Genomic DNA, 72089 nt, shown 5'->3' on the forward strand with positions numbered 1-72089 from the left:
CTTCATCCTACATATCAATCTTCATCTCCGGACCACTCCGGAGTTCCTCGTGACGTCCGGGATCTCATCCGTGCCCCGAACAACCTTCGGTTACCACCATAACAACTCAACTATACTTATATCATCACCAAACGTTAAGTGTGTAGACCCTGCGGGTTTGAGAACTATGCAAACATGACCGAGACACCTCTACGGCCAATAACCAATAGCGTGATCTGGATGTCCATATTGGTTCCTACATATTCTATGACGAAGATCTTTATCGGTCAAACCTCGATGTCAAGGATTCAGATAATCCCGTGTGTAGTTCCCTTTGTCTATCGGTATGTTACTTGCCCGAGATTCGGTCGTCGGTATCACCATACCTAGTTCAATATCGTTACCGACAAGTCTCTTTACTCGTTCCGTAATACAAGATCCCATGGCTAACCCATTGGTCACATTGCTTGCAAGCTCATTGTGATGCTTTATTACCGAGTGGGCCCTAAGATACCTCTCCGTCATACGGAGTGACAAATCCCAGTCTTGATCCATGCCAACTCAACAGACACCCTCAGAGATACCTGTAGAGCACCTTTATAGTCACCCAGTTACATTGCGATGTTTGGTACACACAAGGTACTCTTCCGGTGTCAGTGAGTTGCATGATCTCATGGTCATAGGAACATATACTTGACATGTAGAAAACGATAGCAATAAATGTGATACGATCATATGCTACATTTATAGTTTGGGTCTTGTCCATCACATCATTCTCCTAATGATGTGATCCCGTTATAAAATGACAATTCATGTCTATGGCTAGGAAACCACAACCATATTTGATCAACGAGCTAGTCCGATAGAGGCTTACTAGGGACATGTTGTTGTCTATGTATCCACACATGCATTTGAGTTTCCAATCAATACAATTATAACATGGATAATAAACAATTATCATGAACAAGGAAATATAATAATAACCACTTTATTATTGCCTCTAGGGCATATTTTGAACAGCCGCCTCGCCCACCCAAAGCCAGCGTAGCCGGGCACGCTGGCGCACAATGGATCGCTCGAGGGAGTCCAGCCCAAGGTCTTTTCGTTTTAGCTGGCGCCGGAGCCAGGTTTCTGCCAGGGATAGACGCTGGGCGTCTTGGGCCTCGTCAAGCCGAGCAATGAGCTCCCGGGCTACCCCCAGCCGGGCGGTGATGTTGTAGACGAAGCGGGAGTTCCACCACTGGAGGCTGCGCGCCATGACCCTGAGACTGGCGAACACGCGCCTGAAGGGGTCCGGGTTCGGAATGACAGAGTGCCAAGCGCTCTGGACCGTCTCGTGAAAGCCCTCGAGAGAGGGTCAGTATCGCTGGAAGTGAAAATGCATGCCCCTGCCGAACTGCTGGCGCAGTCTAGGAGGAGGGGTGAGTGGTCCGACGCCGCGGAGGCGAGGCAACAGAGGAGGCAGTGGGCATGGTCCAGCTCCCAGAAAGGGGTGCACAGCTCGCGATCATTGCGTACAAGGGTGAGGTTATCTTGCTCGACCAGGTGTAGCGACGCCCATGAAGATAGATGTCGTGGAGGCCATGATCGGAGAAGAAATGTTGGAAACGGTTCATCGTGCGCCTATTTAGGCGGTCATTATTTTTATCGCAAGCCGAAGCTATCATGTTGAAAGTTGCCACCGAGAAGCCAGGGCCCGACGATGGAGGTGCGGAGCTGCTGCAGCTCCGCGAGGAAGGCGAGCTTGGCATCGTCTCCTCGGGGGCCGTACACACATGACCAATCTTTGGATAACTCCATGAATAATACCTTGGTCAACAACTAATCTTTTTTATAACCTTAAATCCAACAAATGGTCTTCAAAAAATGCTTATGGACAAACCCTTCTAATATAACTTATGGCAACCATTAGTTCATAGGAATTGTTATCAATTACCAAAATCAAACATGGGCATTAGGCTTTTTCAGTGTGCATGCCTACATGTGAAGTATGTGTTGTGTGTTCTATCACCTGTATCCATGTATAACTGTGACTAAAAAACTTAGGCCTCCTTTGGTTCATAGGATAGAAAAATCGTAGGAATAGGAAAGTCATAGGAAATGAGATGACATGTATCTCAAATCCTATGAGTAGGAATAGGAAAAGAGATGCCCTTTGATTCACATCATAGGATTTTTTTCTATTGAGTCTAGGCTAATGTATATTTTTCTATGAAATATGAAGGATAGGAAGAATTCCTCCATAGGAATAGGATTCCATTCCTACAAACCAAAGGGCTCTAAAGGAATTTTTCCTATAAAAATCTCATTCTATGAAATTCTTACAAGATTCCTCTAAACCAAAGGAGGCCTTACTCAGGGGGTGTTTGTTTCCAGGGACTTTTTTGTGTAGAGACTAGAAAAAGTCCCTCTTAGAGACTTTTTTACCAAACGGGAGGAACTTTTTAGGGACTAAACTAGGCATTTGGGACTAAATGAAGAAGACTCTTAAGGAGTCTTTTTGAGACTTTTCTAACAATGCCCTTCCATGCACCCATTGGCCCGTCATCCCATGGTGTTATTTGATTGTTATTTCTCTATATACTAGGGGCAACATGGTCATTTAATAACCTCCAGGAAGGGACTAGAGACTTTTTAGTCTCTGAAAACAAACAGGAAGAGACTTTTCAGAGACTAGAGACTTTTTAGTTGGGACTAGAAAAAATCCTAAGACTAGAGAACCAAACACCACCTCATTTGGCACACAGGAAAACAAAACGGCACTGACTTTTGGCATCCCTACAGATGGCCCACAAGCCAGTGAAGTCGCGGGCAACACCTGTTGCAGCCGAACAGCCAAGAGGGTCAATGCAAGTGGTCCCTCACATCCTGTGACACGCGGCGAGCCACGTGGTCCGGCACTCGCACTCGGAAGCGTCACGACTGCGGCCCTGGTGTCCACCGGTGTGGCCGGAGCAATACTCCGCAGCGCGGAGCGGAGACCCATTCCTACCAGTTTTTATACCCACACCACACTCCCCTCCCCACCTCTCCCTCTCTCTCTCCTTCGCTTCCCTCTCCTCCGCTCGCCGCTTCTCCCGGGGACAGCCCCAGCCCTAGCGGAGCGGAGCGCAGCCCAGCCCGGCGCGCGTCCGTTGCGCCGCTGTCGGTCCTTCTCACCTGCCAGATCCAGACCCGGTGCTAGACCGCCGGGATCCCCCGCGACGGTGGTGCTGTGGGGCAAGTGCCTGGACGCCGCCACTCCCTGATCGGGGCTACCTACTCGCGTGATTCGAGGTAATTTCCGCGAATTGTGGGACTGCTTGGTGCGGTAGGTGGGGTAAACTCGGAGAATTTCGGTGGTTTGGTGAAGTGTTGGTAGTCGTGCGGCCAGTTTCCGATGAATTGCGCGGGTCCCCACCGCCGCTAGTTTTTATTCTTTTCCGAAAGTCTGTTCTTTCTTTTTGGTAATTTTATCAGTGATATTATGAATTGTGATTGTGGGATGTAGGCCTGACCTGATGTTCCCCTGTTCGCGATTTCGCCTGCTGGATTTACTGTTTGATTACTGGCTATCCTTTTACTTCATGATGTACTAGTCGTGATAGTTAAAATTTTACAGCACTGTTTCCCGCTGGAAAAGAAATCTGGATTCAAAGCCATCTCGATGTGATGAACTGCGCCTAGCAACCTACTTTCGTATAATCTCGCGCTTGAGTCACACAATCATACGCCGTTTTTCTTTGTTATGTTGCTTTCATGCGATTCTGTGTTTAAGATATTATTTACTTATTTGTCATTCGGCCCTGTGGTCTGAAATTGACATGGGAATAAATGTGATATACGCCTAGCTAGTGTGTTGTGTGGGGAGAGGAATCAGTGCCCCTTGAGTGTCTTTTAGTATTGGAATGTCTTGGATACTGGTCCACCTAACGGCGGCTTTCTCCCTTCACATTATCACATATAGTTTCTTTCACCCACTGCGGTTAGCTGGCTTCCCTGCTTTGTGCCTTCAATTATACGCAAGCATCCTTTTGTATTCCCCTTTAATTTTTTTTTATTGAGTATGTTAAGTGGTTGCTTTATGGATGTTGATGTTCAGCTTCTTGGAGAATTTGTTAGAAATGCCATCAGGGGATACTTATGTGTGGAATGCATGCTGCTAATCTTCACTTTGTCCTTACCTTAAATTAATCCCATGATTTATACATTGCCTAGACTATGCAAAATTAAATAAGAAAATAAGTGATTAATTTCACTTTTTAATTTTTGTAAGGTTAAGTTTTACCCTAATTTGAATCAATGAACCCTGTCTGATCGTACTATCAAGTATGTGGACTTCATATTAAAATATGTTTCTTCTTTGGACTTTCATGCCCTCACTTCTCCCATTTGCCACACATAGGTGACCATGCCTCCTTTTTATACTGCTTTTGTAGGTCCATGTTAGGTATCGACGCTAACATATGAAATGCAAGAATTTAGATTTATTGAAGTTCAGTACTTTCAAAGTGTACTTTTTTCTTGAGAATAGCTTGCTGTAGAAGCTCCATAGATTCCTTGTTGGGTTTGCTTTCTTATTTTGATTTGTACCCCTAGCTGTCTAAGCTAGATAGTAGTTTTACTCATGTATTTTTCATGTCTTGATTGAAGGCAATCCTTATTGTTGTACTCTTTTTATGTCAGCTAGGTAGAGCAAGCTCATGAATTTGCATCACATGGATGGGTTCTCAGCATTTTGAGTTTGGGTGATCAAATCAGCATCATATAGATTTCTTTTGCTCGGCCGACATGGGAGCTAATTGCTGTATAGCTGCAAAGCAGAGGCCTCAGCCATGTATCATTCCAGTTGAAGTGTCAGCTTACAGGAATGTAAGACACTCCCCATCATGGAGCTTCCGATGGGATAACAGAACACATATAGAAGACATAATGGAAATCCCCACATTTTTGTCCAACCATAGTAGTGGAAGCATTAGGCCTGAAACGAAGAGTGGTTCCATTGCGCCAATTGAAGGCTTTTCTAATGGAGGTAGCCCATCTGAACTGTTCCACAAGGTCAAGTGGCAGAAATCAGAAAAGAAGATGGAAACATCTAAAGTTGCACAATCTGATCCTAGAGGTAAATAATTCAGTTCATGATATGCGGCATGTTTTGATTCTTGTATGCTATTGTGCATTCTGTAGACATGCTGGGATGTGGGATGTAACAGTGATGTTCTTCGTAATCAAATAAGTCTAACCAGATGGACATGATTTATCTTATAGGACAACACTAGTCATTCTTTGGTACAAAAAGAATTACTTGGGACAATGTTGTTGTCACTACTAGTCCAAATATGCCATTGCAACCACCATCCCTTTTGCCGTGCAAAGCTACCACACTAAGATGACAGTTTACTAAAAATGCCCCCATATATAGTGAATATACTCAATCACCATCACTGTGATCTGGCTCCATGAAACCAATAGAAAAGGGTGAATTGGGTCATCGTCTATGCTGGCACGTTGTGGTGTGGCGTCAAGGATTCAACCAGGGGGCTCAGGTCACCATCGCCATAGCTGCTGCCAGGATTAGAAGACCCGCTCACGGACACATTGTTCTGTTCAACAGCTAGCAGGAAAACAACATCATCATTTAGGGAAACCATCTAACACTGAGTCAATGCCTCCAGATGACACACAAGGTTTTGACAGCAACACAGCCATAACATCATCTTGCGGCATATAGGGTTTGAGCAGCCCGCATATTAGACTACAACATTGGCAATGCCCACAGTAGTTGGTGGTCGAACCAGCTTTCAGCCTGGCTCAGGAGGGAGCAAAAGTATCCGTGCAAAAATATGGCTTTAAATGCTAGCCATGAACCATGTTATCTGGGTGTATATTGAGTTGTATAGCATTCTAGTCTAGAGAATAAAACCATTGCTGTGGGCAGATCAATTAAAGTGACATTCTTCAAACTATATGGCATTGTGACTGCATTTATCCAATTATTCCTTTTCACTGGACATGGTTCGACATCACTATGTTTTCACGCCTCACTATTTATTTACTTGATCATTTTTTGCTGACCTCTTTCTTTTCTCAGCAGATAGACCCACTGCAAGTAACTCCTCCCCCGAGGTATACAGTAGCTGCTACTTTTATGTTATATGCAATCGTAAGATTGATACAATTTATTTCTAACAGCTCTATTCTTTTGTAGGCAAAGCTTTGCAGGAAATCACTGGACATGGTAAGTGTTGCTTCAGATACGAAGGCATCAACCTCTGTCCCTTCAACACCACCTGTAGTATCCAGAGCAGATCCTTCATCCTCTAGGGGGCATTCTCTAGGGATGGATACAGACTCAATGAGGAAAGCACGTCGCTCACCAGGATATCAACTATATAGACAGGTCTCAGACAGCAAGATTCCATCTCTCAGGTCTCTCAATGAGAGCAACTCCCCTGAAGGAAGGCCTTCCTCTTCCATGCTCTCAGTCTGCAGCAATGATTTATCTGTAGCAGGATCACATGGAGAGTCATCTGATGGTTGGTCAATGCGAACATTTTCTGAAATGGTTGCATCATCCCAAAGAGAGAGATGGTCAATTGATAGTGAGCTCTTAGGTTCCGTTTCAAGTAAAATGACTCGATCAAATGCTTCAAATCATACTACCGTCTCCCCTGACCAAGAGGTGTGCAAACTATGTTTAAAGCTACTAAAGGAAAGGTCAGCGTGGAATGCCCAGGATCTGGGTGTTGTCGCTGTTTTATTGTGCGGCCATGTTTACCATGCTGACTGCCTGGATAGCTTAACTGCAGAAGCTGAGAAATATGATCCTCCTTGTCCCGTATGCACCCACGGTGAACAATGTACTGTGAAGCTATTCGGTAAGCTGGAATCAAAGATAAAGAATAAGATGCCTACAAATGTGATACTCGACGGTGATCTAGATGGGAGCTCTAAGCATCAAAAGAAAAGTAAGAGAGTTCCCAGATTAGGCACAAGTATTAGCATGAAGGACTCGTTCAGTCGGCCATTTTTGAGGAGGCATTTCTCAATTGGCTCCCGGTCACCCCGGTTAGTTTCAGAGAGCGAGTCAACAAGGAAGAAGGGCTTCTGGGCGAGGCACTGGAGAGAATAGCATAGTACTCAGTCATCAAACAGGTGAGCAGCTTCCCATTCTTGTGTTCTGGTAATTCAGTTCTGGTGGCAATTAACTATGTAGTTCTGTTACTTCGCCTCTCAAGGATATGGCCCAGTTCTTTTGGCCGATTCTCCCAGAATCTTGAGAATCGGACATCCCTCAGATTCTCCCCGAATCTTGAACCCATATTTTTTTTGACAAACCTAGCTATTTAGACCCTAACTTGTATTGTGATGGCAAATTTCTTGTACCGTTGTCGATTGTAGTGAATACAGCATGGAAAACATACTTATATGGTCCCGTTTTTTCTCTGCTTGCAGGAGGGGTCTTGAAGAGGAAGTGAACTCCCAAGCAAATCATGTGGGTTTTGTAGTCAATGATGTGAAAGATATTTGCTGTCGGGCAACCATCGTACTAGAAGTTCCTCCCACTCGTCATGTTCAGAGTTGGGAATTCTGAGTGCCGTCATCGGTTTCCAGGATAGAAGAATAATAACAGTTTCTATACTATGCAACTGAGGGTTCTTGCAGACCCCGTCGCAGCTTATTAGCAAGTAACCTAACAGAGAAGGGGATGACCTTCAGGCTGAAGGTAGGGTCCAGCATGGTAGATTGTTATGTTTGCAGTTTTTCTTATTCGTATTATTGGTTATGCGCACCGGCGATTTGTTTGATCTGATACATAATTTGGGAACTACCGTACATAGCCGATGCTATTTGTTTGATTAAAATGCATCACCGAAGGCGTCGATGGTTTTATGGGGATTATGTTTAGAAGAAATATGATGTCTTTCTCTTCGTCCAGAACAGGACAGAAGTGTTCTCCCTTTTTCTTTTTATATTGTTCGTCTTCAGCAGCTTCGTATCCTTTTTTCTTCTCTTCAACGGATTGGCAGACTCTCTTCGTCCAGAACAGGACAGAAGTGTTCTCCCTTTTTCTTTTTATATTGTTCGTCTTCAGCAGCTTCGTATCCTTTTTTCTTCTCTTCAACGGATTGGCAGACGCTGCAGAATGGCCGCTGCTACAAATCAGGCGGCTGATTTTATCAAATTTTAAGCCGCCTAGCCAGCCGTCCGATTTGTTCCACAAGGATGGGTTGGAGCCGCTCGATTCCTATCATCGCTTCCATCCGTGGGGTAGTTCGTCGCTGGCGAGCAGCACCAGGCATGATGTGCCATTGAAAGACAGTCCGGCGAGCAGCGCCATGGATGCTGCGTTGCAGCACCGTCGCTGGCGATGAGCGCCATGGTTGCTCCGTTGAAGCACCGTCACCGGCGAGCAGCGCCATGGTTGATGCATTGCAGCACCGTCACTGGCGAGCAGCTCCATGGGTTGCTGCGTTGCAGCACCGTCCTGGCGAGCAGCTCCATGGTTGCTGCATTGCAGTGCCGTCGCCGGCGAGCAGCTCCAATGCTCCATGGTTGCTGCGTTGCAGCACCGTCTCCGGCAAGTAGCGCTGTCGCCGACGAGCAGCTCCATGGTTGCTGCGTTGCAGCACCGTCTCTGGCGAGTAGCGTCATGGATTGCCGCATTGCAGCACCGTTGCCGGCGAGCAGCTCCATGGTTGCTGCGTTGCAGCATCATCACCGACGAGCTGCGCCATGGATGGACTGCTGCGTTGCAGCACCGTAGCACCAACTTGGCCATGGATGCTGTATTGCGATGCAGCTTCTCGGCCTCTCGCCGAATTTGGAGGAGAGAAGAAATTGCCGGCAAGATTCATCAGGAGTAGAAGGAGAGATAAGAGTCAACGCGCACGAAATCTGTGGTTCCCTTCCGCTCACCGGGAAATAAGGAAGAAAGGGAAGCGGTGGCCGGCCCCACTGTGACGCGTGTCACGCGCAGGACGCGGCTTAATTCCTCTCAAAATCAGTCGGGCAAACATAAGCATTTTCCCTGCAGAATTGGGAAACCGGAAGAGGATGTTATGTCAGGCACCAAAAATCTGAAGAATCAAACACCCCTCCAATTTCAGTTAACTCTACTTACCACTTTTTAGTAGAGTATGAAATTCCGGCCGCCGATCATTGATCCAATGACGCCAATCACTCCGTACTGCTTCCACTTCGTTTAGTTTGAAAATACTGGCCGCCGATCACTTCGTACTCCTTCGTGCCATGCCCGAGTGTCACTGTTTACCGAAAATCATCTCACCTTCACAGGGTTATAATCGTTCATGAAAACTTCAGCAACAAACTATTAAGCACCGATACCGAAAAAGGCTTTGGCCCCGCTTTATATATAAAGCAATGATCAACAACATCCCAGTACAAACACACGCTACACCACAACACATGCAAGGCAGGATACATATGCGTTGATCGCAGCAACACACCCCTAGCACTACAAGAGCAACCGGGGGCTCAACCGGGAACACGCCACCGCGAAGAAATGAAGTCGCATATGACGAACCGTGGGCTCCAAAGCGGCGCCTTCAGAAAGGAAACGACACAAGAGTGCCGCCACCGCCCGGTCCGAGGATCAAAGTTTCCCCTGGAGCATCACGACGGGCAGTGAGAGCCGCGACGACGCCTTTAAGAAGGGAACGAGCTTCGCCGTCGCCGGTCCGTCCGAAGATAGAACAAATTTTCACCCGGCCAACACTCACTGCCACCGAACGCCACACCCCAGCTACCACGCCGCCCACACGGCCATGGCTACCGGGCAGCACCAAGCCACGGGCTCTGCCCATGAGCACCGCGCTACCACCACCAGGACCGCCGTCCCGGCATCCAAGACCTTGACACCACCTCACCCGGGATCCGCCGCTACCCCAACCAAAGAGACGAGCGGAAAGGACCCGCCTTTCATACCCCTGGGCAACCCCCAGCGCCGAGACCCAAAAGACCGGCCAAACTGGCCTCCATCGACCCGTCCTGCAGCACCGGGCGCGAGACGAGCTCTGTCTTGCGGCACCATGTGCGAGACGAGCTCAGTCCTGCTGCACCGTGCGTGAGACGAGTTCGGTCCTGCTACACCGTGCGCGAGACGAAGTCGGTCCTGCCGCACCGGTCGTGAGACGAGCGATGGACCGCAGCTGGGAGATGGACAACCCTTCGACGAAGTAACGGCCGGACGATGAAGAGAGGAAGCGAAGGCCGACACAAGACTGCCACGGACGAACCGACGCCGGAACATGCCAGCCGCCGCCGCAGTTGACCTGCCAAGCCGCCGTGGAGCCACCCACGGCCGGGACAGGAGCCACGCCAGGCCCCTGCCCAACCCGCGCCGCCCGGCGAGCTCGGAGCATGAGAGACGCCGGGGGCACGCACAACCACCAGCACGGCTGGCCGCCGCAACCACCAGCTGACCCCGCCGGGGGCCAGGACGAATCCGCCGAACCAGCCCAACCACCACAGCGGACCACCACCAGCACACGCAGCCACCGGAGGCGGCCGGCCCGAGCTGCCACAGCCCGCGCCGCCCGCGACAGCAGCCGGAGGAGAAGCCATTCCAGATCGGATCTGGCCACCCCTCACCACCACCCCGAGCACACCCCGCCGCCACAGAACACCGCCGGCCCTCCCACACCAGGAGCAGAACCCACCCCGTAGCCAAGGAAGCCCAGGGCGCCCCCGAGCCGCCCAGATGTCGCGCCGCCCCGGTCCAGCAGCGCGCCTCCATGCAGGGACGCCGGCCCGCGCCGATCTCTGCCGCGCCAGGGAGAGACGAGGCCCCGCCGCCGCCAGCACCTACCGGGCTTTGCCCGGCGGCGCAGACCGGCGACGGCGAGGGGAAGGAGGGGGAGGAGGAGGCCTAGAGGCCGGCGACGGGTGAGTCCCCTCGGTTGCTCGCGGGAGCGACGCGAGGGGAACCAAATTCTTAAGCACCGATACGACGATACAATCGTTCATGAGAAGTTCAGCAATAAACTATGAAGCACCGATACGACGAAACGGGTACGGCGATATGGTATACGGCAATTTCTGAAAACATCAATACGGCGATACCGTGAGTATATATAAATAATTAATAAAATGACATGTAATAAAAACAAACATAATAGAATGTGTGAGATAGGACCAAAACACATCTCAGGCTAAATTTCTAAAATCACTAGTTACACGCCTACACATAGGGATCCAAAGTTGCATTGTTGTTCTATACTACAAGTATGCCCTGAGAGTGGGTTTGTTTCTAAACGGGCAGCACAGTAATGATTGGAGTTCTCGATAGAGATATTGTCATGCAACTTATCCAAGCACACGTCACTCGGGGCTCGGGGGAATCAGCCAAGCACACAGAAAGCAGTCAGCCAAGCACACAGTAAGCAGCTCTTGCGACGGCGGCGGAGAATACTCCAGTCAAGTCAGTCGAGGCGGCGGCGTGGCGAGTCAACGCGATTCCCAGCGGCGAACCACTTCAGGCAGCGGCGGCGGCGCGCTCCTCAGTCCCCCGCTCGTGGGCATCTTATTGAGCTCGGCGCCGGCGACGTCCTTGCCGTGTCCTGCCCGTATCGCGCCGTCTCCACAGTGCGTATCGGGTTTATTTTCTTTCTTTTTAAATAAAAAACCGGGATACACTTGGGATACGCGTATCAAAGCCGTATCCTGCGTATCGGAGTATCGGCGGCGTGCAATACGCCGATACACCAGTTCTGGCCGTATCGGTGCTTCGTAGGCAACAAAGGGTGATTGGTTAAGCCACAGTGCTATCCGACAATTGTTCGCTAAGCAATGTGCCGCTTTATTTTGTTCACGAGATATCTTAACCGAAACAAACACCCTATTCTCCAACGAGTCATTCACCTCAACAATAATATGACCACTACCCTATTTTGTTTACGAGATATCTTAACCGGATCAAATACCCTATTCTCCAACAAGCCATTCACCTCAACAATAATATGACCACGTTCGGGGATACGTTGGGAGATATGTAACTTGGAGCTCCTGTTTTTTTCCCTTTCTCTCTGTTTTCTCTTCTCTTTAATCCTTGACCTATGGGTCACCCACCCCATGTTTTGTTTCTCAATTGCTCTCTGCTAAATCAATGCAAAGCCAGGAATCCCTCGATCTTTCAAAAAACAATAATATAACCACTAGAAGAGTTGTATGCACTTGCTGCGCCGTTTTCATAAAAAAATATTGGGTTTGATACGTGAGAAGATGATGGACTATTTTTCTTTATAATGTGGTGTTTTCCAAGTCCCTTTCAAAAGGTGTGATTATGTGCTAATTAACTGACATGTACTCCTAAAATACTTGACTTTCATTTGTTCAAAAATGAATGTACCGATATACTAAAACATGTCTAAATACATCTATATTTCGATAAATGGAAGGCATGTATTGTGGAACGGAGGGAGTATGTGAGAAAGTTTCCTGCACTCACGACGGCATGCTATATTTGTGCTATAATGTTGCATGTTGATGATTCCTTTTTGCTAGGTGATGGAAGGGTGTGCATGACTATGTGCTTTAATAGGATGGTTGTTGACGTTTTTTATATGCTCGTTGTTTCTGATTGATTTGAGAGAAATCATTGACCCGTTCAACTTCAAAATTGGACATCTCAATGGAAATCGTCACCCCAACAAAAAATTAAACATCTCAATTCAATGAAAATCAGAAACAAATTTAAAATAACCAAAATCGAAATCGTTGACCGAGTTAAAATCGTGAAACAGATCCAAAATTTGAACACCTCAATTGAAATCGCTGACCCAGTCAAAATTATAAAACATCCAAAATTAAACACCTCAAATGAATGAAAATCATGAATTAAATTCAAAATAACCTCAATCAAAATCGTTGAACACGATTCAAATTGAACACCTCAATTGATAAAATCATTGACCAAGTCAAAATCATGAACCAAACCAGATATTGAAACTTTAATTAAAGGAGAGAGCTCCAAAATTAGGGAGCATAGTATATCTACTAGAAGGGTTGGACGCGCTTTGCAACGCCTAAATATAATATTTATTACTTTTTGAATCCTCAAACCTATCAAGTTTGACCAAATTTGTAGAGAAATATATCAAAATCCATAATATGAAATGAATTTCTATATATTCTTCGTTTAATATTGTGGATGTTTATATTTTTTGCACACCAATTCAAAGAGGACCTTGTCGAGACAACACGCATGCATCATCGTCATCGCTCCTTCCCTAGAGGAATCATCATCATCCATAAACTATGAGCAAACCACTCCGACTTTGCCGTAGGCGATCTTCGACTCGACCCACACCGTAGCAGACACGTGGACCTGTATGAAGATCTGCGGCAAAACCCAGCCACCGGCGGCCAGACACTCTGACACTGACGGAGAACTCTAAAGGACAAAACCAGGCACAGCTGGTGCCACGGAAGATCGCCCAGTGGGCCACCTACAGACAGTTGTCGTACACCACAAGGCCCGCTGCCGCAATGTCGACTCCATAGCCACAAACAAAACGAAGAATGGAGACGTCGGACAAGAGCCGACTACCGCAACCACTGTCGCGTCGCTGACATCGCTCCCACCATCATCATTGCCACAAAAGTCTAGACGCCATAATCGCCGTAAACCACCGGTCCCGAGCCTTTAGTTCTTCAGATCTTGTCAATTGGTATCATGAGTTGTTGATAGGCGTTTAGATCTGGATAGTGCAATGTTGAGTTTTTTTCCTCGTAACTACGGTGACCTCGAGGACTCAAGGCGGCGTGTAGCGGCGGTTGCATCGTTTAAGAGTGCATGAATTTATGATGGAAAGAAGGATGGCACGAAATTACGATAGGACAACACAGTAACTGATCAATTAAGATCAGGAAGAGGAAGATAAATTGGACGGACATAAAATCAATTGAGAAACAACATGATCAAAGGATTGAAAGGAAGAAGTCAGATGACGCGAAAAGGAGTAGGGAAAGGTGACACCGGAACGGGTGTACAGAGTAAGAAGGTAAACAATATCAATGGATGAGACATGATTGAAAAGAAGAATCGGTTTAAGAAAGAAGGATTGAAAAGAACCGGTTTAAGAGTAAAGAGGGAATTAAACAAGATGAGAAGATGAAACCTAACACAGGAATAGTGATGCACAAGAACGGTTGATGTACGTATATTGTGCCATATTGACAGGGTTGAGAATTCTTCTCCTTTTCAAGCAATTTCCGTCAAAACAAGTAGCCACATTGACAGGGTTGAGATTTTTTCTCCTTTTCAAGCAATTTCCGTCAAAACAAGTGCCCGAATCACAGGGCAAATCAATAGACAGATGTGCTGGTGCGTGCCCTGCGAATTTTCATTGTTTTAGCTGTCATGCGTCAAAGCGTGACTGCCGAGGCGGCGAATGTCAGCAAGCAAACAGGTCATCGCTTCAAATGACAGTAGTACTCAAGCAAACAGGTCATCGCTTCAAATGACAGCAATACTGTAATCCAATAATGCTGTAATCCATAGTGAGATGATGATTATTACTCGCTAATTTACATAAGTACCCTTGGTTCAACTCGAATGAAAAAGATGACCCTACTACAAGCTGTTAACTATGGTTCAGAGTTACAAATCTAGCATGCAGTAAGAGAGAACTTATCACAGCTATTATTCCCTATGTTTTTGTTCTTTTCTGTTTGGCACTCATCCATCACCATAGTACCTAGCCAGACTGATCAAAAAGCAAGAGCTTCATATGTACAAACACCATGAAGAAACCAGATATAAGGGAATCAATGTCCTGCACCAGAGCACACATTACGTGTAACGACTAACGACCAAGTACCTCCAGAAGGCAAGGATCCCAGCCACATGCTCAATCGCTCGTCCACTTCAATCACAGTGCCTACTGTCAAGATCAAGATCACAGTGCGTAGATGCTACAGATTTGTACAGCTAAAACTAGGCACGCTTCTGATCCCCCTCTACTACAAACTGATCCCACCACGGTGACGTCCATGGTGCAGTATTGCTGCAGCAACTCCAACCATGCAAAGAGCAACGAGTATATTCAGTCCTGTTGCTGAACAGCCTCTAAATGCCCTTTGGACGCCCCTGAGAAATCCTTGGTTGTTGTGACCTCCACACTTCTTTGCATCAGACTGCCTGGCAGAAGTAATATCACGCACATGTTTCTTCTGGTGTTTCACATTAGTCATGAGATCAAGATGACCGTTGTTGTCAACGAACTTGATAGTCTGGTTGATGGATTCAGAGCTGCTCGTAACCATCCTGCCAAGACTTTGCTGAAGTCGAGCCTTGTATGGTGGAGCGCTGGCTGCAGATGTTCCCCCATGACGTGTTCGCACTACAATTCCAGTATCAGCAGGTTCATACAGATTAGGCCCATTATTTTCCAGAGGTAACTGTAGCTCTTTCATCTGAAATTCCTCCATGAAGTTGTTTGACAGACTGAAGGGATCCGCCGCCGTAAAGTATGTTTGCTGCCATGAAGTGAAGTCATCACTACCAGGATACAACATGGAGTGAATATCATCTGGCAACAGGAAGTCTGTATCGTCTACCACAGTCTGGTTAGGACTGGCATAGTCCAGTTCCACCTTCGGAGCCATAGCACCAATGTTCTGTAATTCAGCAGGGAAAATAAATGCAATGAGTAAGCGTGCAGGAACTAAAAAATATAGTACCATGCCCAGCAGAAAGGAGAAGATTGCTCATAATTTGCACTATGATACGCTCATAACTTAAAAATTAATATTTTAAGAGGATGAGCCCATAATCCTGAGGTACACACAAATTCAGCAACAAAGAGACAGGACAAAGGAGTAGCACTAGCACATAAGCTAGTTTAAGGAATTGACAAGCTACTAACACCAGGTCCAGAACAAGTTGTAATAACTAATAACTCTGGCTAGTTTCAACTTTATTTAAGATTGCATTGGACAATTCAGAGTTTCTTGGAAATAATTAATAGCACTGCAATTTAGATTTTGTTTTTCTGTGCATAAATAAACTCATTTTTAGTGCACTGTTGTCTATGGTATCCACATATCAGCAAAGTTCTACAGTATTTTCTGGCGTGAGTGATTTATGCATACCTAGTTAGCTCTATCAACTACCACCAAGCAACTAGCACATGCATGAGATCAAAATTATTATGAAGAAGCTTCTTGGCTTGCAAAATCTACCTGATAATTTCTTGCCTATGCATAAGCATTTTTCCTTACAAGGGAACTATTGGTTGAATTGTTTAAATACTAAGCACTGCTGTGAGCGATAACATACCGATGATTCAGCATTTTGTTCATCCGGAGACAGTTGAGCAGAAACAGAATCCACTGCAGTGTTAGCAGAAGGATCAAAGGAGGTATCAAGCAGTTCTTCCAGCCATTCTTTAAGGTCATCATTCCCATCTGGAGTTGTGTGAGCAGGGATAGCTACCGTAGCAGCATCACTTGGAAGTTCATCACCAATAATTGATGATGCAGCAGTATCTGGTTGTTCAACACTGACAGCTAAAATAGCAGCAACATTTGCTTGTTGTGGCTGAGGGTTATTATTGCCCACCTCGTTACCATTCTCTGATGTCCAGTCAATTCTTTTAGTAACTTTACATAGAACAAAGGCATCCTGAAGAAGAAAGAAATAACATTAGCACACTAGATTTCAAGTTTGTGCCTTTTTTAAGGCATCTAACATGTGAAATGCACATCAAGTAATGTAACATAACATGTAAAAGATGCAACGAAATGCATCTAGCTCTCTCATGCTGTTTCTTAATATACTAATGTTTTGAAACCTCAATTGTTGGTACAATACCTTCATATCAGGGCAGGCTTGACATTCATTCTCATCTATGTAGTATTCATGCATAATCCACTCAGTACGTTTTCCAGTGGGAGGCCGACCTTCATGAAAAACTAAAGTTTTCTTTGTTCCTATGGTCCGCTTATCCACCTTAATGGCCCGGTCTTTTCCAGTAGACTTCCAATACCCAGCAACCGTTGCCCTATTTGACCGAGCACCATTAGGATACTTTCTGTCTCGAGCAGCAAAGAAATGCCACTTGTTATCCTGGGTTGGAACATTGCACTTTGCTGTAACATGAAGTATCATCAGAGGATTAGGTACGATGAGGATTTGAAGAACACGGCAGATAAAATCTAGAATGCATCGGATACTAAAAACAGAAAGTAAATCCTCTATAATGCCAAAGGATGAGTACTGACAAAGAAAATACACCATTAGCGATCAACTGTTAAAATTATAAAGCTTATTAAGATTAACTACTAAGGGCATGCACAGTGGTTGATAAGACAGTCTTATCTTAAGTCCTGTATGTAATTTAGAAATGACAATAAAAGCATGTCTACAATGGGTCATCTCTTAGCCTTATCTTCAATAACTAGTTATTCCTAAGAACGTAGTGAGACATGTTCTAAGAGATAATTTCTTAAATAAGAGAAGACAAGCCTTTTCTTATGATTTCTCTCTCCTCCGCCTCAGCATTTATACTAAGTGGCACTGCTAAGATAGCACCATTGTACATGCCCTATCATCACTGGTTAAACAAGGGTATATGCCACGTTCTTTAGTCACTCCTACCAAATGTCTAGTTATGATATCATTACCAATAATTACATTATGTGACACGAGAAGGCTCAATTTGTGGAAAAGAACAAAGTACAAATATAGGAGCAGAAAATAAACATTTTTCTCCTCCATACTGCATTTTACTATGAACCAGAATAATCACAGGCAACCATATACAAGCATCTTCAACTTACCAGGTAAATCCCATGGTTCATGCTTGTATATATCCACCTCTGGTATAATGTCATATTCGATTTTCTGACCGAGTATTTTCTTTTTCAGATAGTGAGCAACGAGTTCAGTGTCCTTGGGATGGAATCCAAATCCTGGTGGCAGAGCCATGTCACGTAGAGTTTCCATTGTATATGATCTGGGCAAGAATAACAAAACACAAATACGATTAGTACTCTGATTCTGAAACTATAGAGAGTAATTAGAATCACTTCAAGTAATCTTACAGCACCCCCTCTCTCCCCTTACTCCACACGACCAAAAGGGGGGCCATTAGTACTGCAACGAGACGGCAATGAGCCCCAGTTCCCCACGCACTATGGTGCAACTCGAATCCCCGCTATGTCGTCGATCGTGCCAAGGGGCCGAGGTTTCGGCGGAAGGGGCCCCGAATCGCGCTCCGCATGCGCCAAAATCGGGACTCGAGGAGGGGAGCCCCGGCCAAAAAAAAAAAAATCTCTCCTCCCTGTCCCCAAAGGCCTAAATCCAGGAGCACCAGAACCTCGAGCCCTAAACCAACGAGAGCTCTGCCGGCAACCGCGGCAAAAGCGCCGGCACCGAGGAAGGCGCCTCTTCTCACGCGAAACGGAATGGATCGGGAAGTGGTCGCCGAGGAAGGAGTTCCCTCACCTGTGGTGCGGAGAGCAGAGCCGCGCCGGCGCCGGGACGTAGCCCCGACCGATCGATCGGAGGGGAGAGCGGTAACCAGCAGGGGGAAGCCGGAGCTGGGGCTGCGGACGGAAGACGGCGGGCGGAAGGGGATCGCGGAAGAGGCGGTGGAGGCGAAGAGGCCGAGGCGGTCGCAGGAACCGGTCAAGTCTTTGTGAGGGCTGGCTGGCTGGCGGGTGGGTGGGGCGGCCGCGGCGTGGTGCTGTGTCTCTTGCCAGCAGACGCAGACGCAGACGCAGACGAAGCGAGGGGGGCTGGAAAAGGGAATGGGATGCGAGGCGCGTGAGGTGAGACGTGGGGTGAGAGGATGAGGAGGGAGGGAGGGACTGCACGAGGAAGCTGCCAAGAAGAAGCGGGCCTGTGGCGTGCGCCCACTCTGTGCGGACGCGGTTTTAAACCAATAATTTCGCTTCCTTAACGCGGGCGTCCTCCCTCCCGGTCAAGCCGTCGGATCCGCTGATTCGTTCCCTCGGGGCGCCGGTGCGGTGGCGGTGGGCCCGTCAGCCACGTTGGTCCTCCTATCGTGTCGCCCAAGTCTAGCTATCGTGGCTTTCGGAGTGGCGTGCTGCTACTGGCTACGCTCACTCGTTTGAAGCCTTGGCATACGCATACCGAGTGTCACAGCTCAGAAGCCGGACTCTGCCGCCTCAATCCGTCCAAAACGACTGGTCACGGTGGTGAGTAGCTTTAGACTACTAGTAGTACATTCGTCCGGATGTACGGAGTATAATGCATGCTCATAGTTTTAGGTCAATAATTACGTCCAGATCTATAGACCACCTAGCGACGACTACAAGCACTGAAGTGAGCCGAAAGGCGCGCCGCTGTTATTGTCCCTCCCTCGCCGGACCCGGGCAAACGTTGTTGTAGTAAACAATCAGGAAATCGTCGTGTTAAGGCCCCATAGAACCAACGCACCAGAACAACAACAGCCGTGGATGAAGAGTGTAGATCAGAAGGGTCCAACCTGAAAACACATGAACAAAGACGGACGACGAACAAATCCGAACAAATCCATCAAAGACAGATCCGCCGGAGACACACCTCCACGCGCCCACCGATGATGCTAGACGCATCACCGGAACAGGGGCTAGGAGGGGGGCCCTGTATTTCATCTTCAAGGAGCTGTCGCCGTCTCGCCTTCCTGAGCAGGACACAAACCCTAACAAAGCTCAAAAAAAAAATCTAAAAACAGAGCCCTCCCATCGGCAAGGGCCGAGATCCACTCCGTCTCCATGTTTTTTGACACTATATGAAAAAAATTGTACCTTGCAAAAACTTCCCATATACCTTGAAATTATTTGTCGCAAAAATGGATATATCTACAACTAAAATACGACTAGATACATCCATTTCTACAACAAGTATTTCCGAACGATGGGAATATGTAATAAAAAAATATATGTTTAGAAACTACATCCCTATATGACACTAATGATATGCTTTTGGTGACACATAGGTTCTGTTTTCACTCAAGCCACCTAGGTTCGAATCTCCTCGCCTACCTAACAATGAAAGTTAAGGGAGGAAACTTCCCCTTTAGGCCTCCTTTGGTTTGTAGGAATTTCATAGGATTTCTATAGAATAGGATTTGCAAAGGAAAATTTCCTTTGAAACCCTTTGGTTTGTAGGAATGGATTCCTATTCCTATGTAGGATAGGAATAAATCCTTCATATTTTGGAGGAAAAAACATTAGCTAAGGCCTCCTTTGGTTCATAGGATTGAAAAATCATAGGAATAGGAAAGTCGTAGGAAATGAGATGACATGCATCTCAAATCCTATGCATAGGAATAGAAAAGGAGATGCCCTTTGATTCACACCGTAGGATTTTTTCCATTGAGTCTAGGCTAATGTTTATTTTCCTATGAAATGTGGAGGATAGGAAGAATTCCTCCATAGGAATAGGATTTCATTCCTACAAACCAAAGAGCTCTGAAGGAATTTTTCCTATAGAAATCCTATCCTATGAAAATCCTACAAAATTCCTCCAAACCAAAGGAGGCCTAAGACTCAATAGAAAAATTCCTATCCTATGCATCAAATGACATCTCTTTCTTTATAGGAATTGAGATGCATATCATCTCACTTCCTATGAAGTTCCTATTCCTACAATATTCCTATCCTATGAACCAAACATTAGCTACTCGTTCCTTTAATATTCCCTCCGTCTCATAATGTAAGACGTTTTTTGACACTAGTCTTACATTATGGGACAAAGGGAGTAATATTTAATTAGTCAAATCAATGACTTAGAACTACGCGTACCGGCTATGCACCCGGATGGAGGAAGTAGTAAGTTATTAGTCTATGCTACTAATTCCATAAATGAGTAGTGCTATATGTGTGACAATAGTGAGACCTTCATTTATTACTTTGTAGAGTCATTTTTAATTGGGAAGCGCTATGTGACGGTAACACATTAGGTTGGTCATAATGTGAGTATCATAGGTAGTATCATGCATACTAATTAGGCGTTTTTCCTGAGATGATGATGGTGTCCTGGATTAGTGGTACTAGCCATGTCGGCTCCCATTATTATGGGTCATATGGGACTATCAACCAGTGTACCACGTTTGCCAGGCCCACGAGCATCAAGAAGGAATCTACCGAAGATGTGGTGCACACTCCAAGACTTAGAGGCGATCTTTGGCACGTTTACCCTTAGATATAACCGACCTATGTGTAGGATCGAAGTAGGTCTAGAGGGGGGTGATTAGACTACTTGACAAATAAAAACCTAGCATTTTCCCAATTTTAGTTGCAGACAAGTTTTAGCAACAAACCCAAGTCAAGCAGCAATCTGAACATGCAAGTCTAGAGTAGTGGGCAGCGAAAAGTAAGGCTTTGCATATGAACTTAAAGGTGTGGATCGGAGATATCAAACGCAATGAAGACACAATGATTTTTGGCGTGGTTCCGATAGGTGGTGTTATTGTACAGAGGGCTCCACCCACGAAGGGTCCACGAAGAAGCAACCTTGTCTATTCCATCATGGCTTACGCCCATGAAGGACTAGTCTCACTCAGGGTAGATCTTCACGAAGTAGGCGATCTCCTTGCCCTTACAAACTCCTTGGTTCAACTCCAAACTTGGAGGCTCCAAAGTGACACCTAACTAATCTAGGAGACACCACTCTCGAAAAGGTAATAGATGTTGTTGATGATGAACTCCTTGCTCTTGTTCTTCAAGAGATAGTCTCCTCAACACTCAATCACTCTCTCACATATTTTGCATGGTGGTGGGAGAATGATTGGAGTGGAGAGCAACTTGAGGGGGCTAGAAATCAAGGATCAAATGGTTGGAGTGGAATGCCTTGATCTCAACACAACTGTAGGTGGTTCTCTCGCAGAAAATGGATATGTGAAGTGTAGTTTCGTCTTGGTTGCTCTCACTGAGAGTAGGTGGTGTGGGTGGGGTATATATAGCCATCACCAAAGATCTAGCCATTACACACTTTATGCATAACTCGGTGACACCGAACGAAATCTCGGTGAGACCGACCTGGGCAAAAGATTCAAATGTTAGACATTTCGGTGAGATGGATGGATCCACTTGGTGAGACCGATTAGCGATGACCTAAGTAGTACCTCATCTCGGTAATTACGATTGGTTTCACTCGGTGATTCTGAAGTGAAATCAATTGTTTACAGGAACTTGGCACATGCACTTCAGTGGGACAAAATGTCATCTCGGTTGTACCAAGTTTCTAGGGTTTGGCTTATGGTACTGTCTTGAGTATCTCAATGGGTCCAGATGGGAGCATTTTGGTGGGACTGAGAATAGACTTGGGGTTTTGGACAATTTGGAATGTGGGAAAGTGGTTGAGAGTTTTGGAGCAATATCTTCAAGCACTTGAGCAAATGACTCATGATCAAAACCTTGTCTACTTTTAATATTATTGGCTTTCATATGGACTCAATGTGATCTTTGATCACTTAACCAAAAATTAGAGTCTTGAAGCTTTTGCTAATATATTTCCTTAGCATTTTGAGGGGTTGCTACTTGTGAGTTGCGTTGGGATTTCCCTGAAGAGGAGAGGATGTTGTAGTACAATAGAGATAAGTATTTCCCTTAGTTAAGAATCAAGGTTATCAATCCAGTAGGAGAACCACACAAGACCTCGTGAACAACACCTACACACAAAATAAGAAATACTTGCACCCAACGCAAACAAGGGGTTCTCAATCCCTTGGCGGTTAATTGCAAGGATTAAATCTCGTAGTGATAGATAGATAAACAAAAACACAAAATAAAATGAAAGTAATAAATTGCAGCAAGGTATTTTTGGATTCTAATATATGATAAGATATACCCGACGGCCATGGTTTTCACTAAAGGCTTCTCTCTTGAACATAGCATACGGCGGGTAAACAAATTATTGTTGAGCAATTGATAGAAAAGCACATTGTTATTACGATATTCAAGGCAATGATCATGTATATAGGCATCACGTCTGAGACAAGTAGACCGACTCCTGCCTGCATCTACTACTATTACTCCACACATCGATCGCTATCCAACATACATCTAGAGTATTAAGTTCATAAAGAACGGAATAACACCTTAAGCAAGATGACATGATGTAGACAAAGTAAACCCAATTAATATGAATAAACCCCATCTTTTTATCCTTAATGGCAACGATACAAGTATGTGTCATGTCCCTTTCTGTCACTAGGATTGAGAAACACAAGATCGAACCCATCACAAAGCACCTCTCCCATTGCAAGATAAATCAATCTAGTTGGCCAAACCAAACAGACAGATCGAAGAGAAATACAAAGCTATAACAATCATGCATAAAAGAGTTCAGAGAAGACCCAAATAATATTCAAGAATAATCTGGTCATAAACCCACAATTTATCAGATCCCAAGAAACACACTGCAAGAAAGGATTACATCAAATAGATCTCCAAGAACATTGAGGAGAAATTGCATTAAAGATTAAAGAGAGATAAGAAGCCATCTAGCTACTAGCTATGGACCCGTAGGTCTATGGTAAACTACTCACACATCATCGGAAGGGTAGTAAGGTTGACGTAGAGGCCCTCCATGATTGATTCACCCTCTGGCAGAGTACCAGAAAAGGTCTCCAGATGGGATCTCCGAAGAATAGAAACTTGCGGTGGCGGAAAAAGTTTTTTGGGTGGCTCTCTGATGTATTGGGAATATTTGGGAGTTTATAGAAGTGGAATTAGGTCAAGAGGTGCCACTAGGGGCCCACAAGCCTGGGGGCGCACCTGGCAGGCTTGTCGCTCCCTCATGACTCTTCAGGTCTTCTCCTGAAGCTTCTAGGGTCCCTTCTGGTCCAAAAAAAACCATCAAAAAAGTTTGTAGTGTTTGGTCACTGTTTGGTACTGATTTTCTGAAAAGCCAAAAATAACAATTGGCACTGAGCAATAGGTTAATAGGTTAGTCCCAAAATGATATATAATTGCATAATAAACATCCAAGATTGATACTATAATAGCATGGAACAATCAAAAATTATAGATATGTTGGAGACGTATCAGGGGTCCACAATCACATGTCCTTGCCATGCCTACATCAAACTTTCCTGAAATTATCTTTGAATGGACATTAGTTCAATGATGCATATGTTGTTATTAATTACCAAACCACCCGGGGATTAGTTGCACTTTAACTACCTATATGCGGTATGACTCTGCCGTTCCAAGTAAATTTGCATGTGCCACCTCTAATCATTCAAATAAGCATTTTTTGTGCCCGTACCGCTCATGGAGCAACAACGGGCGGTCAGTATCTTCCATGCTAAGCAGTTTATTCTTATGATAAGTGTTCATTCACTTGTCCTTTCATGAGAGGGGTTGGTATTCGGGATGCCCAGTCCCATGTTCAAAACGAAAACTAATGAAACAAACTCCCTGCAAAAGTTGTTGGTGCGGAGGGTACCCAAGGATTCGACTAGCCAAGTGTCGGTGTCAAAACCGGCGGATCTCGGGTAGGGGGTCCCGAACTGTGCGTCTAGGCCGGATGGTAACAGGAGGCAAGGGACACAAAGTTTTACCCAGGTTCGGGCCCTCTCGATGGAGGTAAAACCCTACGTCCTGCTTGATTAATATTGATGATGTGGGTAGTACAAGAGTAGATCTACCACGAGATCGAAGAGGCTAAACCCTAGAAGCTAGCCTATGGTATGATTGTTGTTGTGTATGTTGTCCTACGGACTAAAACCCTCCGGTTTATATAGACACCGGAGAGGGTTAGGGTTACACAAAGTCGGTTACAATGGTAGGAGATCTGCATATCCGTATCGCCAAGCTTGCCTTCCACACCAAGGAAAGTCCCTTCCGGACACGGGACGAAGTCTTCAATCTTGTATCTTCATAGTCCAGGAGTCCGGCTGAAGGTATAGTCTGGCCATCCGGACACCCCCTAATCCAGGACTCCCTCAGTAGCCCCTGAACTAGGCTTCAATGACGACGAGTCCGGCGCACAGATTGTCTTCGGCATTGCAAGGCGGGTTCCTCCTCCAAGTACTTCATAGAAGATTTTGAACACAAAGATAGTGTCCGGCTCTGCAAAATAAGTTTCCACATATTGCCATAGAGAGAATAATATTTACACAAATCTAATCTACTGACATATTCCGTAGTGTGACACACCACGGCCAAGCCTTTATCCGAGTCGTTTCATTATCCCACCTCAGCGCGTCATGCGAGGCGGTTTCCTTGGCACGTCTTGTTAAAGCAGAGATCGTGTCCCCTTATTCCGGGATTATCATCAATACGGGCGTGGGTAACCCAACCGCTTCTAGGACTCCTAGATTATAGGCAAGTCCAAACGGACACGGAGAGGACGCTTGATATTCACCCTCTTTATAAAGGGGACAAGGCTTTTATTTTTCCCTCCCGTGCTCAATCGAATCCTTCCCCCACCTCAAGCTCAAACGCCCGAAGTTCAGGTCAGGTGCTCCGAACCTTCAGTCATGTCCGGATCTAGCCTTCAAGGCCGATGGGTGCCTTCCTCCGTCATGGAAGAAGACATCAAGAAGTTGAGGGAGGCCAGATATCTGACCGCCGAGATTTTGCATCGGCTGCCTCCCCAAGGGCAGGCCGTCCCCACCCCCGAACCCAACGAGAACGTCGTGTTCGTCTCCCACTTCCTCCGAGGTCTAGGCCTTGCTCTGGATCCTTTCGTCAGGGGTTTGATGTTTTACTATGGGCTAGACTTTCATGATCTAGCTCCGGACTCCTTTCTTCATATCACGACATTTATTGTCGTATGCGAGGCCTTCCTCTGGGTTACCCCTCACTTTGGCCTATGGCTCAAGACCTTTGAAGTGAAGCCGAAGATGGTCGAGGGTCAACATGCAGCGTGTGGAGGTGCCTTAATATGCAAGATGACGGGAGCTCTGTGGCCCAAAGGTTCCATCCCATAGGTGTCTGAATTGTGGCAACAGGAGTGGTTCTACATCACGGCTCCTAGAAGTGCCAAGTGGGCGGCCCCCCTGTTTTCCGCTCGGGCCCTCCACCACAGCTGATGTTATGGACCAGCAGAAGTCTGAGCTGGGGTCCAGCCAAGGACGTGCCTATACTTCAAAGCCGCATTCGAGATCTCTTCAGTGGAGATTTCAGTTTGGTTGCGGTAATACAGGTTATGCTGGTTCGTCAAGTCCAGCCCTGCAAACGCCGGCCTCTTCGCCTGTGGGAGTTCAATCCCGAGGGACCGCGTGCCATTCAAAATTTTCCCGGCCTGACGCACGAGGAGATGTACAAGTCATTCTTCGGACCTCAGGTGGAGTGTCCGGAAACCACCGAGGACGTGGGCCTGAGTAGTAACCGCGCCGCCGAACAGGTAAGGCATCTTCCGGCCGAACATACTACCTCTCCTTTTGTTACGAAGTTATTTCTGAAAGTTCGCTTTTTGACCAGGACTGGCTAACAAAGGCGAAGTTGATTCGGTGTTTGGCCCCCCTCCCTGAGGGTTTGGAAAATCCGGTATTGGAAAAGATGCTCCAGACCGCACCTTGCCCGGAGCCCTTGAAGGAAGATACTGTGGAGGATAATGCGGGCGGACACGGGCCCCCAACGCTGCCCATTCTAGCTGAGGGAGCGAGCGTCTCCATAGAGGAAGACGACCAGAAGAGGAAAAGGACTGCGCCCGGGGATTCGGAAGCCGAAGCTTCCAAACGGGAGAAGAAGTCTCCCACAGAGGGTCCTACCTTGGGGGGCGCTGTTGCCGCACAAAGTCCGCGGGGGGATCAATTCTCCCATGAGTCGTAAGTGACCCGAAATACTTTTAATAGTACATATATGCCATCTTTTTCTTCTGAGAAAATAACCATCGCATATATTTTTGCAGTTCGGGCCTTAGCCCCTCTCAAATGAGCTCATCTTCGAGGGATCTTCTTCCAGAGATGATGGAGAGCGAAATGCCTTCTCCGGACTCCTCCGCTCTAGAAGCAGGCGACCCTGAAGTGTCGTCGCGGAGGGCCTCTCCGAGTCCGGTGAGGCCAGGAGATAATCCCATTGACCCCCGAAGCTCCCAGTGTCCGGCTCCCGAAGAGAGCAGACAAAAGAGTTCGGCACCGTCTAGTGTGCGATCGGATGTTCTGAGGGAGTTGGTGGGGCGCGCGGCCATCTCAGATGAACACCGTGTGCTGATGAATACGCTGATGGAGAGAATATCGTCCACCGAAAGCGGATTGCATGAAGCTTTTTATGAGTCTACTGATAGGCTTTGAGGTACGTAAAAGAATGTATGATAATCCTGCACATGCTAGGTGTGCCCTGTGTAGATAGTAGCCCCTGAGACTCTGGTTGTTTCCGACGACGAACAAAGGATCATATTCCCAGGAAATAACCATACCGCCTCTATGTGCAGGTGATGGAAGCTCCGGTGGCTAGCCGGACTAGCGAGTTTGCCCATTTAGAACGGCAGTTGGATGTGGCAGACGCCGACATCGAGCTTGTTAACAAAAGGCTTGACGAGGCACAGGGTAAGTGTCATTATCTGGTAAACGCCACATAGGAAGAGCAGCATGATGCCAGTATCTTTAATATGTTGTGACTACAGATGGAGCTGCCACTGTTGAAGCCTTGCGGGCAGAACTTGCTCGAGCCAAGGAACAAGCGAGGTTGGGTAATGCGGCTGCTGTGAAGGCGGCCGAAGAGTTGCAAGCCGAGAAGGCCGCGCATGGCGAGACCCAAGACAAGATGGCCAAGATGGCTATAGAATTAAAAGCCACCGCCGACCGTTGTCGGATTCTTGAAAAGGAAAACCAAGCGAAGGCATCGGACCTTGAGAAGGCTACTGCGACGAAAAAGGATCTCCGCTCTGCTATGAGGGCAAAGAAGGAGGAGCTGCGGAAAGCCGGGGATATTGTAGCTGGGAAATCCTTTATGTTGCGAAGGAAATTCAGAGATCCACGGTATGCCCCTCTGGATCGGCTGTGGAGTTCGGAGGATGTGTATATGGATTTGGCAGCGAGCGCTGCCGATGCGGCCAAGTACTTCCAGGGTCAGACGAACCGTGAAGTAGACCAGCTATTTTGGAGATAATTCCATTCTCCCGAGCGTCCACTTTCATTGACTGACCAATTGGCCGAATGGGCCGAACTAAATAGGTTGTCCGGACTCTCCATGAGGTCTGTTGTGGATCAGCTATGGCCGGAAAGGTCAAAACCGAACAGCTATTTCAGCTTGGTGCAGCAGGTCCTTGACGTGGTGCCATGCATTAATGCGATGAGGAGGTCGGCGTGCATAGAGGGCACACGGATGGCCTTTGCCCGTGTTAAGGCATACTGGGCGGAGATGGATGCTACCAATGTTGCAGCGCGGGATTCGGCTATAGGTCGAAAGGCTGCCGAGCACTACTTAGAAGAAGTTCTTGAGGGTGCCCGTTTGATAGAGACCCAGTGCTCAAAAAATATTATGTTTGAGTGATATGTAATATCATTGTAAGCAAAATGCTTTTATAAATTTTTATAAGGCTATTTTTATACTTTTGCCTGAAAGTAATATGATGCCTCCTGGGCGGCCGTTTACGTATACATGTGTATAACCTGAAAGATTGCAGTCGTCGGCTTCAACCCCCACGCATATAATGCGGAGGTGCTCACAAAAACACACGTTCACACTTAACCCAACATCTCGGTCCTATTAAGGAGGTGATAGCGGAGCGAGCGAGGCAACCGGACTATAATGCTTTAGCACTTTCACTTGGCCATAGGAGTTTGACAGTGGGGCTACTAGATAGCCCCTGGTGGCTCCGCACTCTCCCGATTCCGGGGTGCGTACATGCCTGTCCGGAAAACGGCCCTTCGTTAAGGCGGAGGAATTCTAACATTCCCACAGGTCATCGAGTGGTTGACCAGTCTCACGCTATATCATGACAGTCAGTTTTCGGCTTTCTCTACCGAGGTGCTCGTCCGGATGAACCAGGGCACAATCGCAGTAGTTCTCCTGGTGCTACCTTAGCCGGCAAGGCGGGACGTAAGGCACCAAAACACAGGAGCCGGGAAAACCCAACATTTGACCAAAGACAATGATTCGGAGCTGATGCATATAGGGCCAAACTCGCAACGCCGAACACTCCCTAAGGTATTCGGTCTTTGTGGTATAAACCGGGCCTAAATAGTGGCCTTTGTAAGAAGCCCCTTGTGTCCAGGTACGTGCATTGTTCTGGCGTGGCCACATGCCAAGACGTCAGCATCCTTCTCAACGGTGGATATGTATCAACAAGAGACAGTAAAAAAGGTTTACGCAGGGTCTTAATCTAAAAAGAATCCTTGGAGTGGGTCCCTGCTGCACGTCCACGCCTGTGTCTCCGTTGTGCCGTATCCTGGACGGGTGTAGCACGATGATCGTCTGTAAAAGAGAGGAAGTTAAGTGAAAAAGTTGTCGTGCAAAAAGATAGTTTTTTAAAGAAACCATGTATAATTCAAGATGATAAGAAATTGCCACTTGTCTACGCGCGTTGAGCCCCTTGTATTGACAAATAGGGGTGTGACCACTTATTCCGTATAAATAGCGGCGCCGGACTTGTTTAGTTGTATCTGAGGTCTTGACGACCTATTGGATGCTTTCGCTTGTCCGGGCGCCTTTAGTGTGCGGCGGCCAAGGCAGCCTCACTCTCTTCGGCGCGCAGAGATCGCTTGATATTTCTGTGCACTGTAATGATGCCGCGTGGACCGGGCATCTTGAGTGTGAGGGAGGCGTAGTGTGGTATTGCATTAAAGCGAGCGAAAGCTTCGCGTCCGAGCAGTGCTTGATAGCCACTTTGAAACGGAGCGATGTGGAAAGTTAAATGCTCACGACGGAAGTTACCGGGGGAGCCGAATATAACTTGTAGTAGGAGGGAGCCCGTACAACGAGCCCCTGGGCCTGGCGTTACTCCTTTAAAGATAGTATTGCTATGGCGAATTTGTGTTGGGTCTAACCCCATCCCGTGGATTGTATCCTGATATATTAGGTTTAGGCTGCTGCCGTCGTCCATCAAGACTCGTGTGAAGTGATATCCGCCAATTACTGGGTCTAATACCAGGGCAGCCCATCCTGCGTGTTGGATACTTGCTGAGTAATCGCGATGGTCGAAAGTGATCGGTTGAGACGACCAGTGGCAGGATTTCACGGTGACAGGGACTTGGGTATATTTTCCTGGGGGCGCCGCGCTGTTTTTTCCCTTGATCACGTGTAACACGTTTACTGTTTTGACTTCTGGTGGAAATTTCTTTTGTTCCCCCGTGTCTTGCTTGGGGGGCTCGTCCTCGTCTTCACTTGGTGTATCCTCCCCCTTGTGTACGGCGTTGAGCTTGACGGACTGCTTGAAGACCCAACATTCTCTATGGGTATGATTAGCAGGTTTACCAGGGGTACTATGGATCTGACATACTTGGTCCAGAATTTTGTTGAGGCTGGACAGTTCATCCCTGGTGCTTTTAGGGGGCGGCTTTTGACCTGGCCGAGAGCTTTTGAATCCGGCATTTACTGCCGTGCCCTTCTTGCTGTCTTCTTGATTCCGGCGTTTGTTATTGCTATTGCACCATGATTTCCCGTTTCCATCTCTAACTTCGGATGTACTGGGGTCGCTGGTGCTGCATCTGGCTAGCCAGCTGTCCTCACCCACGCAAAAGCGGGTCATGAGGTTTGTTAATGTGACCATCGTTCTCGGCTTATTTTGGCCGAGGTGTCTGGCGAGCCATTCGTCACGGACGCTATGCTTGAAAGCTGCCAAGGCTTCGGCGTCCGGACAGTCGACAATCTGGTTCTTTTTAGTAAGAAACCTGTTCCAAAGCTTTTGGGCTGACTCTCCGGGCTGTTGAGTTATATGACTCAAATCGTCCGCATCCGGAGGTCGGACATAAGTCCCTTGAAAATTTGCCCGAAAGGCGTCTTCGAGCTCTTCCCAACTTTCAATGGAGCTTTCGGGGAGGCCTTTGAGCCAGTGACGAGCTGGCCCTTTGAGCTTGAGGGGCAAGTACTTGATGGCGTGGAGATCATCTCCTCGAGCCATATGGATGTGAAGGATGTAGTCCTCAATCCAGACCCCAGGGTCTGTTGTTCCATCGTATGCCTCTATGTTTACGGGCTTGAATCCCTCTGGAAATTCATGGTCCAGCACCTCATCGGTGAAACATAGGGGGTGTGCGACACCCCTGTAGCTGGGTGTACCGTGTTGTTCGGATGTTTGTTGTGTTGCATTGTATGCTGGGGCGCGCTTGCGTGGTCCATAGATGGATCTTGTTGCGCCGTCCTTTGGGTGCGAGCCCTCGCATGGGTCGCGTATTGTACTGTGAGCGGCGTTGTATGCCACTCTGTGTTGGTAGAGGGGTCGTCTATCCAGCTAGGTGGCTGCTTTGATATTTGGTTGTGGGGGTTCTGAGGCCTCCTCATCGAATTTGGGTAGCAGCTTCTGCTTTGGGTAGCTCTCGGAGGGGCGATTGTCGCCGTACCTTGCTGCAGTGTTGAGTATTTTACTCCATCTGATTTGGAGTGTGTCTTGCGCGGCCTTGAGCCTTTGCTTCTGCTTTTTTAGACTCCTCGCGGTGGCAACAAGCCTTTTATGGGCAGTCTGCTGCTCCGGGTGTCTGTCCGGCGTTATGTCGTCCGGACCATTATCCTTGATAGGATTTGTTTGTTCGGTTTGATTATCCGGATTGTCGTTGTCCGGCAGCGGTTCGCCCTGCTCCAGCGCTGGGTCTGTGTGATCGCTATTTCTGTCGAGGCGGGATTTGGGGCGCCGCTTGCGTCGCCGCTTTGACTGCTTTTCGAGGGAACACGCCTTCGGTGCGTCCTTCCGCTCCTCGTCGTCATCTTTTGGTGCGTCCACCATGTATACGTCATATGACGAGGTGGCGTTCCAAGGCCCAATAGGCGCTGGTTCTTCATCGTCTCCTTCATCGGTGTCCATACCGTCAATGTCTTCGGAGTCGAAGTCGAGCATGTCGGTTAAATCGTCGACAGTGGCTACAAAGTGGGTGGTGGGTGGGCTTTGAATTTCTTCATCGCCCGAATCCCAACCTTGCTGACCGTAGTCCGGCCAGGGCTCTCCTGATAAAGAGAGAGATTTCAGTGTCTTCAGAATATCGCCGAAAGGCGAGTGCTAAAAGATGTCCGTGGCAGTAAACTCCATAATCGGCGCCCAATCAGATTCGATTGGCAGGGGCGCAGAGGGTTCGGAGTCCGGAGAGGAGTCCGGCTCCTTGGAGTCACGAGTCTCGCAGAGTGTGGGGCTGGTGTTCGGCTCGATCGCCGTTGGGCTCGCAGCCCCTGAGGCGGCGTCCAACCACCCATCCTCGATCGGCGCAGGTGGCTCCGAATTAAGGGTCGAAGCCGATGCGGGTGCGTTCTTCAGGGCACTGTTCGGCGACAGGGCTAGATCATGCTCGTCGTGACAGTGCGGCGCGCTAGGCAGCAGCTCGAATCCGTCGAAGATCAAGTCCCCGCGGATGTCAGCCGTGTAGTTAAAACTTACAAATCTGACCTGACGGCCAGGGGCGTATCTTTCGATCTGCTCCCGATGGCCAAGTGAATTGACCCGCAGTGCGAAGCCACCGAAGACGAAGATCTGTCCGGGGAGGAAGGTCTCACCCTGGACTGCATCGCTATCGATGATCGTAGAAGCCATCTAGCCTGAAGGCGACGATACAGAGGAACTCTCAATGAAAGCACCAATGTCGGTGTCAAAACCGGCGGATCTCGGGTAGGGGGTCCCGAACTGTGCATCCTAGGCCGGATGGTAACAGGAGGCAAGGGACACGAAGTTTTACCCAGGTTCGGGCCCTCTCGATGGAGGTAAAACCCTACGTCCTGCTTGATTAATATTGATGATGTGGGTAGTACAAGAGTAGATCTACCACGAGATCGAAGAGGCTAAACCCTAGAAGCTAGCCTACGGTATGATTGTTGTTGTGTATGTTGTCCTACGGACTAAAACCCTCTAGTTTATATAGACACAGGAGAGGGTTAGGGTTACACAAAGTCGGTTACAATGGTAGGAGATCTGCATATCCGTATCGCCAAGCTTGCATGCCTGCAGGTCGACTCTAGAGGATCCCCGGGTACCGAGCTCGAATTCGCCCTATAGTGAGTCGTATTACAATTCACTGGCCGTCGTTTTACAACGTCGTGACTCCGGACACCCCCTAATCCAGGACTCCCTCACCAAGGCTTGTGTTTGTATGGTTGAGGGGGAGTAAACTTTACCTTTCAGTTTGGGAACCTGTGCTAATGTGTTTAGCATGGAAGATATTGAAAACTCTCGGTCGTGACGTTGACAGGAAAGGCATACCTCTCAAAATTATATTAATCTCTTTTTAAGCTTCAAGCTCTCGCACCACTACAAATCCCTGCTTCCCTCTGCAAAGGGACTATCCATTTACTTTTATGTTATTTTACTTTTATTGTTGAGTCATCACCTTCTCATTTAAGCACTAGTTGGAGAGCACTATTGTCATTATTATGCCTTGAGTATAGTTAATGTTTGGTGTAACTTGACTGGACCTCTCCTACTGTGAATTACAATATTTAGTCGCTACTTGAACGTTGGAGGTGCTCTGCATTTATGTTTTGCGGACTCAGAAAGTGCTAGCGAGATATCATGTTATCATATTATATCATGATTGTTTTGACAAATTGTGGGCACCCGAGATATCTTATTATTGCTCGCTAGTTGGTTATGTCATAGATATGAGTAAATGAGAGACCTAAATGTTATCATGCACATGGTTAGTTCATAATCTTTGATGAAAACTTGAACATTAGTTAAGTATATTTACAACAACAAGAACAAAAAGAGTTTGTAAAAGTTTTTCTTTATCACTTTTAGTTTGTCAACTGAATTGCTTGAGGACAAGCAATGAGTTAAGCTTGGGGGAGTTGATACGTCCCAAACGTATCTACTTTTCCAAACACTTTTGCTCTTGTTTTGAACTCTAATTTGCATGATTTGAATAGAACTTACCCAGACTCACATCGTTTTCAGCAGAATTGCCATGGTGTTATTTTTGTGCAAAAATAAAAGTTCTCGGATTGAGCTGAAAATTTACGGAGATTTTTTTCATAATATATAAAAAATACTGGTGAAGAGAAATACCAGAGGGGTCCCACCAGGGTGCCACAAGCCCAGGAGGCAAGCCACCCCCACCCCAGGGCACACCTGCCAGGCTTGTGGGCCCCTGGCAGCTCCCGCAACCCTAACTCCAACTCCATAAGTACATATTCGTCCAAAAAACAACGAGAAGGAATCATCATATTTTGTGATACGGAGCCACTGCCACCTCCTGTTGTTCATGGGGGGCTGATCTGGAGTCTGTTCGGGGCTCTGGAGAGGGGGATTCGACACCGTCGTCATCATCAACCATCCTCCATGACCAATTTCATGATGCTCACCACCGGGAGTGAGTAATTCCTTCGTAGGCTTGATGGACGATGATGGTTTTGATGAGATTTATCATATGATCGAGTTAGTTTTGTTAGGGCTTGATCCCTAGTATCCACTATGTTCTAACATTGATGTTGCTATGACTTTGCTATACTTAATGCTTGTCTCTAGGGCCTGAGTGCCATGATTTCATACCTGAACCTTTTATGTTTTCACGAATATATTTGTGTTCTTGATCCTATCTTGCAAGTTGGATGCACCTATTATGTGTTATGATCCGTATACCCCAAGGTGATAGTAATTGGGATTCTTTCCGGTGATTACCGTAGTTTGAGGAGTTCATGTATTCACTATGTGCTAATGCTTTGTTCTAGTCTCTATTAAAATGAGGCCTTAATATCCTAGATTTCCTTATGGACCTTGCTGCCACGGGAGGGTAGGACAAAAGATGTCGTGCAAGTTCTTATTATAAGCGTGTATGACTATATACGGAATACATGCCTACATTACATTGATGAATTGGAGCTAGTTCTATGTCTGTCTAGGTTACACTACAAAAAAAGACACATCCGTGACATTTTGGGCCGAACGAATTTTTTTCCTGTCATACTTATGACACTTCTATGACGATGATTGTGACAAAACCCGGTATCATCATAGATGTGGCGGGCTCCTACTTCTATGACAAAAAATCATGACAGAAAATGGGCTTTTCATCCTGGGCAGGCCAGAGATGCAGCTGCATGACATTCTTTGAGCCGTCCATGACAGAAAAAACCGTGGTAGAAGCGAGGGCGAGGAAAATATCGGGGTGTTCCCGGTTACGGTGGGTGGTCGAGGCCGAGCGATGCGCATTTCTCTCGTACACGCACGCGCATGGGTGCGAGGCGTTGGGCTCTAACTGAACCCGAGTGATGCGTTCGCCTACTGAACCCGAGCAATTGCATTGCAGGCTACGTGTTACTGAACCCGAGCGATCGATCGATGGCTGTTAACTGAACCTGATCGAGCAATTCCTTTGCTACTGCTACTAACTGAAGCCGATTCATGCTGCCTCTGGATGAACAGTGAGCGTTGCTGGGGGGTTTGGATGAATAGTTCCCGGTGGGGGTGGATGAACATGACCCCGTGGTGTTGCCTCTGGATGAACAGGACCCCGATCGATTGAGCTGGTTGGGGCTGGATGAACAGGACCCCGTGGAGGGCTGGATGAAAGGACCACCCCGTGGAGGGCTGGATGAACAGTAGACGATGGAGGGCTGGATGAACAGTAGCCCGTGGAGGGGTGGTTGAAAAGGAGCCCGTGGAGAGGGCTGGTTGAACAGTAGCCGGTGGAGTAGCGCGCGGTGGAGGCTGGATGAACAGGAGCCCGTGGATGAACAGTCGCAGGTGGAGGCTGGAGGAGGTCGACGGTGGATGAACAATACCCCGTGGAGGCTGGAGGGGGTCGACGGTGGAGATGAACAGTATCCCGTGGAGTCCCGTTTTGCGGTACGCCACACCCCTCCCAATGAACAGGACCCCCGTTTCGACCGTAGCGCTCCAACACAAGTCCGTTTCCTCCGTTTTGTGGTACGCCACACCCCTCCCGATGAATAGGACCCCCGTTTCAACCGTAGGAGGTCCGTCTCCTCCGTTTTGCGGTACGCCAGACCCCTCCCGATGAGCAGGATCCCGTTTCGACCGTGGCCGGTCGAACACAATACCGTTTCCTCCGTGCTGCGGTATGCTAGGCCTCGTTTCCATCGGCTGTTCCATCCAAGCCCTCCCGATGAACACGACGACGCATTCCGTTCCGATCCAGCCGGTTGGCTCCCCATGAACACGACGATGACGTTGTTTCTCCGTTCCGACCCAGACATGTACACGAGCCCTGGCCGTACGTATGCGCGAGTAGGCGTTCGAGACCCCTCCCATATGTACGTATGTGGCCGTATTTTCTTTCTTGCACACTAGCCGCTGTACGTACATGTACATGCTACGTGCGCCTCTACTACGACACGTGCATGCCTCTACATCGACCAATATGTACATACACATTCGCGACCAGAATGACAACGCTACGTACGCTTCGACCAGGTGGGTCCTGACTGTCAGGCACTTCCTTGCGTGTGAAGATATAGCTGGTGGGTCCCAGCAGTCAGGGGGCGAATCGTTTTTTTGCCCGGACGCACTTCCTTGCGTGCGAAGATGTAGCTGGTGGGTCCCAGTAGTCAGGGGGGAAATGTTTTTTTTGTGAAATACGGTGGCCCGTCCGATGGGTCCCCGCTGTCAGGTGGAGGAATAATTATTTTGCGCGTAATAAGGAGGCACTTCCTTGCGGCTGCCGTGGACCCAGCTATCAACCTCTCCACATACAGTACTCTTCTGATGGAAGTCGGTCGTTGACCACATTGACCACGCTGGGCCGAGAGCACCACGGCGGTGGACGACGGCGAGGCCTAGGAAGGGGACGACGCGGAGCCGGGGAATACGTGGCAGTGGATACCCACATGGAGAGGAGTACGAGGGTTCACTGGTTCGGCTGCGGTGTGAGGCTACCGTCGTCGCAGAATAACAGGGGGTGTGGGTGAGTGGAGGGATGGCCTGGCCAGCGGTGGGAGTAGTAGGGGGCGGTGAGGCCTCCGTGGCAGCACAGCCGGCCACGGGAGGCAGGAGCAGGCGACACGACCGGCGCTGCTTTGGGCGGCTGGAGCAAGAAGACCAGAGGTTGAAGAAGCATGATGGCCGTTGGATGGACATCGTATGGTCACCGCAGCTAGAATCGTTTATATTGATTAAGTTGACAAAGTTCTTGGTACGCATCAACTTAGTAGACCCACAGGTCAGCTTCCGAAACGGTGCGCCCCAGATGTCAGGGGAAAGAATCATTTTTTGGGAGGGTGAAGCTAGAATATCCGAGATTGAAGAAGAAGCATGGAATCCGTTGGATGGACATCCAACGGTCACTGCTACTAGAACCGTGTGTTGACTATAAGTTGACAAAGCCTTTCATACGCGTCAACTCTTTTTTTGAGGGGACGCGCCAACTTAGTAAGGCCACAAGTGTGTGGCAAAGAACTTATAGCCCATTTGAGATTTGTAAGAATGTGCAGCCAATTTTTGAATTCTAATGGAATTTACTACAGCCCATTTACATTTTGTTAAAAGTAAAGCCCATTTCAACCAACTGTTCAAAACAGAATTCAATAAAATTTCTCCCATTTTGATGGGATTCGAAATACTTTTATCCCGAAATTTCTAGTCATATTAAATAAAATTTCAATATAAATTTATATTACGTAAAAATCCAACGAAACATTGTGCTCGCAACAATTAATGAAATTAAAATTTTCAATATCTAAAAATAATATTTTATAAAGTAATTACGCGCTTGGTGCATTTTTTATAGTTACTGCCCAGTTTTTATAATTACATCCCATTTATTATTTCTTAAAGCCCATTTTCTTGTTAAGCCTAATGCATCCCTCCTAGGAAAGAATTGCAGCCAAGCGGGGCGGAGAATAAAAACTTGACCTTGCCTGGGTATTTCTAAAAAAAAGTATAGGTGGGCTAGCCATTTTTAGCTTGAAAAAAAATTAATATCTGGGCTGGATATCTGGCCTAGGCTAGACGGGCCACAGCCCGCCCAGTTAATACCTGCAGCGATGTTTTCGTTGTTGTTTAGAGAAGAAAAATTAATATCTGGGCTAAACATCGCTGAACAAAAACTCTGCAGTGCTCACACCTCAAAAACACAAATACTGCTCAAGCTGCTTGGTCCCAGCTGTCGGCCGCTTCTTGTGCAATTCTCTCGTTTATTGACTACATAGGTTGACAATGGTGTGGGACCGTGATGTCAGGAAACCAGGAGGAAGCAAAAAAATTATAGTTTTATATACTAATAAGGAGGCCCTTGCGTACGTGCGGCTATGGCCCTGGTGAGTCCCCACTGTCATCCTCTCCAAGTAAAGTCATCTCCTCATCCTCATGCCCATTGACCATGTTGACAACGCGAGACGGCAGCGCCACGGCAAGCACAACAACTCAAAGGATGACGGAGAGGGCCTCGCGGGCCCTACGGATGGTCTGATACAGCGGCCGCTGCTCATTCAGGAAGCCAGGATTATAGGACCACAAATCCGCGATGGCATTATCGTTCGCTTGTTCACTGGTGCTCGTTGAGGAGGCGGAGGTTGCAGCACAGGTCCTCCTGCGCTGGTAGCTCTTCCTCCATTAGGGCATCGAAGTGTAGCCGCAAGTGCTCTATGGTGAACACGGCATGAACCGGCTTGGACAGTGGCGCTGGCTCCTGGTCGGAAGCTACGTCCATCATCTGATTGTCGTCGCTCAGCTCGGCGAGCTAGCTGGCGAGCCAGCATGTCCGGCTGCTGGACCGACCTGCTACCAAGCACAAGTCTGACTGCCGTGGCCCACCCAGACTGCCTCCCTCGCCCGCGCGTGATTTTTGCCCGAAACGGTTAGCGCCGCCCGCCCCGCTTCCCGGTACAGGCGATTGCTCCGCCTTCAAATATCACAAGTGCCATCCGTCCGTCCTTCTGCCGCCCACATTAATGATACACGGTTGCCAAGGCGGCTACTCCGGCGCCACATGTTCGTCCCTCCACCGCCCACCATTGCTATATAAACTGCTGCGCCGGCCATAGCCACAGTCATCCGCATCCGTTCCCTTTCTCCTGTCCATACCACTACTGCCCACCATGGCTTCCTCGCGCTCCAGCGCTCTTCGGGACGGGCGGACGATGGACCACAAGGAGATGGCAGCCATTGCTGCCGACTGCTAGGGAACGTAGTAATTTCAAAATTTTCCTACGCACACGCAAGATCATGGTGATGCATAGCAACAAGAGGGGAGAGTGTCTTCCACGTACCCTCGTAGACCGTTAAGTGGAAGCGTTATGACAACGCGGTTGATGTAGTCGTACGTCTTCACGATCGACCGATCCTCAGTACCGAACGTACGCACCTCCGCGTCCAGCACACGTTCAGCTCGGTGACGTCCCGCGAACTCACGATCCAGTAGAGCTCGAGGGAGAGTTTCGTCAGCACGACGGCGTGGTGACGATGTTGATGAAGCTACCGTCGTAGGGCTTCGCCTAAGCACCGCTACAGTATGACTGAGGTGGATTATGGTGAAGGAGGGCACCGCACACGGCTGGGAGAGATCAATGATCAACTTGTGTGTTCTAGGGTGCCCCTGCCCCCGTATATAAAGGAGCAACGGGGGAGGCCGGCCGGCCCTGTAGGGCGCGCCAGGAGGAGGAGCCTCCTAGTAGGAGTAGGACTCCCCTTTCCTACTCCTACTAGGAGGAGGAAAGGAAGGGGAGAAGGAAGGAGAGGGAGGAAAAACAGGAAAGGGGGGCCGACCCCCTAGTCCATTTCAGTTTGGGCTAGGGGGCCCGCGTGCCCTGCCTCCTCTCTTCCACCACTTGGCCCATTGAGGCCCAATACTTCTTCCCGTATTCCCGCAATTCCCCGGTACTCCGAAAAATACCCGAATCACTCGGAACCTTTCCGAAGTCCGAATATAGTCGTCCAATATATTGATCTTTACGTCTTGACCATTTCGAGACTCCTCGTCATATCCCCGATCTCATCCGGGACCCCGAACTACCTTCGGTACATCAAATCACATAAACTCATAATACCGATCGTCACAGAACTTTAAGCGTGCGGACCCTATGGGTTCGAGAACTATGTAGACATGGCCGAGACACGTCTCCAGTCAATAACCAATAGCGGAACCTAGATGCTCATATTAGTTCCTACATATTCTACGAAGATCTTTAAAGGTCAAACCACATAACAATATACGTTGTTCCCTTTGTCATCGGCAAGTTACTTGCCCGAGATTCGATCATCGGTATCTTAATACCTAGCTCAATCTCGTTACCGGCAAGTCTCTTTACTCGTTCCATAATACATCATCCCGCAACTAACTTATTAGTTGCATTGCTTGCAAGGCTTATAGTGATGTGCATTACCGAGAGGGCCCAGCGATACCTCTCCGACAATTGGAGTGACAAATCCTAATCTCGATCTATGCCAACTCAACAAGTACCTTCAGACACACCTGTAGAGCACCTTTATAATCACTCAGTTACGTTGTGACATTTGGGTAGCACACAAACTGTTCCTCTGATAATCGGGAGTTGCATAATCTCATAGTCATAGGAACATGTATAAGTCATGACGAAAGCAATAGCAGTAAACTAAAATGATCAAGTGCTAAGCTAACGGAATGGGTCAAGTTAATCACATCATTCTCCTAATGATGTGATCCCATTTATCAAATGACAACTCATGTCTATGGTTAGGAAACATAACCATCTTTGACCAACGAGCTAGTCAAGTAGAGGCATACTAGTGACATTCTGTTTGTCTATGTATTCACACATGTACTAAGTTTCCGGTTAATACAATTCTAGCATGAATAATAAACATTTATCATGATATAAGGAAGTAAATAATAACTTTATTATTGCCTATAGGGCATATTTCCTTCACCGACTGGCTGGCCGGCAGGCAGCCGGAGGACGACGACGTCCCAATGGAGAACATGGTAGTCGACGATCCGGCGCCAACGCCCTCCTCCGCGCCATCCTCGCTAGTGCATTGCACCATGACCATCGGCGAGGCCCATGCCCAATATATGGACACAGTGAGGCAGAAGCATGAGGAGCAGTTCCGGGAGGCGCAGGCTGACACCGCCTACAACCACCATCTCCTCCAGGAGCACCTGCAGGCAGAGGAGCAGATCGCCGCGGAGCAGGCGGAGCAGGAGGCGCTGCTCGACTCGTACCGCTCCGCCCACGAGGGCCGCCTCGAGCGCTGGCGGTACCGCATGCGGGTGGCGGAGGCTGCGGCGGCCTACAAAGAGGGCGATGAAGCGGGCGAGGCGCTGTTTGGCGAGACCGAGGACTAGGCAGAGGACAATGCCGGTTCCGACGAGTCCCCACTCCGCTGGCGTCGAGGAGGCCCTACTCCGCCGAGGCCCCACAGTGCCAACAACGAGGCAGAGGACAACGCCGGCTCTGCCGAGGCCCCGCGGCACCAACAACAAGGCAGAGGACATCGCCGGCTCTGCCGAGGCCCCACCCTATCGGCAACGAGGGGGGGGGGGATTTCCCCCGCTCCGCCGAGGCGCCGCCCGCCGACAATGAGACAGAGGACATCGCCGGCTCCGTCGAGGCCCCGCCCCGCTGCCAACAAGGCCGAGCCACACAAAAAACAAGGAAGAGTAGAACACGGTAGGTCGCTGCCGCTCGGGTCCAAGTAAGGCCACCGCTGCTACCCTCCGGTTGCTGGAACTGAGCTGTACATCATGTAGCAATTCTATGATTACATGATGATTAAAGACCGCTCCGTGGTTGAGCAAGCTCATGAGATACAATCATTTGCTAGAGAACTTGAGCACTTCAGTTTTATGCTACCGGGCACAGGTGGGTAGCTTCGGTTAATTAATTATACATCCAGCACACCCCTTTTTAGTTGAAGAATGTATGAAATGTAATGAAATCTGGCATGTTTATATGAAATCCGACCGTGTATGAATGAATTTATTTCGATTAGTTCGAATTCTTGTATCACTGGCATTGGATGAACATGCAAAACAATACGTACCAGCATTATTCCCAGGGTGATCACCTCGTTTGCAGCAGTTTCACATGTACTCCCTCCGGTCCTTTCTAGTCTGCATATAAGTTTTGTGTGCAGTCAAAGTATCTCTACTTTGACCAATCTTATAGAAAAAGGTATGCACTTTCACAATGTGCGAAGGGAACAGAAGGAGTACAAAGAGCTTGAGCAGCTTTTTAGCGTTCCTGTACATTGCTATCAAACACACAAGCCTGGCAATTCATAGAGAACATTCAAAACAATCGATGATTATGCATCTTAGCGATTCACATGTCAGAGCCAATATTTACTTCACAACTAAAGAAAAAAGAAAAAATGGATCGACGCTGCTGACAGCAAAGGGCGTCCCATTCGAAAATATCAAACACATGTCTTCTTGCTAAAATTAGTGAGCAAAATTTGACAAGGTTGTTGATACGTCCATTTTGCCTCATGCTTTTATATCTATATTTATTGCATTATGGGCTGTTATTACACATTATGTCACAATACTTATGCCTATTCTCTGTTATTTTACAAGGTTTCCATAAAGAGGGAGAATGCCGGCAGTTGGGATTCTCGGCTGGAAAAGGAGAAAATATTAGAGACCTATTCTACACAGCTCCAAAAGTCCTGAAACTTCACGGAAGACGTTTTCCAAATATATAAAAAATACTGAGAGCAAGAAGTTCACCAGGGGGGCCACACCCTGCCCATGAGGATGGGGGCGCGCCCTACCCCCCTAGGCGCGCCCCCTACCTCGTGGGCCCCCTGGTGGCCCTCCGATGACCATCTTCTGCTATATGAGGTCTTTCGATGAGAAACAAAATAAGAAGCCAACTTCTCGGATGAAACTTCGCCGCCATGAGGTGGAACCTTGGCAGAACCAATCTAGGGCTCTGGCGGAGCTGTTCCGCCGGGGAAACTTTCCTCCGGGAGGGGGAAATCATCGCCATCGTCATCACCAATGCTCCTCTCATCGGGAGAGGGCAATCTCCATCAACATCTTCACTAGCACCATCTCCTCTCAAAACCCTAGTTCATCTCTTGTATCCAATTCTTGTCTCCAAGTCCGGGATTGGTACCTGTAGGTTGCTCGTGTGTTAATTACTCCTTGTAGTTGATGCTAGTTGGTTTATTTGGTGGAAGATCATATGTTCAGATCCTATATGCATATTAATACCCCTCTGATTATGAACATGAATATGCTTTGTGAGTAGTTACGTTTGTTCCTGAGGACATGGGAGAAGTCTTGCTATTGGTAGTCATGTGAATTTGGTCTTCGTTCGATATTTTGATGAGATGTATGTTGTCATCCCTCTAGTGGTGTTATGTGAACGTCGACTACATGACACTTCACCATTGTTTGGGCCTAGAGGAAGGCATTGGGGAGTAATAAGTAGATGATGGGTTGCTAGAGTGACAGAAGCTTAAACCCTAGTTTATGCGTTGCTTCGTAAGGGGCTGATTTGGATCCATATGTTTCATGCTTGGTTAGGTTTACCTTAATACTTTTGTTGTAGTTGCGGATGCTTGCAATAGAGGTTAATCATAAGTGGGATGCTTGTCCAAGTAAGGACAGTACCCAAGCACCGGTCCACCCACATATCAGATTATCAAAGTACCGAACGCGAATCTTATGAACGTGATGAAAACTAGCTTGACGATATTCCCATGTGTCCTCGGGAGCGCTTTTCTCTATATAAGAGTTTGTCCAGGCTTGTCCTTTGCTACAAAAAAGGATTGGGCCATCTTGCTGCACTTTATTTACTTTTGTTACTTGTTGCTCGTTACAAATTATCCTATCACAAAACTACTGTTACTACTTATTTTAGTACTTGCAGAGAATACCTTGCTGGAAACCGCTTATCATTTCCTTCTGCTCCTTGTTGGGTTCGACACTCTTACTTATCGAAAAGACTATGATAGATCCCCTATACTTGTGGGTCATCAAGACTCTTTTCTGGCGCTGTTGCCGAGGAGTGAAGCGCCTTTGGTAGGTGGAATTTGGTAAGGAAAAATTTATATAGTGTGGTGAAATTTACTATCACTTGTTACTCTGGAAAGTAATCCTGTGAGGGGCTTGTTCGGGGTATCTTCACCCCGACCAGTAGAGCAAAGAGTTGCTCTTCAACCTACTGAACCTACTGAAAATGAAAATGTCTGCTTTGAAATTCCTTTGGGTATGATAGAAAAACTGCTAGCTAATCCTTTTGTAGGAGATGGAACAAAGCATCCTGATGAGCATCTAATATATGTGGATGAAGTTTGTGGATTATTTAAGCTTGCAGGTGTACCCGGAGATGTTGTTAAGAAGAAGGTCTTCCGTTTATCTTTGAAGGGAGATGCATCGACATGGTATAGGCTATGTGATGATATGGGGTCATGGAACTACAAACGATTGAAATTGGAATTTCATGAGAAGTTTTATCCTATGCATCTTGTTCATCGTGATCGCAATTATATATATAATTTTTGGCCTCGCGAAGGAGAAAGCATCGCTCAAGCTTGGGGGAGGCTTAAATCAATGTTATATTCATGCCCCAATCATGAGCTCTCAAGAGAGATGATTATTCAAAATTTATATGCTCGGCTTTCTGATAACAATTGCACCATGCTCGATACTTCTTGTGCTGGCTCTTTTATGATGAAGACTATTGAATTCAAATGGGATTTATTGGAAAGAATTAAACACAACTCTGAAGATTGGGACCTCGACGAAGGTAAGGAGTCAAGTATGACACTTAAGTTTGATTGTGTTAAATCTTTTATGGATACCGATGTTTTCCGTAAATTTAGCACTAAATATGGACTTGACTCTGAGATAGTAGCTTCTTTCTGTGAATCTTTTGCTACTTATGTTGATCTCCCCAAGGAGAAGTGGTTTAAATATCATCCTCCCATAGAAGTAAAAGTAGCTGCACCTATTAAAGTTGAAGAAAAGATTGTCACTTATAATGATCCTATTGTTCCTACTTCTTATGTTGAGAAACCACCCTTCCCTGTTAGGATAAAGGATCATGCTAAAGCTTCAACTGTGGTTCATAATAGCAATATTAAAACTTATACACCTCCTGAGCAAATTAAAGTTGAACCTGATATTGCTATTGTTAAAGATCTCTTGTCTGATAATATTGATGGGCATGTTATTCATTTCCTTGATGAGACTGCTAGAATTGCTAAACCTTGTGCTAAAGATAAAAACACACCTGTGGTAGGCATGCCTGTTATTTTTGTTAAAATAGGAGATCATTATTATCATGGCTTATGTGATATGGGTGCTAGTGCTAGTGCAATACCTTACAACTTATACAAAGAAATTATGCATGATATTGCACCTGCTGAGATAGAAGATATTGATGTCACAATTAAACTTGCCAATAGAGATACTATTTCACCAATGGGGGAGTTGTTAGATATGTTGAAGTCTTGTGTGGGAAAACTAAATATCCTGCTGATTTTCTTGTTCTTGGTTCCCCACAAGATAGCTTTTGTCCCATTATATTTGGTAGACCCTTCTTAAACACTGTTAATGCTATGATAGATTGCAAAAAGGATGTTGTTACTATCGGTTTAGATGATATGTCTCATGAATTTAATTTCTCTAAATTTAGTAGACAACACGGTGAATAAGAATTACCTAGTAAGGATGAAATATTGGTCTTGCTTCTATTGCCGTACCTCCTAGTGATCCTTTAGAACAATATTTGCTAGACCATGAAAATGATATGTTTATGAATGAAAGAAGGGAAATAGATGAAGTATTCTTTAAACATGAACCTATTCTGAAAAACAATTTACCTGTTGAAATCTTAGGGGATCCTCCTCCACCCAAGGGTGATCCCGTGTTTGAGCTTAAACCGTTGCCTGATACTCTTAAATATGCTTATCCCGATGAGAAAAAGATATATCCTGTTATTATTAGTGCTAACCTTTTAGAGCATGAGGAAGAGAGATTATTGAAAACTCTGAAGAAGCACCATGCTGCTATTGGGTATACTCTTGATGATCTTAAGGGCATTAGTCCCATTCTATGTCAACATAAAATAAATTTGGAAGAAGATGCTAAACCAGTTTGTGATCATCAACGACGACTAAATCCTAAAATGAAAGAAGTGGTAAGAAAAGAAACACTAAAGCTCCTTGAGGCAGGTATAATCTATCCCATTGCTAATAGTCAGTGGGTAAGTCATGTCCATTGTGTCCCTATGATGGGAGGTATTACTGTTGTTCCTAATGATAAAGTAGAATTGATTCCTCAAAGAATTATTACAGGTTATAGGATGGTAATTGATTTCCGCAAATTAAATAAGGCCGCTAAAAAGGATCACTACCCCTTACCTTTTATCGATTAAATGCTAGAAAGATTATCCAAACATACACATTTTTGCTTTCTAGATGGTTATTCTGGTTTCTCTCAAATACCTGTGTCAGCCAAGGATCAATCAAAGACTACATTTACTTACCCTTTTGGTACTTTTGCTTATAGACGTATGCCTTTTGGTTTATGTAATGCACCCGCTACCTTTCAAAGATGCATGATGGCTATATTCTCTGACTTTTGTGAAAAGATTTGTGAGGTTTTCATGGACGATTTCTCCGTCTATGGATCTTCTTTTGATGATTGCTTGAGCAACCTTGATTGAGTTTTGCAGAGATGTGAAGAAACTAATCTTGTCTTGAATTGGGAAAAGTGCCACTTTATGGTTAATGAAGGTATTGTCTTGGGGCATAAAGTTTCTGAAAGAGGTATTGAGGTTGATAAAGCCAAGGTTGATGCTATTGAAAAGATGCCATGTCCCAAGGACATCAAAGGTATAAGAAGTTTCCTTGGTCACGCCGGATTTTATAGGAGGTTCATTAAGGACTTCTCAAAAATTTCTCGGCCTCTGACTAATTTATTACAAAAAGATATACCATTTGTCTTTGATGATCATTGTGTAGAAGCATTTGAAATACTTAAGAAAGCATTGATCTATGCACCTATTGTTCATCCACCTGATTGGAATTTATTGAAATTATGTGTGATGCTAGTGATTATGCTGTAGGTGCTGTTCTAGGGCAAAGTGTTGATAAGAAATTAAATGTTATTCAATATGCTAGTAAAACCCTAGACAATGCTCAAAGAAATTATGCTACTACTGAAAAAGAATTCTTAGCAGTTGTGTTTGCTTGTGATAAGTTCAGACCTTATATTGTTGATTCTAAAGTAACTATTCACACTGATCATGCTGCTATTGAATATCTTATGGAAAAGAAAGATGCTAAACCTAGACTTATTAGATGGGTTCTCTTGCTACAAGAATTTGATTTACATATTGTTGATAGAAAGGGAGCCGAGAACCCCGTTGCAGACAACTTGTCTAGGTTAGAAAATGTGCTTGATGACCCACTACCTATTGATGATAACTTTCCTGATGAGCATCTAAATGTCATAAATGCCTCTCATACTGCTCCATGGTATGCTGATTATGCTAATTACATTGTTTCTAAGTTTATACCACCTAGTTTCACATACCAGCAAAAGAAAACGTTCTTTTATGATTTGAGGCATTACTTTTGGGATGACCCACATCTTTATAAAGAAGGAGTAGATGGTGTTATTAGACGTTGTGTACCTGAGCATGAACAGGAACAGATCCTACGCAAGTGTCACTCCGAAGCTTATGGAGGACACCATGCTGGAGATAGAACTGCACATAAGGTATTGCAATCTGGTTTTTTATTGGCCTACTCTCTTCAAGGATGCCCGTAAGTTTGTCTTATCTTGTGATGAATGTCAAAGAATTGGTAATATTAGTAGACGTCAAGAATGCCTATGAACTATTCACTTGTTATTGAACCATTTGATATTTGGGGCTTTGACTATATGGGACCCTTTCCTTCCTCTAATGGTTATACACATATTTTAGTTGCTGTTGATTACGTTACTAAGTGGGTAGAAGCTATTCCAACTAGTAGTGCTGATCATAACACCTCTATTAAAATGCTTAAAGAAGTTATTTTTCCAAGATTTGGAGTCCCTAGATATTTAATGACTGATGGTGGTTCACATTTTATTCATGGTGCTTTTCGTAAAATGCTTGCTAAATATGATGTTAATCATAGAATTGCATCACCTTATCACCCTCAGTCTAGTGGTCAAGTAGAATTGAGTAATAGAGAGCTCAAATTAATTTTGCAAAATATTGTTAATAGATCTAGAAAGAATTGGTCCAAGAAACTTGATGATGCATTATGGGCCTATAGAACTGCATATAAAAATCCTATGGTATGTCTCCGTATAAAATGGTTTATGGAAAAGCATGTCACTTACCTCTCGAACTAGAACACAAGGCATATTGGGCTATTAAAGAGCTCAATTATGATTTTAAACTTGCCGGTGAGAAGAGGTTGTTTGATATTAGCTCACTCGATGAATGGAGAACCCAAGCCTATGAGAATGCCAAGTTGTTTAAAGAAAAAGTTAAAAGATGGCATGATAAAAGAATATAAAAGCGTGAGTTTAATGTAGGTGATTATGTATTGCTATACAACTCTCGTATAAGATTTTTTGCAGGAAAACTCTTCTCTAAATGGGAAGGTCCTTACGTTATCGAGGAGGTCTATCGTTCTGGTGCCATAAAAATCAACAACTTCGAAGGTACAAATCCGAAGGTGGTGAACGGTCAAAGAATCAAACATTATATCTCAGGTAATCCCATAAATGTTGAAACCAATGTTATTGAAACCGTAACCCCGGAGGAATACATAAGGGACACTTTTCGGAATGTTTTAGACTCCGAAAAGGAATAGGTATGTGGTACGGTAAGTAAACCGACTCCAAAACAGTTTTTAAGGCAATATTTCTCCGTTTTGGAATATTTAGAAAAATAGGAAAATAAGAAGCAGTCCAGGAAGGACACGAGGGCTCCATGAGGGTGGAGGGCGCGCCCCTACCTCGTGCGCTCTCCGGACTCCGTTTTCTTACACTACACATATTTTGGTCGGTAAAAATTCATTATATAATCCCCCCAGAGGTTTTGACCCCCGTATCACGCAAAAATCTCCTGTCTTTGTTTCGAGCTGTTTTCTGTCAGGGTTGTCAAGGCCAGGCACTATGTCGTCTCCCTCCTCCTCCAACCATGAGGGCAACGATGCTTGGCTAATGAAGATAGAGCTGAAGAGAGAAGAACCCATGGAGATCAACAAGGATGAAGGGATCAAGAAGGCCATGGAGGACCAAGTTCCAGCAATAGAAGACACCCCTCAACTTGATCACAATCTTCTTACCCCAACAGAGATTGAAGCTTTCAAGATGATTGAGTTAGCTCGTATACAAAATAAGTATCTCACATGTGAAAATATTTTGTTGAAGGAGCATATCATCGCACTCAAGGGCATTATCCGCAAGTTAGAAGACCTCCTACGCTCGATGTGTGACTATCCATCACCAACAAAGAAGACATAATCACATGGGTATGGGCACTCCCCTTGGCAACTGCCAAGCTTGGGGGAGTGCCCCGGTATTGTATCACCATCAATTTTATCTTTACCGTTTTTCTTAGTTCGATCCTTTTAGTAATATCTTGATCTAGTAGAATAAAAGTTCTTAGTATGATCTAGTTGTGAGTTTTTCTTTATAATCCTTCTATGTAATCAAGTCCGTGAGCTATATATATAAAATAAAGATTAGTATTGAGTCAAGGGCTTGATTATTTTGCCATGATTCTAAGTGAATAAAAGAAAAGAGAAAGAAATAAAAAGAAACAAAGAGATCATATGGATCTCATGGAGAGTAATGAGCTCACATAGAAAAATATGATGAATAAAAGTTGTTGAGAGTTGACAAACATAGTTTTGGTCATCGTTGCAATTAATAGGAAGTAATAAAGAAAGAGAGGTCTTCACATATAGATATACTATCTTGGACATCTTTTATGATTGTGAGCACTCATTAAAATATGACATGCTAAAGAGTTGATGTTGGACAAGGAAGACAACGTAATGGGTTATGTTTTCTTACATCTGAGATAAATTATATTGTCATGGATCATCCAACATGGTTGAGCTTGCCTTTCCCTCTCATGCTAGCCAAATTCATTGCACCAAGTAGAGATACTACTTGTGCTTCCAAATACCCTTAAACCAGTATTGCCATGAGAGTCCACCATACCTACCTATGGATTGAGTAAGATCCTCCAAGTAAGTTGTCATCGGTGCAAAGCAATAAAAATTGCTCTCTAAATATGTATGACTTATTAGTGTGGGAGAAAATAAACTTTATACGATCGTGTGATATGGAAGAAATAAAAGCGACAGACTGCATAATAAAGGTCCATATCACAAGTGGCAATATAAAGTGACATTCTTTCGCACTAAGATTTTGTGCATCAAACCATAAAAGCGCATGACAACCTATGCTTCCCTCTGCGAAGGGCCTATCTTTTACTTTTATCTTCTACCTTGCATGAGAGTCATGGTGATCTTCACCCTTCCTTTTTACATTTTATCCTTTGGAAAGCACATTATGTTGGAAAGATCCTAGTATATATGGCTAATTGGATGTGAATTTTCATGAACTATTATTGTTGACATTACCCTTGAGGTAAAACGTTAGGAGGCAAAACTATAATCCCCTATCTTTCTCTGTGTCCGATTAAAACTCCATACCCATAAGTATTGCGTGAGTGTCAGCAATTGTGAAAGACTATATGATAGTTGAGCATGTGGACTTGCTGAAAAGCTCTTATATATTGACTCTTTCCTATGTTATGATAAATTGCAATTGCTTCAATGACTGAAATTATAGTTTGTTAGTTGTCAATGAAGTTTACGATTCATACTTGAAATTGTGATTGAATTATTACTCTAGCATAAGAAATTACATGACAAGAATTATATAAGTTGTTGTTCTAAGAATGATCATGATGCCCTCATGTCCGTATTTTATTTTTATCGACACCTCTATCTCTAAACATGTGGACATATTTTTCGATTTCGGCTTTCGCTTGAGGACAAGCGAGGTCTAAGCTTGGGGGAGTTGATATGTCCATTTTGCATCATGCTTTTATATCAATATTTATTGCATTATGGGCTGTTATTACACATTATGTCACAATACTTATGCCTATTCTGTATTATTTTACAAGGTTTCCATAAAGAGGGAGAATGCCGGCAGCTGGGATTCTGGGCTGGAAAAGGAGCAAATATTAGAGACCTATTCTGCACAGCTCCAAAAGTCCTGAAACTTCACGGAAGACGTTTCCAAATATATATAAAATACTGAGAGCAAGAAGTTCACCAGGGGACCACACCCTGCCCACGAGGGTGGGGGGCGCGCCCTACCCCATTGGGCACGCCCCCTACCTCGTGGGCCCCTTGGTGGCCCTTCGATGACCATCTTCTGCTATATGAGGTCTTTCGATGAGAAAAAAAGAAGCCATCTTCTCTGATGAAACTCCGCCGCCACGAGGCGGAACCTTGGCGGAACCAATCTAGGGCTCTGGCGGAGCTGTTCTGCTGGGGAAACTTCCCTCCGGGAGGGGGAAATCATCGCCATCGTCATCACCAACACTCCTCTCATCGGGAGAGGGCAATCTCCTTCAACATCTTCACCAGCACCATCTCCTCTCAAAACCCTAGTTCATCTCTTGTATCCAATTCTTGTCTCCAAGTCCGGGATTGGTACCTGTGGGTTGCTAGTAGTATTAATTACTCCTTGTAGTTGATGCTAGTTGGTTTATTTGGTGGAAGATCATATGTTTAGATCCTATATGCATATTAATACCCCTCTGATTATGAACATGAATATGCTTTGTGAGTAGTTACGTTTGTTCCTGAGGACATGGGTGAAGTCTTGCTATTGGTAGTCATGTGAATTTGGTCTTCGTTCGATATTTTGATGAGATGTATGTTGTCATCCCTCTAGTGGTGTTATGTGAACGTCGACTACATGACACTTCATCATTGTTTGGGCCTAGAGGAAGGCATTAGGGAGTAATAAGTAGATGATGGGTTGCTAGAGTGACAGAAGCTTAAACCCTAGTTTATGCGTTGCTTCGTAAGGGGCTGATTTGGATCCATATGTTTCATGCTATGGTTAGGTTTACCTTAATACTTTTGTTGTAGTTGCGGATGCTTGCAATAGAGGTTAATCATAAGTGGGATGCTTGTCCAAGTAAGGACAGTACCCAAGCACCGGTCCACCCACATATCAGATTATCAAAGTACGAACGCGAATCTTATGAACGTGATGAAAACTAGCTTGACGATATTCCCATGTGTCCTCGGGAGAGCTTTTCTCTGTAAGAGTTTGTCCAAGCTTGTCCTTTGCTACAAAAAGGATTGGGCCATCTTTCTACACTTTATTTACTTTTGTTACATGTTGCTCGTTACAAATTATCCTATCACAAAACTACCTATTACTACTTATTTCAGTACTTGCAGAGAATACCTTGCTGGAAACCGCTTATCATTTCCTTCTGCTCCTCGTTGGGTTTGACACTCTTACTTATCGAAAGGACTACGATAGATCCCCTATACCTGTGGGTCATCAGTTGTCCCATTCCAAAGTATCCAATGCCTACGATTGTGGAATGGGCAGGGTTTGCCATCAGTTTGGACATTGACATGGCACCTCATGCTAAATAAACCAGCTGTTCTTCTTGTGCAGTTCCACCAAAATTAACCAAATTCGCTCGACACCTCTTTTCTTGTGGTGGAAATGAATGATTCGATGTATTCATGAACATTTTGTGCAGTTCCCATTGAAATCAAGCTGAGCACCCATGTTTGCACAAATACAAAAAAGTGATTAGTATAAAGAAAATTGTACTATGAATTGACGGTTTAAACAGGCACCTACATGGTCCGTGTAGAGCACACTTTTAGAGAAATGGAACTCACCGGAAAGAATCCTAGAACAACACTGTACTCGCGCATCACAACAAGAAAATGGAGATTTTTCAGTCCTTCTGAGCTGAAGTTAGTTTGGTCTTGTGGGGGGTAATGTAACCATCCTTCAACTGCTCCTTCTGATGAGAAGATAGACAGGGCTTCTTCATCCTGGCATAATAGGAACTAGTCACTTCACGTACTCCATATTCTTCTTCAGAGGAGGATGATCCTGTTGTGCAAAGACAAGAGGACAACTAAATGCTAGCATCCCTGTTTGCTCGAAAAAAGGAAAGGAAATATTTAAAACATCACAGATGAAGCACCTCTCAAGGACAATACCACTTTTTATGATAGTATCTAAACAGTAGCACAACACCAATAGAGATGACAAAGCTCAATCATATGGATGAAATCTGTGGGCGAGTACCAACCTTTGTCAGGAGGCTTATTGGCCGGAGCATACAGATGAAGCATTTCTCCGAAACCATCTGTTGCTATCTACTGTGGTGGCCACGCTTACTATATACTCCTCGATTAGTTTAATGTTTCCAACATCTTCTTGTACAGTTCCACTAAAATATATGGTATCTTCAAAAAAGATCCCTGTTTGCACAAGTAGAGATAATTACGTATTACATTAAGAGTGGCATCAAATCAGTGGCAAAACAATTGCTCGTTCTAGCCATAGCAATAAACTAAGATGCAAAACTATATCATTACTTGTGTCACCACAGTTCCAGTGTCACCACAGTTCCAGTGCTTCATTACAGCACCGGGAGTTGATTTTTGTTTTTCTTCCGCTTGTTCTTCCCCTTCATCACTTGGTTTAATAACAGACAAGCTTTGCCTTCAATGTAAGATTTGGCATGTCAATTAGGCTGCACAAGTATAACACTAAACAATGACATTAATTTTCGGATGAAAGTGGCAAAATACAGGCCAACAGTTGTGAAATATCCTTATCTTACCTCAATGGGATATTACGGTGCACATACAGATTGGAAGTCTTGTCTCCATTTGTGCAGTTCACTAAAATCAAGCAACATTACCGTACAAGTAGCACAACATATGAAAGCACACTGCAGAATCATGTGAAAGAAGGCTAGTACTGACCTCTCATGACACGGAATTCAAACAACTCACAAGAAGAAGATCTGAACCAAATTTGCCAACACGGATAGGAAGTAAGATCTCCTCTTGTGCAGTTCCACTAAGATCAAGCAATCAAGCAACGTTGTCGGTGTGACATTTTGGTTGAACTGCACAAAACACTCTTAAAACAAAAGTGTTTTGTGCAGTGCAACAAAAGGTCACAATGGCAACGAGGTGAAGTAGATAACCCTGTTTACATAGAGGTGCAAAGGAAGCAACTAGTGGTCAATAATGGTGGATGACATAGAAGCCAAAAAAAAGAAGCATCTACCTTATCTAAATGGGAAAGAAAGCAAGACAGTAGCATTTCTCAAACGGTGGCATTGTTTAATATTAATAGAGAGATTATATTAATAATAAAATTCGTTAAACATGTAATTTGCTTTTAACTGTAGCATTGCATCAATTTTCCAGCGGCATTATTAGAGGGTGTTTCTTTATAGGGACATTTTGGTGGAGGGACTAAAAAAACTCCGTGTCAGTCCCATCTAAACCAAACAGGAGGGACTTTTAGGGACTAAAAGTGGGCATTTGGGACTAAAGAAAGAAGAACCTGCCACGCATCGCACCTTGTCTCTATTAGTTCATTACTAGGGGTAACATGGTCTTTTAGCATGTCATTTAATAACCTCTACTCCATGTTTAGTCCCTGGAACCAAGCAGGTAGGGACTAGGGAGGTTTTAACCAAACAGGGCCTTAGATTAACAACAGCTAAAGAGTTGCACGGGACAGTGGACGCACCAGCACCATGTGCATCTACCGATGTACTGGGGTGATGCACAGTCTGTTGCAACAAAGAACAAACAACCAAAGAGCATATTTGTGTTGGTCCCAGTTTTTTTATATTTAGACACCTTTCCCTATGTGAGCGCATCAAATCTAGTCCTGCTCAAACTCTATAGCCTTGTCCCCCAAAACAAAACAAAAGATCAGTTCGTTATAGATGTGCATACTGCGTTTGTCATTGTTTTCCCTTTTCGACCAACATAGGTGCTGGATAGCCAGTCTGTACTAGTACTTTCCCCCCTTCCTTTCCTTTTTGAACCACGTCCTAGATTTATGCTATACAACTTTCCCCACAACTTTCCCCCATTCCTTTCCTCTTTGAACCACGTCTTAGATTCATGCGATACAACTTTCCCCACTACTTTCCCCCTTCCTTTCCTTTTTGAACCACGTCCTAGATTCATGATATACAACTTTTCCCACTACTTTCCCCCATTCCATTCCTCTTTGAACCACGTACTAGATTCGTGGTATACAACTTTCCCCACTACTTTCCTGTTTGATCCAACACCTAGATTCGAGTGCAGAAGCGGAAAAAGCCCACATGCAGCTAGAGCAATGCATGTGGAATAAGTAAATTATACCTCAAGGTTCTTGGGGTGTGGTTCGGTGGGCAACCGGAGGCCGTTCGGCCCACACTATGTACGTTGGCAAAGAAGAAGGGGTCGAAGGCCCTCCTGCACTGCCGCTGGGTGAAAGTGAACAGCTGAGACGGTAGTGGATTCCCTCCCTCGCCGACGGCGGCAGCGTTAAGCCTCCTTCCCTTCCCGGTGGATGGATCCTGCCGGCTCTTTGACCAGTAGTGAGGGGAGAGAGAGAGAGAGGTCAAAGAAGTCTTATTTAGATCTGGAGAGAGTGATAGAGTGTGAAGAGAGCAACTACAAGCAGGCCAGCAGTGAGGGGAGAGAGAGAGGCCAATGAAGTCTTGTTTAGATCTGGAGAGGGTGAGAGAGTGTGAAGAGAGCAACTACAAGCGTTGAGGCTCCAGCGTGTATATATATACTCGAGAGAGTGTGAAGAGTGCAAACCCTAGAAAACAAGCGCCGAGGCTGCAGCTGATCGTATAGCTCTGTATCCATCCATTTTGAGCAGTCAAAGAATCCTCCTGGCACGAATTATGCTCAAGTGTAGTTATCGAACCCGAGACCTCAAGTTTGATGAGCGAACATGCTAACCAGCTACACAACCCCCCGTTATGTTCAACGAGAGGAAAATAACCTTTTATACATTCCTGCATTCGTGTGACAAGCATGCCGTGTTTTTTTGTGTGGGAGTCATTGGGATTTAAATCATAATCATGTCATGTGGCTTTGGTGGTAAGACTATCCACAGTGGTGCAGAAATAATGCTGCCTTAGTCACCTTACCTCTCTCCACGTAGTACATTGGGTCCCACCATTCAGAGGGTGAAACAAACAAATTAATAAGAAAAATTAAAAGCACCAGCGGTGTATCTTACCTCACACATCTCGCTAATGCTCGGGAACACTGTCCAATTGATCCCTCTGTTCTCTCACGTACTATTTTAAGTGAATCCTTATTATAACATGCGCACAATTTTGGGCACTTGTATTCGACCTAAGTTAGTGTGCCACCGTATCTCGTATGACTCCCTCCGTCTAGGTGTAATAAGTCACATTAGAAGGTGCAGCAGGACCAAGGTGCAAGTAGATTGGAGGAGAAGGAGAAACTTGACCGGTCATTCCTCCAATCAAAGCCCTGGTTTCTGTCTCTAAACGCAACAATTAATCTAAACAACTAAGAGATGCCGTTCTAGCTACCATGCAGGGCCACGTATTAACTCACATGCAAGCCGACTTTGATTTCTTGACTGATCAACGCGTAGTTGCGCTCCATGCATTGGGTTTCCGGGGGAGATAACAAGGCAGAGTAAGGAGCGTTTGGTTACATTGCTTAGGCTGGTCATAGTGGTGAGTAACTTGGACTAGTAACATGCATATGTTACTACTACGCGAAGTTTGCCGTCGGAAGCGAGCCGATCTGGCTCTCCTGAGCTAGCAAGGTTTTTCTAGCCCACCCAAGCTAGCTGGCCCACAAAAGCTAACATATTTTAACAGTTCCAAATGCCTAACCTTGCCCGGCTATGCTATAAGCTGTTCTTTCTAAGGATCCAAACGCTCCCTAAGTAACAACGCTCGCTAGCAACGAGGCCATGAGGGGATTGAGATGCGAAGTTAATGGACGACGCCTAAATATTTTGGGAATATCTGATTTCCGTAAGATGACTTAACACCTAGACGGAGGGAGTACTACTCCTCAGTCCAGGTTTGATGGAATATTCGTCACCTCTTCGCTTCTTGTACGTACTCCATTTGTATCTCACTTCATGTGGCTTCGCACTCGCATGATTTTCCTATTCTATGAACTGGCGTGTGCGTGCGTGTGTGTGTGTGTTTAATAGCATGTGTGTGTTAGAGAGAGCGACAGATCGACCTACTCCTACAAAGAGATGGTGTGTAGTGTATGATTTTATCCACGAGAGTCGGTGCATCCTCTCGTTTCCGGGCCTCCAGTAGAGGGACAGGCGGACAGGTGCCACGCCCGCTCCTGACCAGCCTGGCCCACCCAAAGCCCCTCCATCGCCCGCGCGCGCTTCCGCCCGAAATGGTCAGCGTTGATCCACATAATCGGTGCCACATTCATGCCCGGGCAGAGCGGACGTGACCTCTCACTGGCGCCTGCGTTGAAGGGAGAAGCGGATTCAAGAGTGATGGTTGCTTCGTCCGTCCAACTTACTGCTGGGTCTATGTGATTTGACGGCTCATTGGTCATTATTACTAAGGTGGTAGGACTGCTATATGTCCCACGCTTTCGGCGAAAGGAGGTACTACTAGATTACAATTTTCTCCATTCTTATGGCGGAGGAGTGCAAGAGCAGCGAAGACACGCAGGCTCAGTGATTACATGGCCCACCTCACACTATCACCATATTTTCTGGGCACCATGCGACACCTAACTCTTTACATAGTACTCCCTCCATTCCTAAATATATAAATCTTTGTAGATATTCCACTAGGTGGACTACATACGGAACAAAATGAATGAATCTACACTTAAAATGCATCTATATACATACGTATGTGGTTCATGATGAAATCTCTACAAAGACTTATATTTAGGAATGGAGGAAGTACTAGTATAGTACGTACTGTAATTTATCAGTGAGATAGTACAATGCTATGAAGCTTCCAGCTTCTGTTACATGTATCTTGCATCCAAGGATGCCTGTTGCAACATTTCATCAAATACAAAGGAGACGAACATGCATGCTATTGCATCTCAATGATTGACAGACCATTGCAAATATGTACTCCCTCCGTTCTAAAATAAGTGTCTCAACTTTATGCAGGGGGGTTTGTTTCCAGGGACTTTTTAGTGTAGGGACTAGAAAAAGTCCCTCTTAGGGACTTTTTAACCAAACAGGAGGGACTACTAGGGACTAAAACTTGCTTTTTGGGACTTAATGAAGAAGACTCTCAAGGAGAATCTTTTTTGGGACTTTTCCAACAATGCCCCTCCCTGCACCCATTGCCCCACTGCCCCATGGTGTTGTTTGGTTGTTATTTTTCTGTATACTAGTGGTAACATGGTCATTCAATAACCTCTACGGAGGGACTAGGGACTTTTTAGTCCCTGAAAACAAACAAGGAGGGACTTTTTAAGGAGTAGGGACTTTTTAGTTGGGACTAGAAAAAGTCCTAGGACTTATGAACCAAACAGGGCCGCAATATGGACTACATACAGAGCAAAATGAGTGAATCTACACTCTAAAATATGTCTACATACATCAGTGTTTGGAGTATGTACTAGTAGTTCATATTGAAATCTACTAAAGGTCATATATATTCCAAACAATATGATAATCCCTCTAACCAAGGTAGTAGGGACGAGGAGTAAACGGAGGGAGTAGTAAAATTTTCTCCTCGTCCCGCGAGCCACCGCGCGCATGGGCGAGGGAGCGGGTGTAAGGCGTATAGTACTACTACTAGTAAGCAAGCTTCACCTCATCCTGCGAGCCACCGCGCCCGTGGGCAGGGGATACGGTGTACTAAGCAAGCTTCTCCTTGTTCTGTGAGTTGACGGGACACATCAAAAGTACTCCAGTGTATAGAGCCTTGCCTCTAAGGTAGGCCCCACATGGTTTGCCTCTTTTTTAACATAATGCGTCAAGTCGCAATTTGTTTGTTCACCCGTGGTAGACGATCCACCCTCCATCTAGTGGACAACCAGTACACATGTCAAATTACCACGTGGGCTGCCTTTTCATACAGAAATGAGCTCCACCGTGTACCCGCGCGGGTGTGGTTGGGAAAGAGACGGGAGTACGTGCGCCGTGCGTGCATCTCTTCTCTTCATGCACGTCCACCACCTACGTGGGTGTGTGTGAGAGATACAAACCTAGACAAATGGCTTGTGCGTTCGTGAGTGTTTTTTGTTTTTTGTTTTTTTTGGGGGGGGGGAGGTTGATTTCGTGAATGTATTTGTGGGAATATGTGTCGATGACATCTCAAACAAAATTTTGCATGCAATGTGTGTGAAATGGAGGCCTATCCATATCATATATGGAGGGCCGGGCGATCCACGAGAAGAGAGGGAGGGGTCATAGATTTTGATAGAGTCGAAGAGAGGATCAAGTGGGTGGGTGCGAGATCGATGAAGAGAGCCATCGAAATTGTGTATGTGTGCAAGTCAAAGATATAGGGTGACTGACCTACCGGAACATCAGAGGGCACAAGTCAAGTTTGTGTGTGGCAGGGAGACATGACTAGAGCGCTCGATGTATCGGTGTGTGTGTGTGTGTGGGAGGGGGGTGGGGGGAGGGGTAGGCAGAGGCCTAACTATAGGGGTAGAACGACTCATGTATGTGTTGAGAAGGAGAGACCCAGCTATGTCTTGAGGGAGATCGGTCGACATCCATACATAACTGAAGGACGGGAAATAGGATGGGACAAAAAGAGAGAGGAGAGAGAGAGAGGCAAGGAGAGGGGTAGAGTGCTGGATGGGTGATGGAGTTGCTTCTCAAAGATGGTGGGAGAGGCCTACTAGACAAACTGAGGGTGGAACTGCAATATTATCAATAAGAGTGGAGATGTGTTTCTGTGTGTGCCTGTGCATGATAGATCTGTCGGGATGCCTCCATGGATGATGAAGGGGAACCATGTGTTTGGTAAGCAAACCTAACTAGATCGGTAGATCAATTGTTGTTTGTCGGAGGAAGGGAGAGACATAACTAATGAGGTAGATTGATCGACGCGTGGGGAATAACGAGTTGTAAGGACCTAGCTAGCTATATGTATAGCGGGAGATCGGTCGGTGTATGTCCATTTGTTAGAGGCAAATAAGGCCCGGCGAGACGGATAGACAAAGAGAATGGAGCTAGGAGGTGGTGCGAGAGGCCCATCTACTAGCTAGATAGGGGGGGGGAGGGTGCGGTTGTGAGATTTTTGAAAAGAGGGGCGAGAGTTTACACGTGTGTGGGACCATATGAGAGACACGAGGCAAGGACACATAAAGGAGGAGATTGAAGGTGCGTGTGTATGTTGTAGGCAGACATCGCTGGAGAGGTTTATCGATCGGTGTGTGTCAGAAAGGAGTTGTGGAGATTGTGGGAGAACGACCTAAAGAAAATAAAATGAATGTGCACGATGGATAGAATGCTGAGGGAGGGGGAGGGCGAGGAGGGCGTGTGCATGCATGAGAGAAAGTTAGTGGTAGCTACAAAGGTTAGAGGATTGTGTGGGTGTAAGAGACTAATAAAGATCATAATTTGATATGAAAGTGGATTCATATTTGAATAGGAGATCATAGTGTTTTAAACATATGCATGCATGAATATAGGGGTGATACGCGTGTTGTGGTTTTGCACATGTTATACCATAATGTGATAATGCATGGCGTTTGCAACTCACAACTAAATGTCGAACAATCTAAACCATACTATACATCGAACAATCTCACATTTTATTTGAATTTGTGATAATGTGTGGCATTTGCAGCTTACAACTAAATATCGAACAAGCTAAACAATACTATATATCGAACATTCTCACATTTTATTTGAATTTGTGGTAATGTGTGGTGTTTGCAACTCACATCTAAATACTTGTAGGCGTAGGGGGCGGGGCACCGTACATAATGTGATAAACACATTATACATATGAGACATGGTTTAGATTATGAAGATCTAGCTAGAGCTTGAAATGTACTATGATTTGAAATCAACATAAAGTGGATTCAAAAAATTGAGTTCGAGTTCATATAGTACACATAGTTCATATCTAACTCGAGACTAATCATGTGGTGTGGTGTGAAGATAATACACAAACGATGGTTTAACTTGACAATAATGATGATTGTAGATCTTATTAAAATAGAGAAATGAATTCAAATGCTTTGAATTCACAACAATCATTATTGTAGATCTTATTCAAATAGAGAAACAAATTCAAATTTAGTTCATATTGAAGCGGTAATATATACATTTGCAATGCACTAAAACGTTCATTTGAGTAGTAGGTTGCATGCATTATACACGTAGAGAAATATTTTAATTGAACATAACATGAATTCAAAGTTTTGAATGACATTTGTAGTGCGAATTGATTTGGTACATTACATGTTAGGCTTGTCCGAAAATTTCAACCCGCACCTTGTTAGCCCGAAATATTTAAGATATATCTTTCTCTCGTTGTGCTCCGACAACACCCTCCATCTCAACCCGCGCCTTGCTGTTCCAAAATTACAACGCGCGCGAAAACTCCCACCTCTTGTGAAATCCCGACACGCAAAATGCCCATGATACCCCTGAACCGAAACAACTGCCTCAAATCGGTGGGGGTATTTTCGTAACTTACCCCACATTTTGGACAAGCGCGTACCTAAGCCATGGTTCCCCACTCCCATCCCATCCGCCCACCCATTCGTACGCCGAGGCCGGGAAAACCCACGAAGCCCCACACCCTCCTCCGTCCGCCACCCAGCTGGAGCCTCTTCCCCGACGACGTCGTCCACAGCAACACCTCGACGTCCCTCATCCACCGTACCAGATGAGGATCCGTCGTCGATCTGGTCGTCCCACCGGTTCAGCCACCCCGTCCTCCACCTCCAATGAGCTGCCCCGACGTTCCCCTCGTCTTTCGCGCCACCTCCATTCCCACACCGTCGTCTTCACCTGCACCATCGGAAGAACATCATCATCACCGTTTCCTCGTATGAAGATGCGGCTTAATCGGCGCCACCAAAGAGGTTGTACACTAATCGCCGCATTTTCTTCTTGATTCGATCTTATGGTGCTACCGGCGCTCGGTCCCGAGCCGACACGGCGCGGCTCCATCCATGGCGGCGTCGCCAGCCACTTCCTCCATGGCGTCGCTCCCTCGGCGGCGACGTCCACATCAGTAGGAGCTGCTGCTGCTTTAGCTCTCGCTCGTGTTGCTGCTCTGCTCTTGCTCTTGCTCGCGCTGCTGCTCTCGCTGTTGCTCTTGCTTGCGATGCTGCTCCGATTTAGCTACACTTCAGTCGACTGAATCGACTTTTGTGTCAGTCGATTTTCAGGGGGTGGGGGGGGGGCTTGCCGGAGTTAAGGAAGAACCAGCCGCAGTGGGGAGGGGGCTCGCCAGAGAGGTACCTCACTATCTATCTTAGGGTTTAGGGTGGGGCGGTGGTCGCCGGCGGTGGTGGGGCGGTGGCGTGGGGATCGCCGGAGAAAAAGCTCGGCAGGGGGGGCTAGAGGGATGGCCGGGGCGGCGGCGGACCGGTGGTGGGGAGTGTTTTCGGGGCGGGCGGGGCGGCGCACCGCCGGCCGCGGGCAGCGGGGGGCGCTGTTTGGCCGGTGGTGGCTGGCGGCTCAGGGGGGTGGAGGTTGAAGATGAACTGCAGGCCCTTGATTTCGTATCCAACGGCTGCAAAATCGACCAATCAGAGATGAAAAAGTCAGTCGACTGACGTGTAGCCTCACCTCTAGTGCGTTCAGTTTTGACAGCAAAATTCAGTTTCGACTGTTAAGTTCAGTTTTGACAGTTAAATTCAGTTTCGACAGTTAAGTTCAGAGATGAGCGGATGATGTATTTTACATCTAGCACTTTGTGGTTATGTATTTTACGTCATCTATTGGAGATGCCATTAGAATTCCACTCAGGTTAACGTTGTCTCTCTTGTCCTACTTCAGCCTCGGCCTCGTACAACTCACCGGAGCTGCTTCAACGATGAAACCCTCCATCACAGCGGAGCAGTACCTCGGGCTCCATATCCAGACGCCTAAGATCTTCTTCCCCTCATCCGAGAGCCAAGTCAGCCGGAGCATCCTCACCGGCCAACCCAATCACGCTGAGATCGACATGGCTTTGCCAAAGAGGTTGTACACTTGTTGCATCCCTTTTTTACTCTACATGTTATATATATTGTCCACTGAGCACACAGAGTAACGGGAAATATGATTATTTTATCCTACTATATGACAAGCAGTGAGGTACCAGGCAACTTAGCTATCCGTGATGGACTGTCCTGAACGCCATCATTATTTATCTTTGCGCATTTGAGCTGTGCATTTGTCGATAGCCCTGGGAGCTGAGCTAGTAGGGCAGTGGCCCGGGTCCAAAGTAATAGAAGTAGCACAAAACCATTTTTAGTTTAGGCTTTTACTTGCTCAAGCCTGCCTACTAGAATCGCCAATGCTTGAAAGGAAAAGTGAATGAAAAACATAGGAATTGGAAAGTTTCCTATGGTACTACTTTTCATGAATTTGGTGCAAAGGAATGGAGCAAAGGAAAACTGTAGGATTTGTTCCTTTAGTGTCTCCTTGAAATAAAAACCGTAGGAATTTTAATTTCCACTTGTCCTCCTTTTCAAATTCCTATTCATGAAGCACAAGACTAAGAGATAGTAGCATAATAGCATTATAATCGTGCATTTTCTTGTGGTTTGACTTAATCTCACCATGCTTCTTTGCATCCTATGTTCTTACAATTCTTGTGAACCAAACACCCAGATTGGCAGAAATCCTGTGTTTTTAAATTCTCTGTTTTGCACGTGCATTCCTGTCCTATTCCTGTCTATTTCCTATCCCTGCATTGTTAGAATCCTCAAATTTAAACAAGCCCTTACACAATTACTTCTGTTACAGATATGTGTCAAAGAAAACCTTGTGTGGTTTGTCTTGCTCCTGTGATGTTGTCTTCCACCCCAGCTCAGCTGCTCCAGCGACGGAAGGGTTCACCACAGCAGGGATCCGCTCTCTAGACTATCTTTTGCTCCCTCAGATCTTCTTCCCCGCCACCGGCAGCCACGACAACTGCATTACCATCATCAACTGAGCAGATGACCTTGAGGACTACACGGGTCCACAAGAGAGGTCACACTCTTCCGTGTCTGCTTACGTTATGCATCGCTTAATATGATGACATGCTACTTTATCGTCGTGTTCACCTATTAGACTCTGAGTCAGGTCCAAACTTATGCTGAAACTTGAGTTTTTAAATGGTTGTGGGGTACATATTGGGGTAGCAATCAGTACTATATGTCTACTATCTAGTTAATCTCGGGTGTCTACTATGAGTTTCATGTTGGGTGAAAACAAATATTAAAGGAGCCATTATCTATATTTTTTAACTATAGCTATTATCTGCCTGCTATCATTGGTTTTGGGTCTATCCACAATTTGCTACCATCACTCTGGATTTGTGCATGCACTCCTTACATAATCTCACTATGTTTTATTCCTATGCATGTCAGTTATTGTACACAACGGAACTGAACATGTAGAGCAAAAGAGACGAGCCTTGTGTGGCAATAAAATTTCATGCAGACGTTGCTCCATGGTGGGCACAAAGGCAGCCCCCCTCCACCATTTTGGATCGTAGTCAAGAGGAAGATAACTGTTCTGAGGGGGATTCAGAAGCAGAAGAGCACTCCTATTTATCCCATGAGGTCTTCGCTCTAACTTGGCATGCTGATGTTGGTAATATCATGCATATGGTGCCTTGCATTGCTTACTGTATACATCAAAGATGTCATCAGCTTAGTTTAGACATGCTTTATGTCAATGCCACCTCTTTAGTTTCTTTATCGTATATGTGAATCATGGAATGCCATCTTGTTTAGCCAGGCATCATATATGTGAATTTTGCAATGCCACCCTGGTTAGCCAGTCATCTTATATGTGAATTATATCATGATATCATTTTTTATTACGTGTTAAATTTTTCAACAATTTTAGTACATTCAATTACTCTTCCTATGCATCAGCCATTCGGCACGGACATGGAAAAATCTGGAGAGGAAACAAGGTCTTCAGAGCATTCAATGCTATCTGACGAAGTGCATGTCTTGCTGGTTACAGATAGCTCCTCAGAGGAGGATTCAGAGATAGATGACCAGTCCTATCCCCCCCGAGGTGCATGCTCTAACTTGGTAGGGTTATGTTGCTCATATCGTGCGTATGGTATCTTGCATTGCTATGTCATTTGCTTAGTTTAGACATGCTTTGTGTGAATGCCACCTGTTTAGTGTCTAATTACCATATATGTGAATTATGCAATGCCATCTTGTTGCAAGACATTATATATGTGAATTATGCAATGCTATCTTGTTGCAAGGCATTATATATGTGAATTATGCAATGCCATGCTGTTTAGCCAAGTGTCATATATGTGAATTATATCATGCCGTCCTTTTTTTTATTTCTCATTGCTTTTGTCAACAATGTTTGTATATTCAACTGCTCTTCCTGTGCATTAGCCATTTGAATTGGTGATGGAGAAATCTGGAGCGAAAACAAGGTCTTCAGAGCAGACAATGCTACCTGCTGAAGCAGATATCTTGTTGGTTACAGATAGCTCTTCAAAGGAGGATTCAGAGGCAGATGACCAGTCCTATTATCCCCCTGAGGTGTATTCTCAAACTTGGCAGGGTTATATTACTCATATCATGCATATGTTGTATTGCAATGCTTAGTTTTTACATCATATACATGATATTGAATGCCATCTCCTTAGTAGACACATCATATATGTGATTGCCCTCTGCTCACTTCCTTAGTATATAAATCATATATTTGAATTATATCATGCCATGATGTTTACATATACATCATGTATCTGAATTATGGCATGCCAACCCATTTTCTAAAGACATAATATAGTTATATCATCTCATCCTGTTTACAGAGTCATCATATTTTGAATTATGTCATTCTATCCGTGAATTATATCATGCCATCATGTTTCCATCGACGGCATGCTTGCGATTTATGGCATGCCAACCACTTTAATAGACACATCGTATAGTTATATCATGTCATCCTGTTTACATTCATCATATTTTGAAGTATGTCATTCTATCCTATTTAGTTAGCCATCATACATGTGAAATTGTGTCATGCTATCCTGTTTAATTAGCCATCATATATGTGAAATTATGTCCTGCTATTCTGTTTGGTTAGACCACACAAATGTGAATTATTTCATGCCCTGTTTTCTTCCCTACTATCCATTGCACCTGTCTATCTTACAATGTCTGTACATTCAATTACTTTTCTTGTTTATCAGCCATTCCAATTGGAGGGGGTGATGGCAGTATCTATGGGAGTAAAAACACGGTCTTCAGAAAAGATCATGCTACCTGTCGATGGAGATAGAACCACGATTGTACTTCCCCAAGAACTAGCCCCACCACACATAACCAAGACTCACGCAGATTGTACCCCTACCCAGTTGGACAGAGAACCAGCTACACCCCTTCTTACCCCAACCCCAGCAGATGGTAACCCAGTTCCCGTTGACACAGCACCGTCTCCACCACAGAGCACCCAAACACGAGCAGTTAGTAAGGCAACTGCAGTGCCCAAAGCACGAGGACCACCACTCCGGACCCCAAGTCAACGCTTAAAGCAGAAGAAGAATTGTTCTCATGTCATGTTCCATAGCTATGGTTCATACTACTTTGCTCTTGCATCACTATATTTACTCATACCAACTAATTTCAAATTTGAAGGATGCAATTGAAACTCCAATGGCGCAACAAGTATGTTTTAAACCTGTTTCTTTAACGTGTTTGCTGTTGTAACTTGCTCTATGTTGATTTCAGTTTCAATTGAATAAATAGTTATGTTCTCATGCCATGCACATTACAAGTGTTGTTATTGCTATGTAGTTTCCCACACTTATATTCTGTCTATGCCGCTTTATCTTAAATAGATATGATTCGAACTGTATCTATCTTGATTTGGCAACATAAACTAGAATGATATAGACCATACAGTGACCATACTACATAGATATATGTTTGTTTCATGCTGTTATCCTGTCCACCTTACTACTGATCTGGTTTACCAAAATGAGTTTCATATACTACATTGTAAACCTGTAATGTGTTTGTTTGTTTCTCTTTTAGAACGCGGCTATATATTGGAGAAGAGTACCCTGTTATGCAATGGTAAAGGAAGTAATGCAGATAAGGTTCAAGATAGTAAGACATCCCTGTTGGTCTCCAAGAAAGTTGATAAAAACTATATTGAAGACACTGAGACAACCCCAAAGTCCTGTCTTGATGTAGTGTTCGAGTTACTGGCTACTACTGCTGGCACTAGCTCTTCGAACTCGCTGCCTGAATTAGTTCGGCTTCTTGAGTCTCAACTTCAAGTTGAAAGACATCGATCAGATGTTATGTGACAGGAAGCCGAAGGACTGAGGAAGTCCCTACAGAATTCAGATGCATACTTTCTAGTGCAACAGCAAGTGTTGGAAGATTTAAGCGCCAAACAAGAGAAAGTTAATAAGCTTACTAAGCATCTTGCAAGCATTATGGGTACCTAGGATATTGTTTCTTGAGCTCTTCTGAAGTGGTTTCAGTTCTAGACTTGTTTTGCTGTGGCGTTTATATGCTGCTTTGTTCCCTATATTTGCACTGGTGGCGAACTTTGATGCCTAGTGGATGTAATATGTGTAATAGCCGTGATAGCCTAGCGTAAGTTGCTTGCTAATTTATTTCCTTATTGTCTTGTTTATTTGTTTTCTTGTAGTCAGTGCAGTTCTTTTTCTTCGGCTTGCTAGTGGCCGCAATAACCTATTTTTTAAAACTAGGCCACAGTAACCATGGGCTACATATTTACTGTAGTTAACATGGGGCTCCTACGGGCCGTAGAAACAATGAGCCTTCTATGGGGCGTAGAAACAATGGGCCTTATACGGGCCATAGACACAATGGGCCTTCTACGTACCGTATCATCAATGGGCCTTCTCCGGGCCGTATGATCGGTTGGCCAAACATGGGCCAACAACAGACCACATTATGGCCGTAAATGGGCTAGAGTTGAAATCGTCCGTTCATGGGCCGACCATAATGGGCCATCGTTAATCGGCCATATTTGATGATGCTATGAAAATAGACCAACGTATTAATGGGCCACAAACGGGCCGACTGTAACCACGGGCTGAATTTGGCCCACAAGCAGAAAATGACAGTAACGGGCCGTAAGTAAACGAATAATGGAAATGAGCCCAACAATAAATGGGCCTTGAGAAGGCCGAAAGATAACATGGGCTGGAAACGGCCCAACGGAATAATGGGTCGTTAATGGGTATAAAGTGATACACTGTTCATTACGGGCCAGTTTCACCACATGTCGTTAATGGGCCGAGGGTTACTAAGGGCCTCATATGGGCTGAAAGACGTCATGGTCCATACATGGGCCTGAAGTTAAAACGGGTTGGAATTATATTGGACGGTCCAGATGACGCTACTGGGCCTAATTTGGATAGGCCGTAAACAGGCCCTGGGTTAGCGGGCGGTAAATGGGCTATATGTGAACACGCCGTTAACAAGCTTGCCGTGGGCCGGCCCGCCACCTTTTGACCAAGTCAAACGGGCCGGCCTTTTCATAGGAATGGGCCTCTGTTGGGCCGTGCCATGTGTCGACGTATCATAGGCGCTTTGGGTCCAATGAGTGGATGACATCTGTCCCAACGGTGAGCCGACACGTGTTTCCTCCAGCCAATGATGATTTTACACGTGGAAAATCCCCATTGGTCGGGGCTGTTAACAGGTTATCGGATCCAAAACCGGACCCAATAGCTTAATGGCATTCCGTTACGGTGGATGCCACATGTCGGTCACCCTTGACGAAAGCACTTCTGTGACGCACGATTTATCGTCATGGAAGTGGACACTTCCGTGATGATAATTTTGGTAATGTCATGGAACACTTCTACGACAGCACAGGTATGACTATCTTGATTCTGTCATAAATTTGTCATGGATGTACATGCATGATAGAAAACGTGACCTACTGTGACAAACACGTATCATCACGGAAGTGTATTTTTTTGTAGTGTTATGATTGTTACATGATGAATGTCATCCAACATAATTATCCATCACTAATCCAATGCCCACGTCTTTCGCATATTTATCTTTGCTAAGTTACTTTCGTTGTTGTTGTTGCTGCTGTTACAATCACTATAAAACTGCTGTTGTTACTATTACTATTGGTACTATTACCACTGCTATCAAACTATCATACTACTGTGCTACTAATCACTTTACCACAGATACTTAGTTCTCTAGGTGTGGTTGAATTGACAACTCAACTGCTAATACTTGCGAATATTCTTTCGCTCCCCTTGTGTCGAATCAATAAAATTGGGTTGAATACTCTAACCTCAAAAATTGTTGCGATCCCCTATACTTGTGGGTTATCAAGGACCTTCTCCTCAAAGAACTTCTCCTAAAGATGTTCATTTTATTAAGAGAAAATTTCTGAAATTTTTGGACCACAAAAATACTTTAACAAAACTTAACTAGATTGATAGCAACCACTCATATAAGTGTCTTGAGGCTATATAAAGCATTCAAACTACTTGGAACCCAAAGAATTCAACACGAAAGCTCATTTTTAGTGGCCCCAACAATAGCAATATAAGAAAAAAATAATCCACTAAACTAAAAACTAATCGGAGCAATGGAGGAGTCACATACCAAGGAGCAATATCACAAAACAGTTTTAGAAACGGAGCTTCGAGCAAAGAGATAGAAAATCTCAGTTTTGGAAGCAAGAACACGAGAGAGAGGGAACTACCACGATTTTTCTGGAGGTAGGAGATGAAGTGGGCTGAAGCACTAAGTGAGTGGGGTCCTTTGGGCCCCACAAGGCAACATGGCATGCCATGTTGCCTTGTGAGCAACAGGTGCACCCCCTAGGATGTGTTCAGTGCCAAAAATTCTTAAATATTCCAGAACAAATCATGTTAAAAAATTTCAACACTTTGAGCACTTTTATTTTTGGGTAATTTTTTTATTGCATGGATAATTCAAAAAATAGGATAATCATGGCATTTTACTTTATTAAACTATAAATAACAAAGGGTAAACTAAGATTACAGAAATGTGTGCGTACGAAATTCATTGACCACATGCCCCTCAAAAAGAATCCATTAATAATGTTGATCAAGTCTTATTAACAAACTATTTTCGAGTAACATGAAACTGAAGAACTTTTGTATAGCACTAAGTTACCTCAACGGGGGTATGCATCTCCCCAACAATAAGAGTTTGACATTTCTTTTTGGGAGCCGGAAGAGGAAATTCAAAACCTCCAATAGCGATTTTCATAATTCCTTTAATAGAGTTGACACTGTTCACTAAACTATGTTTCTTTAGAAAATATACCGTATGCCCTTTACCATTGACCTGAAAAGTGACCTTGCTTTTATTGCAATCAGTAGCTACCCATGCAGTTCAAAAAGGGTCTACCAAGGATAATCGACATGTTGGTCCTCGGGCTTATCAAGAATGACGAAGTCTGTTAAGGTGGTAACATTTGCAACTACAATGGGAACATCCTCACAAGTTCCAATAGGTATAACAGTTGATTTATCATCCATTTGCAAAGATATTCTACTAGGTGTCAACTTGCTCAGATCAAGTCTTCTATATAAAGAGAAAGGCATAACACTGACACCAACTCCTAAATAACGTAAAGTAGTTTTGACATAATTACTTCTAATGGAGCATGGTACAGTAGATATTCCTGGATCTCCTAATTTTCTTGGGTACTTTCCCATAAAAAGAGTAGTTTCTAAGCATGGTGGAAATTTCAGCTCTGGTATCTTTGTCTTATTAGTGACAATATCTTTCATACATTTAGAGTATGGAGGCATTTTCAAAATATCAGTGAAATGTGTTTGCAAGTACAAAGGTCTAAGCATTTCAATAAAGCAATTAAAAGCCTCCTCATCTTTATATTTCATGGCCTTACTAGGGAAAGGCATGGGTTTTTGAACCCATGGTTCTCTTTTTTTACCATGTTTCCTAGCGATGAAATCACCTTTATCATATTTTTTATTCTTAGGAGGTGGGTTATCAAGCTCAACTGCAGGTTCTATTTCTACTTCATTATCAGATTCCTCATTATTGTCTAGTAGAGCATCATTATGATCATCATTATCATTATCACTAGGTGCATGCTCATTACCAGACTGTGTCTCAGCATTAGAAATAGAAACATCATTATTATTGTCGGCGTTCTGGGAACGGGGGTCCCCAGACTTGCCTGCCTGCGGCCCACGGCGTGGATTTGCTAGCAGGCATGTACGGCTCATCTTCATCAACAAGGAATCAAGACCCTCAAGAGGGGCCAAGCCTTGCGAGGCGAACGACACAAGACCTCCTCAGGAGAATCCTCGCCTAGCTGGCTCGTGAGGGGCAGAGAGTTCAAGGTCGGGCAAACCTCGCGAGGTTCTCGTGACATGAGACATGACGATAGAGACCAGACGGGCGCCAGCGCGCGCAGCGTCCTTGTTTCCTCTTTGGTGCTAAGGGGGCAAGCGCAGGCGCGGAGTACCGAGGCATCAAGCAAAGGTTTCCATATTGATGCAACGAGACCAAGACCAGAAGGACGGCAAGACGGAGGTCACCTTGGAGCCCAGGACGGCATCACCACCAGAACCTTTGGCAGGCGAAGACCACCTTTTGTCAGGATAGCTTGTACTAGGTGTCCCCTTTCAAATTGGCCATTGTTGGCTCCCTTCCCGCTCAATTTTTGGGGAGAGGACCAGGGCCTCTATAAATAGGACTAGCCACCACCATAGGTAGGGACGGATCATCAAGATCATCCTCAGCCACACAAGTGCACCAAGCACAAGAACACCTCAACCTGAGGAGGCTGTTCTTCCCCTTGTACTATTCGTCCTCAGCCCAAGAGGCAATCCACCATCACACTGGAGTAGGGTATTACACCACAATGGTGGCCCGAACCAGTATAAATCTTGTGTCCTTTGTGTTGTGAGTTCGTCGAGTTAGTTCATGAGATCTAGACTAAGTTAGG

At 45.4% G+C, this 72089-nt stretch overlaps 3 protein-coding genes across 6 annotated transcripts; 1 reads left to right on the top strand and 2 right to left on the bottom strand.

Annotated features, from left to right (window-relative positions):
* The first annotated feature begins 2950 nt into the window (after positions 1–2950).
* LOC125543529 lies at positions 2951–7851 on the top strand. 4 transcript variants are annotated; one of them, XM_048706903.1, is made up of 6 exons: positions 2951–3255; positions 3581–3657; positions 4649–5080; positions 6050–6084; positions 6167–7113; positions 7414–7851. In XM_048706903.1, the coding sequence occupies exons 3-5, from the start codon at positions 4750–4752 to the stop codon at positions 7088–7090; spliced, it is 1290 nt and encodes a 429-aa protein (XP_048562860.1). In that variant the 5' UTR covers positions 2951–3255; positions 3581–3657; positions 4649–4749; the 3' UTR covers positions 7091–7113; positions 7414–7851. The 4 variants fall into 4 exon arrangements, with proteins under 4 accessions (XP_048562860.1, XP_048562858.1, XP_048562859.1 ...); XM_048706901.1 differs by lacking the exon at positions 3581–3657 and having other exon boundaries at positions 2952–3255; positions 4645–5080; XM_048706902.1 differs by lacking the exon at positions 3581–3657 and having other exon boundaries at positions 2952–3255.
* A 1452-nt stretch (positions 7852–9303) lies between these two features.
* On the bottom strand, positions 9304–10717 carry LOC125543531. The gene is made up of 2 exons (XM_048706905.1): positions 10094–10717; positions 9304–10062 (listed from the first exon to the last, which is right to left on the bottom strand). The coding sequence occupies exons 1-2, from the start codon at positions 10715–10717 to the stop codon at positions 9901–9903; spliced, it is 786 nt and encodes a 261-aa protein (XP_048562862.1). The 3' UTR covers positions 9304–9900.
* A 3699-nt stretch (positions 10718–14416) lies between these two features.
* Positions 14417–18808, bottom strand: LOC125543532 (NAC domain-containing protein 74-like). Its single transcript, XM_048706906.1, has 5 exons — positions 18431–18808; positions 17764–17939; positions 16796–17073; positions 16262–16606; positions 14417–15600 (listed from the first exon to the last, which is right to left on the bottom strand). The coding sequence occupies exons 2-5, from the start codon at positions 17927–17929 to the stop codon at positions 14944–14946; spliced, it is 1446 nt and encodes a 481-aa protein (XP_048562863.1). The 5' UTR covers positions 17930–17939; positions 18431–18808; the 3' UTR covers positions 14417–14943.
* Positions 18809–72089: the final 53281 nt, after the last annotated feature.

Source organism: Triticum urartu, chromosome 3, assembly GCF_003073215.2.
Source record: "Triticum urartu cultivar G1812 chromosome 3, Tu2.1, whole genome shotgun sequence".
Taxonomy (NCBI): Eukaryota; Viridiplantae; Streptophyta; class Magnoliopsida; order Poales; family Poaceae; genus Triticum; species Triticum urartu.

Excerpts from the sequence above, each read along its gene's own strand:
- LOC125543529 (XM_048706903.1), top strand. The coding sequence starts at position 4,750 with ATGGGAGCTAATTGCTGTATAGCTGCAAAGCAGAGGCCTCAGCCATGT. Across the intron at positions 5,081-6,049 it reads TGCACAATCTGATCCTAGAG|CAGATAGACCCACTGCAAGT; the intron begins GTAAATAATTCA and ends TTCTTTTCTCAG. Across the intron at positions 6,085-6,166 it reads CAAGTAACTCCTCCCCCGAG|GCAAAGCTTTGCAGGAAATC; the intron begins GTATACAGTAGC and ends ATTCTTTTGTAG.
- LOC125543531 (XM_048706905.1), bottom strand. The coding sequence starts at position 10,717 with ATGGAGGCGCGCTGCTGGACCGGGGCGGCGCGACATCTGGGCGGCTCG. Across the intron at positions 10,063-10,093 it reads TCTCACGACCGGTGCGGCAG|GACCGAACTCGTCTCACGCA; the intron begins GACCGACTTCGT and ends ACGGTGTAGCAG.
- LOC125543532 (XM_048706906.1), bottom strand. The coding sequence starts at position 17,929 with ATGGAAACTCTACGTGACATGGCTCTGCCACCAGGATTTGGATTCCAT. Across the intron at positions 17,074-17,763 it reads TGAACCATGGGATTTACCTG|CAAAGTGCAATGTTCCAACC; the intron begins GTAAGTTGAAGA and ends TTCATGTTACAG. Across the intron at positions 15,601-16,261 it reads AACAAAATGCTGAATCATCG|AACATTGGTGCTATGGCTCC; the intron begins GTATGTTATCGC and ends GCTGAATTACAG.